Here is a 60,959-nt window from a genome sequence, read left to right as displayed (position 1 = left end):
CTTCCGATTCCAGCGTTGCATGAAAGCTGGGTTGCTCATCAGCGGTCTGCAGGGATGCAGAGATGCTCTGGTGAGAAACAGCGGGTTTTGAAGAGCTGCTTCTACCAGCGAGACCATCCCATGCAGGGGTGCACCGGGCCCTGGGTTTTGGTACAAAATTCAATGGGAAAAGGTGCTGCAATTCTGCTGCAAGAAGTCTTTAAAGCTTGTTACGTTGCCCCTGGGGAGAGGCGGCAAGGCGTTAAAGGGGAAAGGCTGGGGATTAGTTTTTTACTATTTGCCGAGCTATTCGGGCTCCCACTGTACAAAGAGCAGCTCAGCTGTGCCGGAGCTGACAGACAACATTCATTGTGCTTTTAATCACTGACAATGAATTAAATTGTACATACTAAATGCCAGTTATATAATAACCTGTAGTTATAGTGTCATACTTGTCGCTGAAAGCAATACCCCTACCCGACTTACCAGGTCTGTTTTGGAAAACATGGAAAGATCTGTGATCTTTCCAAGAAAAAGGCTGTTATTTATAAATTACAGGTTGAAGTCTCCCCCAGCGTAAGCCGGAGGCCCGCCAGGGATTTCGGCTGAGCTGCACTGACTTTACATCAGGTGAAGACTTGGCTTTTTTAACACCAAAAAATGGGTGCGGGTGACCAACCCTGGGGCAGGCGCATGGTGTGCAGGAGATGCTCCTCCGTCGGCCTTCCACTGAAACTACGTCAGGGATGGGGTTGAGCTGGTTCTTGTGCTTTTATTGCAAGACCAGCTAAATGAAAATCAAGTTTTCTACTCACAATAAACCAACGCTCCTTAAAAGCAAAAAACATACACATGAGACTCTTCCCTTTGGATGAATACTTCCATTTATTCCAACTGGAAAAAACATTTTTTTTTTTAAATATACTTAAGTGTAATTTCTTTTTTTGTTTGTTTGTTTTCTTTTTCTTTTTAAAGGAATAATAATTATCACATTGTCTTTTACAAACAGCAAAAAAATTCCTAGCAATAGTCGGTGGTACGGAGACGTCCATCTTCAAGATTTTTCTGCATCTGCTGCTTTCACCCCAGGGGTGCCGGTGCCGGCCCTGCAGCGGGACCCTTCTCCTGCAGCGGCACCCCGAGATGCCGGCAGTGCGTGGGGCGAGGGCGATGCAGCCGGTTAAACCTCTCAGCCCTCCTGTGGCTCAAAGCTCAGCTTTATCTTAACACCCTCAGGTGCTAACCTGCATCTTTGGGTGCCGACAGCCCCTTTTGCAAACCCGCTCCTTCCCGGGAAGCACCGGGACAACCCGGCATGGGCTTGCAATGCTTCGGTGCATCCGCCGGGATGCGCCGCGATGGCAGTACCCCAATGGTTTAATGCATACAGAGAACAAACTCACATCCACCATAATACAATACAGCTGAGCCCTATTTATAGAACCCTCTGTCCTAGCTCCGCAGGCAGGGGCTGAGCCCACCCGGGGGGGATGAGACACCACCCCCGGCCATAAGTGGCCTGGGGCCACTCGCCAGGGGAGGATCAGGCCCGCCGGGAGCAGTTTGGAGTCGTTCTCTTACGTGTTAGGCAGTAGGCAATATTGAGACTTCCACTTGGTAATGAACAGCAGTTAACATAACCCAGGAGACTAGAGCACCATAAGACAAGTCTATATTCAAAACAACGTCATGCTGACATCACACAATTGCACCATTTACACTTTTATTTACTCCAAATAATAGTTCAATGTTTAGTAACTTCAGCGTTCTCTACAGAGGTGTAAAATTCCTTCTCTGGCTTTGGTCATTTACAACGTTGCAGACATATGGTAGTTCTGTTCTTTCCTATTTAATAATAATAATAATCAAAAAAAAAGGTCCCTTCTGCAGCTGTCAGGATTCCTGTATCTGACTGATGGAGCGTACCTGAAAATCACAGGCGTGAGCAGACTTCAAAATGCTACTGAGGCCTCTTCAAGATTTAATGAATCAGAAAATGCTCTCTTTATTTACCAGGAATGAAACAAAACAAACAGAAAAAAAGGGTTAAAAAACCTGCAACCCTCAAAACAAATGACAACTCAAACTCTCACTGATATACTTAAGAAATTTGATGATGAAATGGAAAGGGGGGGTTCAAAGTACTGTTTGATTAGCTCTGGCTGAAAACAATTCTGAACGTGCATGCATTTTCCCAGTGACTCCTAAGATATAGAAATTCCTCTGATATTACAAAATACAAAAATATTTTCTCCAAACTCTCATTTACATTGCATTTACAACAATCACGGAAATAACTTAGGCTCCCACACTGTCCGAGAGAGACAAATTACCTACCAACGTGGCTAATGGAAAACAAAAACATGGTGGAAAGCAAAAGCTAACGGCAAACTGATGCTGAGAGTCAACAGTGGTAACCAAAACGTACGGACAAACAGAACTCTAAAGGTTGGCAGTATTTGGGAGAAAGAGGAAAAACTACTGGGTAAATATTACAGCCTAAAGTGAACTTTTTTGTTGTTGTTTGTGTTTTTTTTTTCTCCAAAGAAAGATGTGCAAAATATATTCACCGTGCCCAGGATTATGACTATTTATAGAAGCCAGTCTACAACCTTCTTACAAACCCCTACTCTTCAGGTCTTTTTTGTTACAATAAAAGCGCTTACATGATCTAAAACAGTGCAAGTTTGTGAGTTAATTTACATTCTCCCAAGGTGCCCGGCAAGGATGCCATTAGGATATGATACAGTTTTTGCTCTTCTGTCTTTTCCGGCTGTGCAACTGTCCCCTGCCACCCAGCGTGGAAGACTTGGGCATGCTGTACGAGCCGTACTTGTGCAGGAGCTCCTCGCTGGTCACGTACCGGAGGCGGGCGGGTTGGGGAATCGGCTCCCCGAGGAAATAGCCCTCGTTGTCGGACTCCGAAGAGGAGGAGCAGGTCGAGCACCAGTCGTACTCGGCGAAGTAGGGCCCCCATCTCTCACCCAAGTGGTTCTGCAAGGCGAGATCCGACACCGTCCGGGGACAGTGGCCGTAGACGTCCCGGCGGGGACCCTGCTCCACCGTCTCTCTGCAGCTCCTCTGGTGCATGAACTGGTCGTAGTCCTCCCTGGCTCGCAGCGAAGGTCTCTCCTTCAGCCGGCAGCACTGCTCGCTGGCCAGGTGCAGGGCATTATCCGACCGGGAACGTCGAGACCGTCGGGGCCGGTGCGGTCGGTAATGCCGGTCATCATCCCGGAGGTTAGTTCGCCGGCGTGTGCGCTCGCTCATGGGGGTGTGCCTCGGGCCCTCCTGCACCCCCAGCTTGCCCCCGGGCACCCCACTACCGTAGTCGAAGCTCTGGTGCATCCGCCCGTGCGACGGCCGCTCTCGGTACCCGAGGGGGCTGGCGAGGTCGTGCAGGTTGGGCTCCATGTCCTGGTACTGCTGCACCGACAGCAGGCTGCGGACGGACTCGGCGCTTCGGAATTGCATGGAGGAGTTCAGGGTGCCCATGTTGCTCATCTTCTCCGAGACGTTCATGCCAGAGTCTTTGCTCAGGTCAGGCATCGAGAACCTGGAGAGATGCTCCTGGCGCTTGGCCCCACCGTCTGCCGAGAGGCCTTTGTGGGGAAAGGGCAAAGGAAGGAAAAAAAAAGAGAGTTAAGAAGGAGAATTTTCTATCAGCAGAGATACAGGGAAAAGACTGGGTTTGGCCCGAGACTTTTGCTTTAAAAAATAACTCCGTGGTTTAGACGCTGTCCTGAAGAGCCCTTTCAAGAGGATGATTTTTTTACATTTTTTTTTTAAAGAGCAGGCAGTTCCTCCTTTGGGGAAATCACACCAATTTAAGGTGTTTTGAGTCGGACTCCAAGTTGCTTTTCACGACTTCCTTCCCCATATGTCTACACTGTCTGCGACTTGATAGGAATAACTAGCGATGCCAGGGAGAAATTATGCGTCAGAGGTAACCTGAGGCCTCCTGCACGCTGCGGTAACTAGGGTGCCATGATCCCGCACCCACACCTTGTGCAATGACAACATGTTTTGAAGGACTGAACAATGTCAGGGGCAGCTGAAAACGGGGCCACTGACTCATTTGGGCTTGTCACCATGCTGCACCGCACAGGTCCCCGGAATGACACCCGTGGGGGGACGGAAGGGTCAGCCTTGGCCATGTGCGTGCAGTTGGGCTTCCCAGGAGGTGAGGAAACACCTGAGCCCCAGAGTGTCTGCTGGAGCTCCCCATAGGCACTGGGATGTCAGGAGGGTCAGGCTATCCCTGCAGATATCCAGAGAGCTGCACATGGGCAGGAGCCAGCAACATCAGCTCCAGCTTGATGGGCTGCCCTGCTCGGGAAGGTGGCCCACTGGGTCTCTCCCATGTACCAGCCAGCCCTGAGCTCCCACTAGGTCCTCTCCTCCACCCCACAGCTCCTGCAAGGTGCTCTCCTCCAGCCCAGAAAGCCTTCACCTGGCAGCAGAGAAGCGGAGTGTCCACTCAGCACCTGCCCATCAATGAGCAACTCAATGCACCCCATGTCACCCCAGTCTTTGGCTTGTCTTCTGGGTGTTTTCTATTTTCTGAGTACCTCCGTGTTGGCTTGACAACTGGCAGCAGTCGGCGCTTGCATTGCAAGCTCAGGACAACATGTTTCGCAAGCTATTTCAAAGGAAATCCATTTCATCCCAAATCAAACGCAGAGTGTTTGCTTTGGCGCTCTTCTCCCCATCCCGCTCCGACAACCTCCCTGTGCAGACCAAGCGGGGAGAGCTGTGCACCATCAGCAGGATTTTCAACATGACGCACAGCCCTTATGCAATCACCGAGAATTTACGACTTTGTAAATTAATTAAAAAAACCCAACAAACCAACCAACAACCCAACCCACAGTTCAAGAATAAACTTCTTTTTCCCTTAACAAAAGCTGCTTACATTTCATCGAGAGCTCAGCTCCTTCGGCATCAGCCGCCGCCTGCCAAACCTGAACAAGGGCTGCTGTCACTAACCCCGCTCACGAGCCGCTTCGGGGTTTCTTTGGACTCAGCCTTATAAAGATCAACAGATCCTGCAAAGATGGGCAGAGTTTTCCAAATCCTCCCCTCGGTGGCACCAGGGAGAGCTTTAGCACTTGAGCAGAAGCCGCTGCTGGGTCTCGCACGATTTGGCTTTGCTCCCCGAGTCCCAGCCGCCGCAGCCATTTCTCTCTGCTCGTTTGCTTTTCTGCTGTTAATGGGGACGTTTCTGGAGTTTATGATTACAGAGGAAGGCAAAGCAAAGGCGATCCCTGAATGCCGCAGGAAAAGGGAGAGGCTGGGTTAAAAGAAATGGAAAAGCTCTTTTGTTTTGAAAATTACACACTTCTCAAACCAGCTTCGTGCCTTTTTTTTTTTTTTTTTCTCAGCCACGCTGACCTCGAGCGAGCTAACCCAACCCTGCTGACCACCCTTCGGAAACAGTCCCGCACGGGCTACCCGTCCCCTCGAGGACTTGCCCACCGGCGCTCCCCGCTCCCATCGTGGGAGCGAGTGATTCCCAGCACACACCACCTCCTCCTGGAGCCGCGATATTCTGCCTTTGATCCTTTGATGCCGTTTGTCACATTGGGCACTGTTCCTCATGTCCTTCCTGTGCCACCGTGGAGGAGCCCGGCAGCCCCCCGGGAGGGAAAAGCAACTCGGTAATATGCTCAAAGACCTACTGAAAAGCCAGAATAACAGTGGGATTGCCGGCGGAGCTGATCCGAACGTGAATCACACACTGCTGACAGCCAAACATGGCCTCAATCAGATCTGTCAGACAATAGCTGACAATGAAGAAAACGAGCCCTCGGTGACATTTATGCAACCCTTCATTAAGAGAGCCGGCGCGGCCCTGCAATAAGAGTGAGCAACGGCAGTGCTGTGCAGCAATATGGCTCCAAACGCCGCGGGATGCTTCTGCTGCGTCAGCAGATGGATTTTGGCAGCATCGTTTGAAGGGGGCTGACCTCGTCTGGCCACGGGGCGAGCCGGTGCTTTTCCCCTGGTGCACAGCCCAGCAACATCAGACAGCGCCCAGGAGGTCGGCTCCCTCTGCCCCGGCCGTCTCTCTCCTCTGGTCCTGTACCCACCAGCAGACACCACCAGTGCTTTGTCTTTCCCTCCTGACAGCGCTGGTCAGGACAGGGGTGAGCAATTCCAGCCGAGGAGCCTGTGATACGCGTGCGGCTCATGCTCAGGGCGCAAGGTTCAATCAGCGATTATTAGGTCCAGGGGATGTTTCTGGTTGTTCATCCAGACGGCCTGATTATAATTAAGCACACGCATTTTAAGATCTTGTATCGCTGGGAAAATGTCGGTTGTAGGAGGAATCCAGCACGGAGCACGTACACCGCCAGCGCACAGAGCTCAGGGCACAACGGAGCCCATGCTTGGGAGACCACAGCAAAGCCACCCTGAGACCCAACAGCTTTGTTTCTCCATATGACAGAGTGGGAAACACTCCTTGCAGAGGGCCAAACGCATCTTCCCAGGCAGATTTGACAGGCTGCAAAAAAAAAAAAGCCTTTTTTTTTTTTTTGAAAGCCACAGCAGCAAGTGACCCAGCAGGCAACGTGGCTGGGGACCAGGGAAGCATTTTTTTATCTGCTCGTGGTGGCAGCGAAGGATTTCTTCTGCTCACTCAGGAGTAAAGTTGTGCTTTTATAGCCGATATCCCTGCAGATACCGAGAGCTCTGGGCAGCTCTTACGATGCCCAGAGCAGGTACCGGGTCAAGGATGCGACTTCTAACCAATACAAAACACAAAGGTACCTCTCCAGGCTTAATTTTCCATTTACACCACTGCAAGGTGTAAAGCATCACGAGAGGGGGTTAGGCCCAGAATAATCCTTCAAAGCTTGCAAAATGATGCTGCCCCTCTCTGCAGAGCCACAAAAGGCTCAACAAGGCATAGCGGGAGCACACCAGGAGCGCCCAAGCCTGACCGCAGTGAGTTCAGAGGACAGCAATAACCATTCATCTAAAAAATTTCATCCAGAAAACTTGACCCAGGAATAAAGTTTGAAAGAGCAGGAGCTGGTTGTTTAGTCTAGAGAAGAGAAGGCTGAAAGGGATATAATAACAGCCTTCAAACACGGAAAAAAATGCTTGTGTAGAGAAATGGAATACATTATTCTCCAGGTCAGGTCTGCTGAACTCCTGCAAGGAAAATATCAGCTTGGAGAAGAAAACTCTTCCTGTGCGATCACAGCAGAAGATGACCAGAGGAGGGTCCAGCACCGGAGGGTTTCCTGGAGACCTGAAGGCAGCAGATGCCCGGGAACAGGCAGGGTGGCTCCGCATCTCTGGTCCTGTGTTGCCCTGGACCGGGTGAAGGTGGCACCGACCCTCCTCTCCTGCGGTCATTCGCCATTTCAGAGCTACACCAGTGCATTGAGGCCCAATCTTCTTGAATTACCAGTATTTATTTACAGCCACTGCAACTCCCTCTTAATGAAGTGTTTCATCTGGGAACACAGCTAATAACCCGAGCGAGCCCTAACCTGGAAGAAAGACCATGCGAGGGGAGACCCCACCACGCAGCGGTGATTTTTTTCTAACAAGGAAACCTGAGAATCTGTTTCCCGAGGCCGTCCAGGGGAGCGGGAGCTCTGCTCTGGTGTGAGATGGTTGTTATCGCATCACCGAGCCCTTTCCAAGAGTGCAAAACCCAGGGATGATATCGATGAGACTTCCCTTCTGCAAAACGATGCTCGGAGGCTCCAAGCGCATCCATCAGCGGCTGCCCCAGAGGCTCTTGCACTGGAAGAGGAGAGATGGCACCTGCTGCCACCAGCCTGGTGAGTTGGCCGGTGGCTGTCCCACAGCCAGATTGGAGCCAGCACCGCGGCACAGTGGACACAGCAGGTTATTTTGCTGCCCTTCTCCGCTGCGTGGGGCTGCCAGGCTCAATATTTCACCCCGGAGCCATGGAAACGCGCACCTTTCAGACGAGCACAAGCGAAAGCTGTAGCTCGTCTGCGGGCGTTTGATATACAACTCAAGCTGGCTACAGCGCCGGGAACACAAAGCAGGTTTCTGGTTAACATTAAGGTTTGCTAAGAACATGCTGTACGATCCCCTCTGAAGTCCTTCCCCACCCCTATTAAGAACCATGCTTATCCCATAAAACATCACCAAGGGAAATAACAACCGACTAAGCAAAACGACAGGACAAAAACATTCCTCATGAGCATCACCTCTACAGCCTTGCCACAACAAAGCACTCGCAGGCGCTTAAATCTCACTGTGGGCTTTGCTAAACCGGGGCTGCAAGTTGCATTAATGATGAATTATTCGACCGCTCGGCAAATGACAGCAGAGGGGCCGCAGAGAGCACGTACGCTGGACGTGAGGCTGGGAATGAAGCCCCCCGGGAGGGGCAGCAGCTCCCCGCCCCCATTAAATTAAACTCCCCGCCGCATCCAGCATCCCACCGCAGAGACAGCATCCTCTGCTTCACCCCACCGGGGGAAGGCAAAATGCCCTTTCTTAGGATATTGCACACCAACAGGGCTATGCTGACACTCGCTTCTTGCCTTTACTTTTATCACAATGTACACATATACCTGTGCATCGCAGTCCTCACTACCTGAGCCGCATATAGGTGCCTGCACCAAACCCCTGTGCCCAGCCCAGCCAGACAGTGTTTAAATGCAGCTATAGAGGCACACGAGGGGACGATGCGGCGTCTCTCGTGTCCAGCCCCCCGTGTCAGAGCCTCCTCTCTCCCCCCATAGCACCAGGCAGGCACATCCTCACCAATCCTGAAACGGTTTATTTCAAGTTCAACCCCGAGAACTAAAAAGGAGAAACAGCCTGCCTGGGGCTTTGTTTATAGCTCAGCCTCATCTCCCTTCTGAGCGACCTCGGGGTGTGCAGAAATAAAGCAGAAGCCTTATGTAAGTGGAAATCATGGAAAGTAAACAATTTGCGGGAAAGCAGAGCGTTTGCCAAGCGGGTCATGGTCCTGACAGCCTCCCACGGTGTGTCCCCCTGTGCCATCCCCAGGGTGTCAGGGCATATTTCCCACCCAATCACTCCCTCTGTCTGGCTCGCCGAAATAACTCCCTACAGGGGTGCTGCCTGGGAAAGGGGTTGGATTTTAACCTGGAAGCACCCCTCACCAGCACCACCAGCTCCTACGCCCTCCCCAGGCAAGGTAGGATGGCCAACGGGCCAGGATGGTGATGATGTGCTAGTGCTTCCCCTGACAACATCTCCTTCCAGAAGTCCATTTTGGCTCTCCCTCTGGTTTGGTCATTGCCCCACGTGCTTCGGCACCATAGGGTTGAAGGCATGCACATGGCTGTCCCCCAATGTAACCACGCCAAACCTCCCACCACTGAGCAGCAAAAGGCGGGCGAGGGGGAGAAGAAACACTCCTGCCAGTTTTATAATGTTTCGGCATAGGCTCTTTGGGAGGGAAAACCTCTGTCTTCACATGTTGGGTTTCAAAATGATCCAGCTTGGCTTGGGGAATGTTACACCCGGGTCTCAAAATTGCAAGAAATTCCCCCAGGGATACCATCCTCCGACTTGGAAGCAGTTTTACGCTGCCTATGTCTAGGGAAAAGAGGGTGGTAGGAATAGCCTGGAGAGCTGGGAGCCTCCTTTTTCTTAGAAAAAGTGAGGAACAGTCAATGTGTCATTTTCTGGCTTGGCAACTCAGCTGAAGTGCCCAAGGCAGCCGCCCTGTGCAGCCCAGAGGGGAGAGGAGCACCCGCGGGATGCAGTGCCACTGAGGACACAGGGATGGAGACGAGCCCCCCAGCCCCTCCCTGCTGTCCCCGAGGGCGTTCAGGAGCTGCTCCCAAGCCCTGGGTGCAGGAGAGGCTGGGCCATTGAACGCTTCTTGGAAAACAGACCCTGGCTCTGAGAAACAGGGCTTTTTCTTTGCCCCCCTGCAACTTTCAGCCCCTCCTCAGGCAGAGGATGAAGAAGGGACCAGGGTCAGAGGATGTCGTCAGGTCACTCTGCAACTCAGACAGGTAGGGATCAGCACTGACCTCCGTGCATATTCATACATTTTTTTCTCTCCACTTTCTGGGAATATCACAGTTGTTGTTTAGTCCAGGAAAAGCATGCTATTTGGGGCTTTTGGGCATCTCACAACACAGATGACAGGAAAAACGTGTGCCATACATGTGAAATCATATTCCACCCTGTAACGGCACCCGTTTTACGTGTTTTTTTCCTGGATTTACGCCTGTGACAGATGAGGCTGTTACCCTCACCCAAACTCACTTTCTCAAGGAACACTTGAAATCTATTTCCCCTTTTGCATATGACAGTATCACCGTTCAGCATGATTTCTACCTCCAAAGCACTCCTGCTCTCTGCAAGCTGCACACAAAGAGACTGTTCCCGGAGAATAACATTTAGCCCGCAGGTACTTTCTTAAGTGGGCTATTTGACCAGCTGGCATTTTGTGGAAATGACTGCTTGGAATCAGCAGAGATCAGCTCTTGATTTCTAATTCAGCTGCTGGACACATACGGTGCCTGCAAAACCTTTTTAGGTTTTGCAGAGCAAGGCAGAGCACAAGCACTGGGAGCAGGGCTGTGATGGACCCAGTATCTTCTGGGAAGTAATTAACCTCTGGTAGGATCAGACTCCTCCTCATGAGAAAAGCTTCCTGGACAAACTCCATCTTAGCATCGTCCTGATTGCTTAATGAAGGGAGTTATAGGGTAAACATTGCTACAGCATCCACTGTTTTGTATTGTTGCTAATGCCGTTAAAAAAAAACCCCAAACAAAACACAACACAAAGCAAAAGCAGCCAAAGGAAAGCAAATATAAACCATAATGTAAAATACAGCAAAAATGAGCTCTCTCTTGGAAAATGCACTAGGGAATATTTTTTGTTCTTTGCCTCTCCATCTAATGGCCGTGTTGGGCAGGAGGAGGACTCAACCTTCAAGAAGAAGATGGAGAGGAGCAGAATGGAGTGTGTCATACCCTTTGGTGGATGGCAGAGAAGGGATTTTCAAACAGAAACGTGGAAGGGAAGGAGAGCCGCCCCCCACCAGCAGGGAACTCTGCCCTTTCCCAGTGGATGTGGTTAAAGCACATCAGCACTTGTGGCAATAACCCAAGCACAAAACAGAGGATGGCAGAGACACTCCCATCTAATTCAAACCCCGAAACAAAGCACAAGGAGGGTCACGGATACCTCTGCCACTCTGGCGTCTGCTGGTGTACTACTACCCACCGTGAGACAGCAGAGCGCAGTTGAGCCCTTTCAGGGCAAGTGCCCAGGATTAACACAGTGTCACACGTCTTAACCAACCCAGGAAGAATTGGCTTTGAAGCTATTAAATCGAGCCTGCTTGGTAAGGTGACAACCTGGGGTCCCACAGGAGACTTGGGGTCACGCAGGTCTTGCACCACCCAGTGGGTGATCCGCCGTCCGGCACGGAATGAATTACAAATGTTATAGGGATAACATCTGCTCACAGGAGGCGGCCTTCTGGCCAGAGGACAGAAACTACCGCTGCACACCCCGTGTATTATCTGCTTTTACTGATGTCTCTGGCTAATTAGTAGTTAGGTTGTAATAGAAACATCACAGCAAAATCTGCTGCCAGGGAGGGACCAGCTTTTAACGTGCGCTCTGCAGGTCAGGGACTGTTTGCCCTCCAGCTCCCTATAAAAAAAGAACGTTTTCAGCAATGCCATAAAATGTTGAGGTGGATGCAGAGTGAATTATTTCGCTTTATAAGGTGGAGCAACTGTGCAGCATCAGTAGCTCCAAGGGACCTCGTACCTGGATGCCCTGGAGCTTCTTGCAAAGCAGAGCTGGGGCGTGTAGGACAGAGGGTCAAACTGGACCCCCAGGCTGTGTTTGCGGGGAGCTTCATGGGGGTGTTTGCTGGGCAACCCGCTCTCCCACAGACCTCAGCCAGGTCACCGAATCTCCCTGTCCTCAAAACGCTGCCGCTTAAATGGGATGCTAATTGCGTCCTCCATAATTGCACACCCGGCCCTGGGGGAGCTGCCTGTTACTGCCGCGGTGCCCCCCAGCTCGAGCTCAGCCAGGTCCCAGAGCAAGGAAAATTATTAGATCTTACATATTAATAAAAATGTTATCACCTCACTCTGCAGAGGAACTGCTTAAATTCGTTGCAAGCCCCATCATGCTGAGCATCTGCTCCAGAAAGGAAAGAAGTGAGTTGTTAAGGCAAGCGCTGCCCGTAAGGAAATTCATACTTTGGCTATGTATGTATGTACGGATGCCTTTGGAAGATCTCCCTCCCTGCATTTTAAAAAAGGGGTTCTAAAATGAAAGACAGAATGATTTTCACTCTAACGTGAAAGCCTTACCATGTTTCTCATCTCTTGGCCTGTATCCCCAATAACTTGTTACGCTCCAGCTCCAAAGCATGCAACAATCGCTGCGGTATTCAGGGATTGCTCATCCAAACTGGATGTTGCTCAAGACTCTTTGTACTGACGGGGTTTTACACAATACAAGTTTTCAGGAACACGAACGGCTTTGGAAACATGGGGCTTTGCTTGGGAGAACTTCGTTTTGAAGAGCAATTCCCAACTCCCCCACCATTTCACATCTATTTTTCCTCTGTGTATATCTGAGGCAGCTTAAGCAAAACCATCTCCAGCTCAATTAGCTTCTCCTCTCCCTCCCTGCTTTACCGCTCACCGGTTAGGGAGATCCTAGCTGAACACAGAGATCATTTCACATCTTGGCACGGGGCTGGCAACTTCCCTAAGCAAACACGCCGAAACCCCAGAGCGGGGCGAGGAGGCACGGGCGTAGCAGAGCAAACCTGTCCATCCAGGCAGGGCAGAGCACGGATCTCGGCTTCAGCAGTGCTCAGCTCTCCGGGGGCCCGGCGATGCTCACCAACGCATCCCCACCACCTGCTGCCAGCATCCCGTGGGGCGCCCTGGGTACCAAACACCCCGCACCGGCGACAGCGAGATGGACAGACTGCATTTGGCAGGGGGCAGGCGCAGGACCTGCCCGAACCCAAGCGACGCTTGGCTGGAATAGAGAAAAGCCGGGGGAACGGCACAGAAAAAGCAAGGCAGTATCTCTGGCGAGCAAAACAAGCTCAATATTTTCTTTTCCCAGCCCAGCCGTGCGGTAATGCAAACGACAGCAGGCTGCAGGAGGACGGTGTGCGCAGGGGGCTGAGCCTCCCCAGCGCCGCGCTGCGGACCAGAGCCCCGCTGCAGACACGTCCCTGCACGCACACCCATCCCCGCGGCCGCAAAATGAAACCCAAACACGTTTAGGGTGAGAGGACTGAGAAATACTACCCTGGGATGCACTCACGAGAAAGGGGTTCAGCCTGATGGGACAAGCATCTCGCCTGGCTTTTCCCCTGCGGTTTCTACCAGAGGACTGGGGGACAAGAGAAAAAGAGCTGTGCATAGAGGGGGAGGAATTTTTTTCAACTAGTCACGTGCTCGAGAACTGCATAACATGCAAAAGGGGTTAACTGGGCCTATTTCAAAGCATTTCAATACATTTTTAGCCCCCAAGGGCAGCTGACAGCAGTCCTTCAAGTGCTGAACACTGGAATCTGCCTCCGTGTTAGCAGCTGGCCTTGATTTTTTCCCCCCTCTTCACAAAAGGGAGGATTAAAGAGCTTGAAAACATTTGTTTTGAGCTACATGGGAAGGCCAACCATCTATAAAGCCCCACATTTGGTAAACGAGCGAGCAGAGCGAGAGGGGGCTGCCAGGCCCACCGGGGTCGGGCAGGCAAGCCCACGGCCCCGAGCAGTGGTCCCCAAGCTGCTGGTCCCCCCCGTAAGGGGGAAGACACCCGCTATGGCACTGACCCGGAGCACAAGGGACCCCATCGCACGGAGGAGGTCCTGGGGTGGCCTCTGGGTGACAGGAGCAGGGGTGATGTACCTGTTGCATTGGAGAGCGCGAGGGACTCCATGGAGCCACGGGGAGTCTGCTCGGTGGGCGTCAGGTCCTCCGTGAACTTGAGGGCGTTGATGGGGTGCCGGGTGCGGCACTGCGGCGTCGGCATCCCGCCTTCCTCTTCGTCTTCGTACTTGGGGACTTTCAGACTTCCTCTGGTCTCGGGGAAGCTCTGGTTGGACATGTCGCTGTAGCTCTCCTGCGAGCGAAGCCTCCCCGAGTAGTAGTCCTCTCTGCAGTCCTGGATGAAGCTGCCACCGTGGCCCTTCATCGCCAGCGAGGAGCTCCTCTTTGGGTTGCTGAAATGTTTCCCCCATAAATCTGGCTGTGAGCCCGGGACCTGGCTGGGGTTATAGGAGGTCCTTATGTTGCACTGGCTGAGAAGCTGCAAAGGGCTTTGGGACTGACTCTGCTCCATTTTGCTCCCGTAGTGATAGAGCTCGTCCCGGCTCCTCCACAAGTGCTCCCTGTTGAGGCTCGGTGTCTGGCTGGCCAGGCTCAGCAAATCCATCTGCAGGGACAGCGGGTCCACGTCGGTGGAGAGGCGGTTGGAGGTGACCTGCAGCTGGTTGCATGGGCTGCGCGCCCCCTCCTCGCTTTTCGCCTTGTTCTTGCCAATCTTGGCGCTGCGGCGGGACTCCTTGGCTCGTGCGCTCTGGAAAGCCGAGTCGGAGGAGTCAGAGCCGTTGGGGTCGTCGCCGACACTGCAGGCCCTGGAGCAGAAGATCTGCCCTTGCTTGGGCAGGAAGGGCCGTCCCAGCAGGGACTTCTTGCACTGCGCACAGCAGAAGCAGGTCTCGGTGGCATGCCAGTGCTGGCCATCATACGTCATCTGGCCCTGGTCGATACCTTGAGGGGGAAGACACACAGCGTCAGAGTCAGCCCACGTACATCACTTCACACTGCACTTAACACGTGCATCGCCTACGAGTGACACACACCCGAACTCGCTCTTGGAAGCCCTTCAGCAGGGTTTCTCCAACACGTGAAATTAAGACCAGTTCTAATTCTGAGGCTGAGAAAGTTGGGGTTGTTCAGCTCCAACAGGAGGCTCTGGGGACACCTTATAGCAGCCTTCCAGTATCTGAAGGGGGCCTACAAGAAAGCTGGAGAGGGACTTTTTACTAGGGCATGTAGTGATAGGATGAGGGGTAATGGCTTCAAACTGGAAGAAGGTAGATTTTGATTAGATATTAGGAAGAAATTTTTCACTCTGAGAGGGGTAAGGCATTGGAACAGGTTGCCCAGAGAAGCTGTGGAAGCTCCATCCCTGGAGGTGTTCAAGGCCAGGTTGGACGGGGCTTGGAGCAACCTGGTCTAGTGGGAAGTGTCCCTGCCCATGGCAGGGGGGCTGGAACGAGATGATCTTTAAGGTCCTTTGCAACCTAAACCATCCTATGATTCTATAATTCCTGGCAGGCTGCAGGCCTTTGCTCAGGAGTTACTCAATGCTGGGAAAGGCAGCAGAACCGAGCCTCAAGCTATTTCGTATTAAATGGGGATATTTCCGATCATAAAGCAAAGGAATGCAAGAAGTTCTCCATAAAGTCCTTGAAGTCAAAGCAGTAATATGCTGCCTATTTAAAAAACTAAAAACCCTCCAATTGAACCACAATGAGGAATTTGTGCTGCCTTGGTTAAGTGTGTAACAGAGCAGATGACTTCCCTGTCCTTTGCTGCTACCGTGGCTGCATCCTAACTTTATTTTGGCTACTGGGGCCCCTTTTCCCAAAGGGAGCAGAAAGAGCCATCCCCAGGGATCTGAGCGCACGCCCAGCCAAATTTCCCTTGTTGTCCCCACCAGCCCCCCTTGGGGTAAGTAAAGGAACTGATGCAGCGAGTCTGTCCCCGGCCAGCAAAACCCCGAGAGTTCCTGCTGCACACACACTGCTCTCGGTCAGAGCCGTGAGCAAAGCTCCCGAGGTTTCCATTATAACGTTTAGTCACTTGTTTAAGCTGCCGTTCATGGCAAAAGCCCCCGTTACCCGAGAAACTGCCGTGCATGGCGCAGGCTGGCCAGCACGGCGGGGTGCTGCGCCGCACGTGTGCGCCGCACGTGCTTGTACACCCGCCGCAGCCGTGTCGCTGGGGGGGCCGAATGCCGCCAGATAATTTACAAATGAACAGTACGTTAACGGTCCATTTTATTCCAAGCTAAATTTGCTCTAGCGTAATTGTTTGATTTTGGTTGTTTTTTTTTTTTTTCCTCCCCTTATAATGGGCGAAATGCTTTCAGATAGACTGGAGTGCTGCGCTTGTGGGCAAAAGAGAGACAAGACGGTGGGTGGGATTTTATCAGCTCCTTTTCCAATGCCCTGAAGCCACCACGCAGAGGAAGAGCACAGCCTCCTTACTCAACCCAACCCAAGCCTTGCAAGCCTGAAGCACGCACTCACCTCTGATTTATGTGGCTCTTGCGCACAAGGCTCAGTGACTACTACAAGCAACTTGCAGCAAAATGGCTGAGTCCTTCTTTCACAAGAAATGTGCAGATATGCACCAAAACAGGCATTTTGCCCCAAAAACCTGACAGTCGGCAGGCTCCGGACTGATGGACAGCGGGGAGGACAGCAGATGGGGGAAGCAGGAGAGAAAGGAGCGTGCAAGAAGCATTAACAGCTGCTTCTTCACCGCTCGGCAGCTGAGCTTTCGGGAAGGATGTGCTGCAGGTCACAGCAAACACGTCCTCCAAGTGCTTCGCTGAGGCCCTGAGTTTCGCCCCCCCCCTCCCCGTGCCATCTGGCCGCTGCACAAGACCAAAATGGTTTGGGTTTTGTTGTTTTTTTTTTTTTCATTCCCTGCAGCCTATGAAATATTTGAACATGTGAGCTCACCTCCACGGACAAAGAAAGGGCCGCCCGCCTGCCCGCGAGGGCGTGCAAATGCTCAGCCAAGTGGCAAACAGGATCGGAGAGAACAGCGAGGCAGCTTCCCAGCCCACCCAGCTTACCGCCCCCCGAGCGCTGACGGGACGGACAGCCCCCGGAATAAAACATGTTTTAAATCCCTGTTCTGGAAATGCAGATTGACTCTGATGCGTTACCTCTTTCTTTCTGGGAATATCTATCTGCAGGCTGATTAAAAAAGGCAAACAAAACCAATAATGATGCCTAATGAAGTAGCATCTTTCCTGTCAGTAGCTCATTAACTCATGAGGATCCCTTGGCAAGCTTGTTTGGGAAGAATCTGTGACTTGAAGAACTAGGCTGCTTATAGGAAAATGAGATTTAAAGGAAAAAAAGCTTGTGTTACATCAGGGCAGAGAAAGCTTTCACTAGTTGCAACAGCTCCTGAGGTTGCTCTCCGATAGTCCTCCCCTCTCCGACCCCACAAAGGGACAAGCAGTGCTCTAACCAAACAAATCACCGTGCCAGCTCCTTGGCAGGATGCGAGAGGGGCCCAAGCCTCTTCAGATGCCGCAGGGCCGGTGCAGACCCCAGCCGCAGGCAGTCCTGCCCGCAGCCCCCAAGTCATCGTCAAAGACTTAATGCGACATCTCTTGTTGCCAGAAACAACCCTCCAAGCGGAGGTTTGCCCCGCTCCCCTCCCACAGCACGCTCGCCCCGCGGCACGTACCGATGTGCTGGGCGCAGGTGTCGCAGTACTCGGCGTAGAGGGACTCGAAGCAGCTGCAGCAGTAGGGCCTGCCGTCCTTCATGATGTACCTCTGCCCCCCCAGCACCGTCTCGCATTCAAAGCAGCAGAAGTGCTTCATGTGCCAGTGCCGCCCTTCGGCCTCGGTGCATTCGTCGGCAAAAATGATCTGAGGGTGGAGGGGGGGGAACACAAATGTAGAGCGGAGTAGGTGACAGAGGGGACCTGGGATGTGGGCACCAACCTTTGCGTCGCCTGTCCGTGCACAGTGGCTGTGCCCCTTTGCTCATACAACCTCCAAATTTTACAGTTAACCCCCCAGTCCCACACGGGAAACTCCCGTGGTTTGGCTTGCGACAGGGACAGCCACCACTTCTTAAGGAACTCCATTAAAATGAAAATACCTCAATATTGTGCCAGCACACGGACTACAAAGCGTTAAGGCAGAGCTCACAGTAATGTGCTCGTAAGCACATCCATCAGCAGGAGGGGTCGATCAGGGTAATAAACACGCTTATATACAACCTATCGATCTGGTGGACTTTTGAAGAACAGAGCAGCCACTTACTAAAACACATTTACCCATCTCTGAAACAGGGACCCAAGTACAAAAGGTGAGCGAAAACACAAGGAGAAGTGGCAGCTCTCTGGAGGGGAGAGAAGACGGAGCTACCTGGCTCCTCACCATCGCCTCTACCCCAGCCCAGATGTTAGAAAATGTCTAAAATGTTTTCAGCAGAGCTTTCTGGCTGTCTCTGCTTCCCATCCCCAGCCCATCTCCGCTCCCAAAGCCAAGCCAGGGGAACAAGCAGCGGCCCAGCTCTGCTCCCCAGCTCTCTGCCCTGGCACAGCTCACGCCGAAAGCTTTTCCCCTGCAGCTCCTCTTACCCCCGAGTTACTCTTTCTCGCAATTAGTGCCGGATGTTTCAGGGGAAGAAGCGCGTGTTAAAGAAGGAGCTGAATGAAAGACGAGAATTTTCAAGGATAAGAAGTACATGAAAAAAATTTACTCGGCCTAAGCCACAAGGAAATAGGGCCAGTTGAATGGTTAGGAGTTGCTTTTTTCCTGGTAACATTACAAATTTAATTGGATACATATGTCAATGGTCTTTATATTTGAAGTGCATATAGCCTTGGCTATTTACTATTACACGCTTGCATAGATGGGACATGCTATTTTATAGTACATATGGTTTTCCACACTATGGTTTTCATAACTTTAAAAGCCAGAACAATTTCCTTCACCAGCCTTTTAAACAGAGATTGACACTTGAGAAACGCTCAGAGCAGACTCTGTATGGTTTTCTAGATTTGTTTTGTATTCCATTTGTTCAGCTTCCGATAACCCGTTAATCTCCTCTCTTAAAGCCTATTTCAGCTCGGCGTGTACTCAAACACTACCGCCTTGTAGCAAACACAGTGCTCAACCCACCACAGGCTTCTTCTGGGGAGACAGAGCAGAAGGGAGGACCACCACACACAAGTGGGGTAAAATCATACAGTACTGGGGGTGTCCCGTTACTGGAAATGCTCATGGAAAGCCCCCGCAGCTCCCTGTGTGTAGAGGAGGACCTATCTCAGAACGGTCCCAGGCAGACTGCAACTAAAAATCCCTGAGATGCTCACGAAACCCCAGGGAAAGCTTGCGTGAAGCCCTTGGCAAAGCCAAACCATCGCATTTCGTGTGCGCGCCCCCGTGCAGAGGGCCAGGGCGGATGGAGGGGAAACACCACCCACTTGGCAAGGGAAACCCTCTCGTGCCATCCCTGCGGGCAGCGCCCGTGGCAGCAGCCGGGCCGAGCTGGCTCTTACCTCGTCGCAGGCCGCGCAGCGGGGCTTGAGGCACTCGGCGTGGTGCCTGCCGCAGTAGATCTTCCCGTCTTGGTAGAAGTAGATCAGGTCGACCAGCAGCTCGTTGCAGACGCTGCAGATGAAGCAGGGAGGGTGCCAGCAGACGCCGTGCCCAGCTCGCGAGGCGAAGACGGCCATGTCCCCTCCGTTGATCTGGCCGCCGCACTGCCAGAAAAGCCGGTGTTTAACGGGGGCCAGCGAGCCCGCTGCTGGCCAGCTGCTTTCGCAACCGCCGCAGAAGGTGGTGCTAATTCCCAGTTCCTTTCTGCCATCTCTTAATCTCTTTTCAGCCCCATTTTGCGGCCAGGATATCAACAGCTTCCCCCCTGCAGGAGGCCAGGGGCCATCAAATATTGCAGGGTGCTCTTGGCACATGGCCCGACGGACCCCAGAGGGGCACGGGGCAGATGCTGCTCCCACGAGCATCACTTAACTCTGGTGATTAAAAAGCCACCCGGCTCATGCCAGTTCATCAGCTGCTACCCACCTGCTCGCAGATGGCTCCCGTCATGGTTACGGGGAACGGCCGGACATTGCCTCTCCCTAAATTTTCCCTCTTCCTTTGGTTGCTGAAGAGTTTGAGCTCCCTCTTCTCCTCCTCATCCAACGAATTGCAGTAGCGGACCTAAAAAACACAAGCGATGCTTGGTGCTAGGGGTGACCCTGGCTCCCCGGCCAGCAAACCACAGTTCCACAGGCTCTGCAAACCCCAGCACGGGAGTTACCCAAATGGACCCCGTCCTTGGTTCGGGAGGCTGGAGAAACGCAGCTGTCTGAGCTTCACTCAGCCCAGCGTTCGGCCAAAATTTCGAGAGGCAGAGAGGAGAAGAAAGGGCAGGTGGAAGGTTTCTCTTCAGGTGCTAGCTTCTAGGAACGTCTTAAAAGTTGGGTCCTCTGAGTCTCATCCAGACCCAGCAATCAGCCTGATGGTTCTCCTGCTTCCTCCTTATGGTAGAGGTCTCACAGGAGCTTCAAAATGTTTATTGGCATTTCTAGAGCGCAGCCAGTTGTGTAAATGAGGGAGATCCAGCTATTTGGGAACTCTAACTATTCTTCCAGCATAGGGTCAAGTTTGCGTATTTGCAAAACCTCTGAGCTGGAAGGTAATAAGGAAATAAGTAAAACAAAAGGATATAAACAAAGAATGATGCCATTTCCCCAAATCTTATGAAACCGTGAGGTTTTCCTGTCTATTGCCATCCTGCAGGCTTAGCTCTTGGCTGATTGCATCTCAATGGAGAACATGTCCGAAGAGCCAAGGTGGCCATGTGTAGCACCAATGCCCAATCCAGCCTCCGTTACTTTGGTGAGCGGGCTCGTGGAGCCCAGCAGGATTATTCACGTGAGCAGCCAACACATCTTGAATCTTCAAAGAGGCAAAACTGAGCACGAGGGGAAAGCGGATGCAAAAATCTGCCAGTTTGCAGCAAATACACGCAGGCTCGTGCCTCCAGCTCGCAGAAGCAGCATTTGTATGCATTTATTCCTGCGTTCTTCAGCTGTCGGAGGCTGTGGGTTTTCAGGGGCTGCCAGGGAAGGCAGGCGGGCAGGTTGGGGCCCGAGGGTGCTCAGGAAGAAGCCCCTGCCCGGTGCCTGGAGCTCCCCCGGTGCTGGCAGCACCGCGCTGTGCCCGTGGCACCCAGCCACGCGCAGGCAAACTTGTTAAAATCTGACCTAGATCAAACAAGTTACCTGCATGTATTTTCCAAAGCGGCTTCTTCAGAAAGCAGCGTGAAAGTAATTTTTTTTGTTGTTGTTGTTGTTTACACAGGGAAATTTTGCGGGCTACCAGAAGCCAATGTTCCCACTGGTGAGAACAGGACGTCAAAGACCGGACCCCTTTTTGCTGCCTCACATCTTTCTTGCAAGACGTAAGAAGGTTTATTTGCTCTGACTGGTCTTGCCAGGCTGTCCCAGCTCGCGAGGCTCAGCCCGAGTGAAACCCCTCCTCGGCACCCACACTCCCACGGTGAGTCGGAAGCAGCGCTGGGGAAAAAAAGCTTTTGCAACTTCGGATCTGGCTCTAGCTGATCTCGACAGCATTTCACGCCACTTTTAACGCGGCTTTGGCCTCTGAGAGCTGAGAAAGTGCTTTTATTTCAGAGAAATGAAGGAAGATGATTTTTAAAATGTTAACTTTAGGAACAAACAACTCCCTCCCCACCTCCAACACAATCCAAGCAGGGGGCAAATAAGCAACTTATATAGCAACATGACCAAACTCCAAGTAAATCCCCCCAAAAAGTAGAAAGGGCTGAGAAAGGACCAGCCATGCTTCCAACAAGAACAACCCCAGGAGGTGCATCCCCTCCCCACGGGCAGCCCTGATGGGTGGATATCCGAGGACACTTTTCGGTTACTAACCTCATTGTCGTGTGGCGGCAGCTGATGCAAAAGCTGCTTTATGCGAGACTTTTCTCCCGGGCTGTTGACGTAGGGGACCTTGTCCTCGGGCAGGCAGCTGTAGTACTGGTGCACCTACGGAGCAAGAGAGGGGACTGCAGTGGGGGTCTACAGCCAAGCCTGTGCCCGGCCACGAGCCACCCCCCGAGCCAGCGGCCGTTGGGTCTTCCCGCGGATTTTGAGCTGGGAAACGCAGCCAGGTGCCGCTTTTGGGTTTATTGCCTTTTCTCCATGGAGAAAGAGGGGTGGCAGCCCCGGCGAGGTGGCGGAGCTCGTTACCGTTTGCTCGGTCAGCCTCCATAGCGTTAGCATGTTTCGCCGGCTGCGGGGATGTGTCGGCACCTGCCTCGGCAGGGGAGGTTAAAAAGGCTGCGCCCCGGCAGCCTCCGTGTTGCCGGCTATCTCAGCCTCCACCTCCATCAAAACCCTCCGGGCTTTTTTCTGCAGCAATTTGTGGAAATAAACAGCAGATAAAAATCTGTTGGAAGGCTTGTTTTTTTTTTTTTTTTTTTCCTCTTTCGTCTCAGAGTGTATAATTAAAATCAGGTATTAAAAAGGCAGCTCGGTGGGGCACGGCGTGCCCCGGCGCTGGAGCAGCCCGGTGGCAGCCTGGAGAGGAAGCACACCCCGAACCCCAGCGTCTCTCCTCCGACTGCCACACCTGGGACGTGTACTCAAGGGCCGGGTCAGGCACTGGGATGGGGTTCCCCGGCTGAGGATCAGCTCCGAAATGGCCACGGTGATGCTGAAGAGCTTGGGAAGAAGCAGGAGAATGGAAAGGTAAGGGAAGGCTCGGCTGGGATCGGGAGTCTCTGCAGCCCTGGATGCCTCCGGATGCTCAGGTAGGAGCAGAGGGCTGGACGGATTCCTTAAATCTGCGCTTGGCTAGACAGATGCGAACTGTTTTCCTGGTGCATAACAACTTTCTGCCTTTGCCGCGGTGGGATTAACCCCCTGAGATGCTCCCTCGGCTCCCAGACACTGCGGTAATTCATTTCAGAGCGGCTGCACTGCCGGCAGCTTTCGCAGGGCTTTTCCCACACGACCCTTGCTTCGCAATGGCTCCTGATCAGCTTTTTCCCTCACTGTACGTTTTGGGCTTTGGCCTAGAAAACACCACCTGGGCTGGCTGCCCCCAGAGGAGCCCCCTCTGCCCGCACAACCCCTCAGCATCTGTGGGATGACAAGGTACCGTGGGTGACCGGGAAGGATGGGGAGGCGGAGGCAGGTCACAGGGCTGGCTGGCAGAGGAGCTCGCCCACGGGCTCACAGGCTGCCAGGGGTGGCTCATACAGGGAGTGACCTTCAACAGGAAGAAATGACTTTTTATTCCAGAATAAATATCCAAACCCGGCATTATTCAGGCATAATTAGTCTGCATTCAGCTCACTCCCTGGTCTCATTCAGAGCTACCTGCAAGCAGAGCTGCTCCAGTGCTTGCAATCGCTTTTCTTCTCAATTTGTGGTTCCGACCCTAACATCCACCTTTCCCCATCATCGGGTTTTGTGGAAAGGGAGATTTTTTAGCAGATTTCCACCCGTAACTGCAGCACTGATGATAAGGGAACCACTTGGGTCATGAAGCTGAGGAACACGCTGAGCGTATGCCACTGCAAAACCCTGAATTTGTTTTGCTAAGGCATGGCAGAAACAGACCCACCAGCTATGGAAACTGTCAAAGAAAGAAAGGCTGCTAAGGATTTTGTTATGTTAAAAAGAAAACAAACTACATACATTAGAATACTTACTTTGCATTTATAGAGCATCCTTCACCCAGGGACATCAAAGCACATTAAAAACACTTAAATTCTTACGGCTACACGAGGTAGCAAAAGGAAAGGACTATTTGCAGCATAACGATGTTAAATGAGCTCCCTGAGTTCACGCAGCTAGTCTGTAGCAGAGGTCGCAGCTGAAAATCTCCTGGCGATGCTGTGGCTGCCATACCTTCCACCCGGCTGCCATGCTACCGCACTGCCACGCTGCGCCTTCCCGGCCGGTACCGACGCCTGCTGACTTCTCTCAGCCAAATTCCCCATGTGCGGACCGCTTGCTCGCTTTTCCCCTGTGCTCAGGTTGTTGGTTTGTGTATTTATTTCTTGCAATTAAGTTCTTTTTGCCCACTGCATCCTTGAAGCTGGCGGAGACCAGAAATGACTTTTTTGTTTGGTTTTTTTTTTTTGGAAGAGCCACCAAATTTCATCAGGCTGCTCCAGTCCCCAAAGCAATGAGCTGTGAGACGCTCACCCTGGGTGAAAAGCAGGGATGAGAGTTCTTCCTTCAGCAACGTGGGCGCTGCCTTCCCAGAGCCCGAAGCGGCAGGACTTACGTGCCCAGCTCCATCCCTGCTTCCGCTGGGAAGTTTTCCATTGAGTCTCAGCAGGTCCGCGGGAACTGGCTCCCATTACACCAGCAACATAGCTCGGGAGGGATGGGCAATTTGGTTTGAAAAGCAAAACAAAATAAATATAACAGGCTCCAACCTGTGTTCTGCTGCCTGAAATAACCCGAAAGGGTTTGCTTTCGATCCGCATCAGCCAAGGGGACCTTCTGCACTGGTGCTTATGGAGGGGATGGAGTGGAGGCAGCTGCCAGTCATTGCCCAGAACCTGCAGGACATCTCGTGGTGACAAAACCCCTTCCTTACACCCATCGGTGGCTTCCTCTGTTGTTGCCTTTACACCCACCATCCCTCCTGGGAACAAACCTGAACCAGGGGGATGCACCAATCCTTTCACCTGGGGCATCACTCCTACCCCGAGAGGTCCAGCCAGAGTGCAGGTGCAGAGCAGAAGGATGCCCCTTCCTCGGGCTGATGTAAATCCAGGTTTGTGTAAATACAGTCCTTCATCCATCGCCCATTCCCCATGGGATGCGCCTGGTTCCCCGCATGGCAGAGCCGAGCCTGGGAGGGATGAGGCGCAGACTGCCACCGTCCCCTGCCTCTGCGCCCACCCGCAGCCTCTCCAACCCCGCAAGCGAGCGGCCGGCGGTTGGGCTGGCACAGCCTGCTCAGGATGTTCAAGAACAAGGAAAAATAAAGAAGGAAAGGGGGGATTCTCCGATCAATGCAGCTTTTCACGGGAAAGGCCTGCAGAATATGTTAACTCACCAGAAAACTAAAACTGCTTGGTCTGCACTTTGCTTTTGTACAAAAGGTCGCTGTTTTCCATGAAAATAACTCCTCCTCCATCCAGCTCCGGTTCAGAGCATGCACAAGTCTTTATAGCTAGTGAGCCTTGCAGGACCACTGTGGCCAAGGGGCCTGATCCAGACCCCCCAAGCCCCAGCAGACAGCTCCTCACTGACCTTACGGGCTCTGCAACATGGGCTGCATCCACATAAGGAAAACAGTGTGTGGCAACGATCCAGGACGGGTAACATATCCCTTTTAAATCATGTGCTATCTTTAACTGTTTTATTATTAAATAGTTCTGCCGTACAACACAGCAGCTCCCCATCCTGCTATTTCCCCTTGCAACAGATCTGCTCTGGCCACGATTATCCTAAAAAGCATCACAACACGTGAGAGCCCCGTGTGGGGCTTGTTTTCATCCTCAGTTGCCCCGCTTGCCCCTCTTCACTGTGACCTCTGCAAACATCTGGATGGGAGAAACTTTGGAGGAACCTGGAAAACATCAGGCTGAGTTAAAGTCAGACTGCAGACAATGTCACGAGGCCCTGATGCCACGGGGACGGGCTGGTCGGAGCGCTGGAAGCCAGGCTGGCTGCGGGTGCCGGGTGCGGTGGCACGCTGGCCAGCCGGGCAAGCCCCGTCCTGCCCTGGGGAGGTCTCCCAGGCGCTCGGACGGGCTCTGTGCCGCGAGAACCCGGCACAGCAGATGATAGCCATCTTCCCAGGGTGTTATTCTCACCTTCAAAAACAAAAATGTCCAAACGCCAAGTTTTGCTAAGGAAAAATGATCCGCATTTTGGAAATGATCAGCTGCTTGGAGCGAAAAGGGGAGGGCACGGGTAGGGGAGGAAAGATAGAAATTAAAAAAAGAAAGAAACCAGGAGAAAGGAAAGAACATAATGTAAAACAAGGGTAGGAAAAAGCCTTTAAAGTGGAGCCAACTTTATTCAAAGGCACTGAGGAAAGTAATTACATTAGTTTACAAATGCCTTTGTGTTCTGCAGTCTTCCTAGGTTTGGGGTGTGTTTCCAGTTTAACTTTGACAGTTTACAAACCTACCCTGTTCCTGCTAAACAAAGGCAGGATTGCAGCTTCTCCTGGCAGTCCCAGGGGTGACCAAAGACAAAACCCATGCCAGCGGCTTTGTGGGCAAATTCTACCACCTTCTAGAAGGAAAAGTTTGCAAACAACCTGTGAATTTAAGCCATTGATGAAGGATCTCTTTGATCAATTAATTAAAGGAGGCAGAGGGGAAATACTGTGTTTCTTATGCCACGAGTTGCTGTTGGGAAGCAGCATTCAGTCGTACTTGCCCCAAGTACAACACCCCTACTGAAAGCACCCACCAAACCGGGCTGTTTGGGATGACTGTACCGCTGGGATGGACTACAAAGAAGCACGCGGTGTCCTGGCGCGGCGCGGCTGATGGGTGCCGACTTGCTTAGCCGTAACAGCTCCGGCGCATCCAGCTGGGCAATCCCGCCTGGCTTCCAGGAAACTAAACAAACTGCAAACCAGCTGAAAGGCTTTTGTGAAGAGCTCTGCGAGGGCAGTACGTGCTGGCCTGTGTGCAGCACAGCACCTGAACACGGATGTCCCCAAAAAGGGGACCTCGGTGGGTCAGCCACCGCTCAAGCATGGCACAGTACATCAGCACAGGCAGTGGAGTCTGTTCAAAATCCAGGCACACCGACATTCTCCGACATCCCACCCCGTGCCCAGGAGAGCATCATTTCCCCTGAGACCGTGTCGGGGATCCCACAGCCCCAGCAGTCCACCCTGTGCCACCGGGGGATGTCCCACGCTGGCACAGAGAGCTGCAGTGATGTGCAGAGCGGTGGCTGCTGCTGTGTGTGTGTGTGCACTCACACGTGTGCGAGCATCCCCCCCGCTCGCTGCGCACGAGCTCCCACGAGCTTTGGCTTTGGCTGCAGCGAGAGAAGGGCGGCCAGCAGCTCCGACAAGCCTGTGCTGGCCCGGGCGAGCAGGGCTGCTCCTGCGGCTTGCCCGCTCCTCCCCAGCGCTGGCTTTTTAACTGCACGTCAGGCATTAAATGGTCTTTTACACCGAGCACTTAAAACCAAGAGAGAAAATAAACTGGTGTCTTCAGTATTTCTCCCTTCCCTGCTGGTCTCCCTTGGAAAAAGCAAAGGGGAAAAAACAACCCCAGACAAGCCACGTGCAAATAACCCTCTCAACATGTCTGCAAGATGTTGCAAGCGCTTGTACACGCAGGCTCGCACACGAGCTCCACAGATGACAGCATGTGTGAAACTGGAAAACGGGTCCAGTGTGCTTTAGCCTAAGTCTGGCACGTCCTCCTTTTCCGTGGACCTCAGGATACAAAGCACTTATTTATTTCCTGAAGCAAAACAACCCTTGCAGCAAGGCCAGACGCTGGGAAAGGGAGAGGAGAGCAGGATCTGCTGGTTGGGTGTATGGAGCACAGGGATGCAGCCAGGCATGCACGCACCCTAGGAGGGAGCCAGGGTCTACCCGAGACCCCACAGCCCCGGTGGGAGAAGACCCTTATCACCCCCAGATCCCTGAAAGTGCCTGTGTGCCGGCACGCGGCGGTGGGAGGCGGATGCAATCCCCGGCGCCAGGCGGTCCGGTGCCCCACAACACTGGGTTTGCTCTTGGAAACCCGCTCCCAAGTCACAGGGACAAAGGCAAGGAACAAAGGAAAAATAATTTTCCTAAGTCCTATTTGTTCTGGCACGCTTTGCAGCTCTCCGCGCGCTTCTCTCCCACAGCTAACGGCAGCCGAGCCATTTGAGCATTGCTGCTCACCAGTTGAGAACGACATCCGTTCCTGCCAAGCCTTTGGAGCGGCTCTTGGTCTGTAAGAGATCCCGCGGAAACATTGCTTCCTGCTGGCATCAAAGAAGAACATTTGAATGAAGGCTGTACATCCACAAGTTTTAAGACTTGTGAAAGCGCATGCCATGATTTTTCTTTTTTTTTAAGCAGAAATCGAATTTGGATTAAAAGGAGCCAGAAACGGCGCTTTCAAAAGCATCTGAGAGTGGTCTTTGTGCTGCAAAGTACTGACGGGCAGAGCCGCTCTCACACCGCTCAGAGTCCCCTGGAGCACCAGCAATTATGATGCTCATCTGCTGCATTGATCATAGCTGATAATTCCCTTGGATATGCCACTTAAAATGCTCTTGTATTTATAAGTCATAGGGGAGCACACTAGAATAACACTGCAACAAGGAAAAGCTGTAATTGTATGCTGAAATAAACCTCCAGGACAAGTTTATATTGTGTAGTCCAGGATTTTTCTGTTTTCTTTTCCACTCTCTGCTCCTCTCCTGCCTCCTACCTCTGCTGACCACCACACAGCTACTTCCAATTTAAGAACCAAGCAAACCCCATCAGGTGAGTGGTTTTGTTTCTGTGGCCCACCAAAAGCAGCTCACTCTCTCTCCCTGACAATAAGATTGTCCAAGGATTAAGTAATTGTAACAGCTTCCATTGGCTCACTGCAATCAGGCGAACACCCCAGGACACAGAAACAGAGCAAAAGCCCAGACGCATGGTTTTGCCATGGTGGTTTTTTTTTTTGCAGCCCAGGATGCACTCACACCTCCTCCATCCGTTCTGCTTCAGGGTAGAGGTATTAGCTCCAGGACCTCCTAACCCGCCCCAGCCGCCCCCCTGAGCCAGGCAGCGTTGGCATCACACATGGAAAAAGCATTTCACGTGCAGGATCGCTGCTCCGTCCGGGCTGGCAAGCATTCAGCACGGTCCGATGCCTGGAGGCTGGATTTAGACAGCTTCAGCCTTGAAATAAGAGCCGCTAACTGCCAGGCTCTTTAGATACCCTAAGAGTTCACTGCGGAGGTGATGGACTTACTGCTACCTCAAAGTGAAATTGGAGAGCTGTTAAAAATGTGCTGAAACGCAGCTTTTGGGTAAAATACTACAGCGTGCACGTGTCCAAGGAGGTGGCTGCAGCTTCTGGCACCGGCGAACATGAGTTACAGCTCCTCTTCAGGCTCCCCATCGGGCACGCTCTGCTCTCAGGGTCAGCATCTACCAAGGCAAGCAGAGCTCTTCATGGGGCTTTTGTCCTTCCTCTACCTGGCCATAAATTAGTTTATCTCTTCCCCATCGCTACGCAGGCTTGGGGCACAGGGTTGCTTTGGTCTGTCTTGTTCCTTCCGTGCCGCATGCAAGGCTTGAGTCTCTTGAGGAGTGAAACAGTTTGCTGAACTTACAGGGCTCAAGAAAGGACAAGAAGGTAAAACGCACTCGATCATGACACATAGGCAGAAGTGAGGCACACATCCCCCAGAGACGACTGGCCCAGATAATGTACTTTCTACCACACCGAGGTGGTGAAAGTGGGTATCTTTAGGTAAGGTGTAAATGCATGTTCAGTGTAGGTTCGTCTCCACTCTCCTTTCCTCAGTTCATGACCTGAACAGCAAGTGATGAAGCTTGCAGGTTTTATAACTCAAGCCCTTGTTATAGGTCTTGCAAAAGATCCACATCGGCAATCAACAGGTATGTTAGCCCCTGAATAAACTCCCCGTGACAGCTACGAGCTTCACACCACACTGCAAAGCTCTCGAGGTCCAAGCTCTAATGGCCACCTTAGTGGAAAATGGTCCCCTGAACCTTCACGCTACTAATTTTAGCTCAGATGAGATTTTCATAACTTTTTCAGGGACTCAGTCAGAGCAACTGTGCTGACAGAGAGAGGGAATTAAGTTCTTATGGCACATACAAGGGTCTTGAATGTTGGCATGCCAGAGCCGTGCAGAAAGCTGCACCACAGCTGAAGTAGAGCCCCATCTTTTATTTAATTGGAACTCTGTGCCCATAACCAGCTGCTCCTATTATTGAGACACAATAAAGACAGAAATCCTCAAAAATCCCTTGTATTCAGAAATCCAAGCTGGCATGTTATAACCCCTTTGGATTTCTCCAAACCACAGGCCTAAGGAATTCAAGGCTGTGCATTCACATGTATTTACACATGCCTTGCCTAAAAATGTGAAGAACACATCATAAAAGCACTTATTTTTAAGCATCTGCCTGCAAACTTATGTCAGTGCAAGGAGGATCAGCTGTCGGACTGCCAGCCCGAGCAGACAAACTGGCTCCCGAAATTGCCTTCCCTCGTCTTCGCAGCCAGGCCTGGTCTGGGATTTTGCTTTGCTGAGGACACGTTTCTATTGCTGTCTGCCCATTTTGAGACTTTCACAATTATTTCTTTATCCGGCCATTGAACAGCAGGCAGGAAAAAAGAGTATTTCTCAAAGCCCACGTCCCGAGCTTCTGCCTCGCCCCCCGTACAGCCACCTCTCCCATTCCCATCTGCATCCATATCTTCCAGAAGAGAAGTCCCTCTTCCGCCTTAAGACAACGAGGTCCAATCCAAGTGGGACTAGAGCCCACAGGAGCCTGCTGCTATTACAAGCAACCACATTTTCTAATCACGTTGTAATTTATGGAGCTCAGTCGTGGGTTTTTACCCGTCGCTCTCCCTGTTGGCAGGTTGCCGCTGAGCCTTACACCTCTGATGGCTTGAAACCTCTTCCAATTTCCTGCCTGAATGCATTCGGAGCCAGTTTATATCTATGTTCTTGTGCCAAAGGTGGAGCTTGAATAACGGCTCTTCCTCCTCTAATGCATAGGGAGTGATCATAACCCTTCGATTTGCTAGGCTGAACGAACCAAGCTCTTCTAGGCTCCTCAACAAAATAACATTTCCAGGCTCCTTCCAGTTTATGCCCCTCTTTCCTGAGCAGAGATGCCGTTTTTCCTGATGAATTTTTACCATACTTTATGCAGTGGTATTATAACATATTTGATATTACCATCTTCATCCCCGTGGTAAAAACATATTTTGAAATACATAATATTTATGGCTGTTGTGTAAAGCACTTTGTAGTCCTGCACACTGATGAACAATATTATAAGGGATAACTTTCAGCTTCGCTCTTCAATGCAATGTCTGGATCATTATCTGTGAACACTGGACTAAGGCTTTTTTTCTCTTCAGTAGTGGACATTCAGCAATCAACATGATTTTCACATTGTTGACATGTTCCACAGACCAGCTGATGCCTGAATTAGTGTCCAGGAATCAAGTGAGACCTTGTAGGCTTGCATCGATTCCCCTTTAAAATTATACTTAATAATTTAAACTACGGATTGAAGGGACTCTCCAAATTCTGAAATGACCTGTGGAAACTGCCAAAAACCGATGTCATGTTTGTTGGCCAACTTACCCCCCTGAAATCCTGTAAATTGCTGTGTTAAGTGAGACGTGAATGCTGTCTCCCAAGAACAGCGAGGTAGGAAGGCTGTCGTCCAAGTATAATAAGAAAACTGCATTAGTCTTTCAGGGGAACACTTACCTCCCCAGCTCATACGCTGCACAGAGATTTTAATAAAGTAGAATATTGCAGAAAAAAAGTCGTTTCATTTCATCTGTTTCATGTCGAAGAAACACGACAGCGAAACAGTGGAAGGCAGAGAAAAATTCACCTCCTGCAAACCTGTATTTTCACCCCAGCCTGATGGCCCTGTCCTCAGGCGGAGCGGAGCCCACCAGCTGCTCCATGGCAGACATCAGCCTTCCAGAGGCTCCACATCACGTACGCACACCTGACTCATCGACCAGAAAGCCACATGTCTGTCTGCAGCCTTGCACGGCTCCAGCAAGCTGCTGCAGAGGTACCTCCTACCCCCGCAGGAGGCAAATGGCACCCTCCTGCATCCCGGGGCACCTCCCAGCCCTCCGCTAACTCCCGGAGAAATTCGGGGTGCTGCTCTTCACCTGGGGACAACCCCCAACCCTGCGTCGTGGGGTCTTTCACAGCCCTGGTAAGTCACATCTTGGTTTTGTCTCCTTAGTGGCTCTTCTGATACGTGAAAGGTCCCGAAAGGGGTTGGTGGATGAGCTGTGCTGGAAGGATTTCAGCGTCTGTCTTAGGCTCTGCTTATGGCTGCTCTTCATCTCCATGGTGATTAGAGACAGGTCTGAAGTGGCAAGTCTGCTAAAAGACCCAGCAATGCAGACAGAGCAGCGTAATTAGAAAGAGGGTGTTTATACCGAGGAGCACTGTGACCTCTGCAAGGAACAGATGTTGGAAGAACCTAAAAATACCTAAAAACAGATGCTGGAAGAACCTGAGTAATGCACGAGATGTCAGTACCTACTGTTACTGCTACTCCCTGCTTTTATTTTCTCCTGAGCACCTCAAACTCCCTGATGGCATGCTATTTCTCAAAAAGCACCTGAGGGATCAAAGAAGCGTCTAGGGCTTATGGAATACGTCACCACCATGCTGGAAGTGGGTTTCAATTGCTGTCCATGCCATGCTCTACTCATCAGAGACCACGTCTACCTGGTCAGGTGCCACCTGTCACTATATATCTGTATTTCCACCCAAAGCTACAGGGACATGGGCCATCTTGGGCTCCAGAAGCCACCAACATGCCTGGTCGGAAGGCGGTGCTGAGAGCAGGTGGCACCAGCTTGGGTATGGTCCTCCAACGGGACTCCTGAAACCCAACTGGTTTGTGTCCCTGCAGCACGCAGGACCGGCACAGCTACTTCAGGACCATCTGTATCTCTCCATACACCGTGTCTTGTACCTCCTGTGAGGCAAAAAGGGATCCTCTGACATAAGGAAGGTGACAGAAAAGAAGGCTGCTGCCTGATTTGCATGGTTGGATGGCCCCAAATGAAACACGCAGTGCTGCGGAGTTTCAAGCAAGCAGCGAGCCAGGCTTGTAAAGACAAGAAGAAGGAAAATGAAAAACCCCAAACAACTGGATTTTCTCTAATCAGACAGACAATATTTACAGCCTACGGGTGGTGCCAAAATATTTCAGGAAATGCCTAAACTCTTCTGAATACAAGCTTAAGAAAACACAGTATTTAAGGACAGCAACTACAACAGTAAGAATGAAAGCTTTCCACCCTATCCCAGCCTCCTTACACGGTTTAAAATGATTGCCATAGCAATTATCAAGGCTAAGCTCATTTTGCAATCTCCTCTGCAAATTAAGTTCTGAGTTGAACACGTAAAAGACCAGCATAAAAACCAAAAGAATCATGTAAAGTGCAAGGAGTAGAAATAAATGTGTGCTCCGCACAGACAGCATGCTGGGGTCTAATCCATCCCGCTCAATTCCTGTACCGAGAGACGTGAACTTCGTTTGAACAATTCTTTCCAGTAAGTAAGGCTCACACACCATGGTTGAACAACCCAACCCCAAAGACTTCGGCCCGTTTTTAGAGTCAGCCACCAGCTTTGACTGTCTGCCCTGGACTTACCGCAGAGCAGAGTGGTCCAGGAGGGCAGAATATGAGCATCAAGTCCCCTGGCCACACCGGGGCTACACCGCTTTTTTCCCCATGAAACAGTAGTCGATACATCTGTATCTGTTCCCTCCCTCAACCACAACAAATCTCATCCTGGAAGTATTTTGTTTTCCCCCTCTCAATTACCAATTACATCAACAGATGCAGAAAAACACAAGTCCTGCAAGGATCGCATCTCTATTTTGTTCCATTTGTGCATTCAGACCAGACCCGTCTCTGCGAGCGCACCCAGAAACAGCCGCATGCAACAAGTGCTCGCACCCCCAGGAGAAAACCAGGGCAACTATTTCCAAAGAGCATATTAGAAGAATTTATTTCTGGTAAGTGGCTGGTGTCATCGTTACCTGTTCGGGCTTCAGGCCGGGGGGGACCCACGCGTACTCTTCCAGGGCACAGCCCGAGTCGTCGTCAGAAGTCGAATTCCTCTGGAAGTCAAACATGAGCTTCGTGACGGTCTTCTCCATCTCCAGAGGCATAACTGTTACGATGTGCTCTTCCTGGGAGCACTTACAGTGAAGGCAAATCTTCCTGCAAGGGGAGGAGAGAGGAAAAAGAGGAGATGCCCCTGTGAGTTGCACTTTAAATAAGAAAGCAAAGTGATCCCTGCCAGTCGCTGGCCTGCAGATACTAAACTCAACCCTTTTGTACGCTCAGGCGTTTTCTAACGCAGGATTTGTCTCTCTGACAAAAAGGAAATAAAAGTGCATATTTGCTGTAACAACACTTGGCAATCAAGCTGAGTCAGACTGCCCGATGTTTGGGGATGTGTAATTGCTTGTCCCTTTACTGCCCCATGAGGAGTGTTTCCAGGGGCCAGCAGAGGCGAGGGCCACGTGCCCGCCTGGTGCGGACCGGCGTGCCAGCTGGTAATTGCAGAGCAGTTACCGAATTTAGGACAGCTGAGCACTTGGCTAATACAGAAAATGGTGGATTGACTGCGAAGCCGTGAATGACAAGTCCCTTTAGCATGCTGATAGCATAAATTTGCTTATTAAAGTAGCATAAAAATTGATTACAGTCTGAACATATAAAGCTAAATTAAATTAAGGGAGGCTACAAAAACCACAGTCACACTACAACGGCATCTTAACCGCCCGGCTCGACGGCACGTGCCACAGCTCAGCAGCACCACCAGCTCACACGCTGCCCCAGAGCCGGACGGCGGGGGAAAAGCACAAGGACTGAAAGAACAGCCCACAGGTTGCAATTTAACAGCCATTAGCTTAATTCGCTGCAAATATCACTTCTTCACATTTCTTTTAAGGGTCTGTTCCTGCAGCTGGTGGTCCGTGGGAGATTTTCATCGTGGATTTGAACCTAAGTGTTTATCTGCAGGGCTGCCAGGACATCCCTCCCCTTGGCCAGGGGTAAGAGTGGAGGACTAACCTGGCTGAAAACATCCCTCTGCCCCACAAAAAGAGGTTAAAGGGAAAGCTGGTAAATTGGCTTACATTTCTGAAATTGCAATGCTCCACCACAATATGGGTCAACGGTATCTATTTTAAAATAACGACGCAGGATTCTGAATTAATTTGTTCTAATGAAATGCCACTGGCTTCTGAGGAATGTGAGATACGCTTTCACTTTGGGTAGCAGAAGGGAGACATCTCAGAGATAATAAGGTACCACACAAAAGGCAAGGGAGAAGTTACTGTTAACCACTGCCCTCTGCTATAAGGTAACGCAACGAAATTCAGAGGGCAGCAACAGTTAAACATCAGGGGCTTAATTTTCAAACACCTTTCCTTCTTTTACACCATTGCATCCGAGCCAGCTAAGCATACCAGCGCTCAGATCCAGATTCGAGTCTAAATTTCCACTTGGCCATTACAGCACAAAAAAATGCACTCTAGCAAAAGTCAAGAGGCTCCGTTAAGTCAAGCCAGGGAGATTTGCCAGATTTTCCCATTTCCTGCCTTTCATCAGATCTAAACCACACAGCGACCTCCACGCACCCCCGGCGTCTGGTTTGCATCCAGTCGGAGAGTCTCGGCATCGCCTCTGGCTGTTACCTTAAAAAATAATCAAGGCACCATTTCACGTGAATACTTTAATTAATCAGCTACCGTGGAAGGGCGCTCTGCCTCAGCAAAGCCACTGGTTTCTTTGCTGTTTCCATCTCATTTCACGATATGATTAGAAGCAGCTCAAAATGCAACAAGATGCTAAGAATAATTAATACCTCCAGAGCCCCAGATTCAGCACTGGAGATAGTTATTCTAACGCAGTTTATGAGTTCTTAGCTAAATTTTAATTTTCAGGATATCACTCACAAGCTTCAAAGGGAGACAAACCCAACAGTCCACACTCGGATAGCAGCAATGCCAGGAGCATGAATGAGTGCTGCGGTGGGGAAAAAGCCAGCCCGCATGTTTCTGCCCTTCTCCCTGCTCTAGACACATCGCCTCCAGGAGACGGAGGATGGCAGAAGAGCATCAGAGGTCTTGGCTTGTAATAAATGAGATAAATCAGGCCATCGTAAGGACTTTAAATAACAATGTCGAAGACTTAATGAGATGTATGATCAATTAGACCCCACAGGTCACTCCGCGCGACCGCCAGCCTGCAGCTCACACCACGTACAGCCAGGAGCGCGAGGACCGGCTTGGGAAGCTGATTTACACCCCCCTCACTTCTGCCCCATCCCAGGCAAGCAGGTGCTGACTGCAGGTGGCTTCTCCTCATCAGAAAAGCAAAGGATGAAATGGACACAGGTAGCTTGTCTACTCACCAGTGATGTCCCCCCCAGGCCAGGACAACGGGCTCTGTAAAAACTTTGCACCATTAAAAACTGAGTATCTCCAGGCATGGGGTTTCTGCCACCTCCCTGGGCAAACTGTACAAACTTCAAGATCTTGCCCCTGAGATACTCAGTTCTCTTCCTTTCCCCTCATTAAAAGCAGAAGATTAACAGCTTTAATTACAATTATTTCCTTTACATTAGGATATGCTGTTTCATGGGAACAATACTGAGTGTCCTAGGAGTGTCTTTCCACTCCTATGATATGGTTTCCATGACTTCTTTGCATAGGTCTCACTTACTCAACTTTATCGTCTTCCAGCTCGCTATAATTAAAAATAATTCCCCGTAGTAAAAACTTAATATAAAAATGTACATTTCAAATGTGAGATGAAATTGAAAAAGCAGTATCCCCCCACCGCCCTCAAAGCAGAGCGGCACGAAGTGAGACGATGCACGTGCCAGTGCTCGACCGCGTGCGCGATGACCAGAGTGACAACGTGCCGTGGGTGCCAATGCTGTGCTGGAGAGCTGGTGTGTGTTGGAGAGGAGTGGGGCCATGGCCAGCAGCCTGCCCGGCAGCTTCCGCCAGCGACGGCTCGTTAGTCACTAACTCTGAAGCCTGGAGATGCTCAGGGCATCGGCGTGCCGCATTCCTTACCATATAAAGGGTGCTGCAGCCCAGGTGGAGTGGCACATCCCGCAATGGGAAACCCATTAAGCTTGGCCAGGGCCTGACACAAACCTCACCTAACCACCACCAAAGCTCCATCAACAGCGATTGCTGCTGCCTGCGCGGCCAAGGAGCCCCACACAACTTGAGAAGAGCATGGGCAGGGTTTGGTTTTTTTAAGCAAGACGAAACTAACGCCAATCACTGTCTTCATTCTGGACCTTTCTGTCTTGCTCTCATCCCAGAGAAGGGTCTGCAAGCTCGTCTCAGGGAAGCACCTGCCCTGGTGAGTAAGAGAGGTCTCCAACATCAGGGAGGACACAGGGTTGGAGATATTTCAGTGCTGCTGCTAAAAGTTGGGGACATCCTGGAACATCACTTGACTCCAGGAGCCGAGGGCTGGCAAGGAGAAACCCAGTGATGTTGTGTTTCTGACAAAGCAAGGAGAGCTGACAGCACGACCAGCTTCAGGCATGAAGGGTAAATAAAGGAGCTGGGAAGCAGCTGGAGCTTGTGGACAGGGAGAAAAGAAGCGAGGGAGCCGGCCAGCAGCCACGCTGCTGCGGGAGGCACGGGCTGGGGAGCACCCAGCAGGGCTGCTCGGCACGGAGCTGCGCACGGAGCTGCCCTGCAGCGGGGCCAGGACGGCGGGAAGCAAACGGGGGGAAAAAGAACATTTCCTGGTGTCAGATTTAGCTGGAAAGGAGCCCGCCTTGAATTGACTTCACATGGTACTAAAGCAGCAACGGCTCAAAAACAGATTGAAAAATTTGTTCAACTCAAGGCCAGCGCTTCATGTGATGGAGTTACAAGATGGATGTGTTTTATTTTGCAACGGCTGCTTTTACGTGGTGCTCTTGGCACGGCAGCCGGTCCTCTCCTCAGAGGACGCTCTAACCCCCATCCCCAGTTACATCCCCACCCATCCACTGGCACAGGGGCTGGTGCAAACTGGATCCACCATCCCACGCCAGCCCTCTTCTCTCCATGGGCGAAAACAGGCAGACAAGGGGAACGTGAAGCAAACGGGACCCAATACATCAAGCGGAGAACCTGGGTCCCAAGTCCCTCTTGCTTGGGATGCAGAAACACGCTTCCAGCCCAGGTCCACCGACGTACAGCTTGACACAAGCCCAATTGACCTGTGAGGTCTCTGGGACGAGACAGTCTCTTGTTGTACGCCGCAGTCACCAAAGCACAGCCTCTGCCATCGCCGCAGCCTCCCGCAGCCCTGTCATCCTAGCAACAGCACCAACAATAAGTTATACCTTGCTGAAAACACACTAGTGCCATGAAAGACACTCCGGAGAGAGCCACCAGCGTGCCCCAAGCTCTCTGAAGAGAGCCGAAGTCTCCCTGCTGTGAAAAACCAGCCACGACTCCAAACTGGGAAAGCACAACCAGAGCTAAAAAGCCAGAGAAGAAGAGATGGGGGACGGCAGCCTGGAGCCAAGGCAAACTGGGTCCTTGCAAATGGTCTGTAGCTCCAGCAAAGGAGCCGGCCAAGCTGGCCTCTCCCAGCCAACAGCCTGGAGGACTGGGGCAGCACAGGCAGGTCCGGACCCCCCCGGGGCTGTGAGGGCTGCAGACCCTTTCCTGTGGGAAAATCTCCTGGCTGCAGGGCTTGGCTCTTCCAGCCATGGCTACTCGCTCGGCTGGGTGGGCACGCAAGACCTGGTGCTGCAAACACCACCGAAGCAAAGCCTGCCTGGGCCAGGAACGGCAGATATTTTGAAAAAGGGCAGCGCAAGAGCTCAACCCCTGCCGGCAGCAGCAAGAATGAAGGCAGAGTTTAAAATCGTGGCAGAAATGTTAAAATTCTTCTTGGACAAAGAATAAGGAACTCGGCAAACAGCCCTTATCACACACACCCCTCCCTCCCCCGGCACTGCTTATCTCTGCTTCTCAGTTGTTTCTTCTGGGATGGAAATAAATGGGCTGTATCAGGGAGCAGCTTCGTCTCCAGACAATGCGAGGAGCAGGCATGCCACGGCCCACGCCGGCCCGTGCGATGCCTCTGCTGCGCTCCGTAATAAAGGATTTGCATGCATTTGTGCACACATTAACATGCAAGATTTGGAATCCCTCAAAAAGCAATTGTCTGCTCAGCTCGGACGGGGTGTGTAAACGCAAAGGGGCAATTCCCTTCCCGCTTGGCTTAAGACATGTACGGCAGCCTCATTTTTTTCTAGCATTGTGCCATCATTCTGATTGCAATGAGGCTTTTGGATCAGTCACCAGTCAGTAAATCACGAGATTTCTGGAAACAGGAGAGGCTGAGGATTTCAGGCAGCTCATGTGAGCCCTGAGTCTCTTAACAAGGGTGTCTTAATATCCCTGCCTGTTATCTCCTCCCCTAATTCGAGAGCTAATGAGGCATCTTCCCACCCTGAGTGAGCTCCAGCTACACAGACCCATTTCTCCAGACCCCACAGGCAGGGAAAACATTTATCTAAACTGAAAAATTAACATAGTCCTTCACTGCCATAGGGAGAGCCTGGCGGCTCTTCTCCAGCACGGGCGCCACTCTCCCATTTTACAGATGGGGAAGCTGAGGTGTGGGAGTACCCACAGGCAGAAGCCAGCCGTGGCTTCCATTGACTCCCTGAACATCAGCTTCATTAGAGGAGCCCCAAGCTTTTGTGCTCAAACCAGACAGTTGGAGTTGCCTCCTTCTTGAACTCCTCTAACACTGTATTTTGAACCAAACACTCCCAGCAGCCCCAGCCAGCCACTGCCCATGGCCTCGGGTCCCATGGACCTCAGTGACAAAGCGGCATCTCTCTGGACAAAATATTTCTGCGATTTCACAGCTCTTTCAGAGTCACTTCTGCTGGAAAAAAACCCTATCAGTGGGAATGCATTGCAAAGACCTTGTGCTACCTGGGCCGAAAAGGAAGCTTAGCGAAAGCTTTTATCTGCCAAACTGGCTGCAGGAGGCTAAAGCAGGTGAATTAGACATGGGCATTTACAACAGCAGCAATTCAAAATCTGAGGACAAGGTGCCCTTGGTGGCCTGCAAGGACAGCCAAGGGAGGACAATGCCCACGTGACCCAAGATGCTGTAGGAACAGTTGGCTTAAAAGATCAACATCTGGTGGTAGCAACAGGGCAGGTAGCACAGCAATGCCAAGAAGCTAAGGAAGAGAGAAATAATCCAGCAACCAAACTACCCTGATAGATGCAACTCTCCCCAGTTCCAGTACCCACAGGGGAGCACGTGTAGCTGCACATCTCCGGAAAGGTCTGCAGTAGGTGAGGAAACACTGAGAGGATGGAAGAGTTGCAAGTCAGACTCTTCTCCATCTTCCTCATCCATCTTCTCTTCTCTACCCGCTTGATTTGCTCAAGCCAAGTCAGATTTTCAGTGTTGCTTTATTTTTAATCCCCTCTGACCTCCGCAGTGCCAACAGCAGCAATTGCGAAGGTGTTCCAGGGTGGCGTTGAAGCTTTTATTACAAACCCCGTTTCCACTCCTGGAAAAATTCTCCTCTCTGGCTGAAGTTGTCCATGCACAATCTCAGGGTGGAGACTAATTTTTCTTTTTAAGACTCTGTAAAAATCCTTCACCATTGTAAGAGTTATTCTTGCTTAATTAAGAAAAAGAGGAAGAAAAAAAAAAAAAAGAACTATCCTCAGTATCACCAGCTGCAGCCAAATGTGAGCAAAAGCAGTCTCTGAGGATTTTCCAGTTGGTCTGCCACCACGGTGAATCAGGCCCATCAACTGGAGAAGCGGGTGGAACATCTGGCTGTGGGTCCCCATTGCCCTGTCCCCAAACCACGGCTCCCCTGCGGCACAGCCCGGGGCAGCCTCCAGGCTGCTCCCAATTTTGCTGTCTGTGGTCTTAGGCACCACGTGGCAGACGACAACTGTGAGCACACAAGGCTGTGCTCCTCCCAGATGAGACCAAGAAATCAGGACAAAACACGACACAATGTACAAAAACCCAATCCCTCATCTGGGCTGTCTTGGTGCCCTCTTAGGCAAACAAGGAACCAGGACCACAGCCCAAAACGGTGGCCAGACCTCTCAGCAACACTCCACGATGAATCCAAACGTGACCAACCTTTCCAACCTGTGGCTAAATCACACCAGGGGAGCTGGGGTGAATCACAGGTTGTTTTGGGGAGCCAGGTGCACCCCAGTGCTCTGCAGCGAGCACAGGTCCCCGCTCAGGCTCCTGCTTCTCCTCGTGAGCTGGGTAAGAGCCCCAGGATGCTTAAACACCCTCCTGACCCGAACCGCACTGCTGCTCCCATGAGCCGCAACCCCTGACACGAACCATGAAAATTCTGATGCATAAAGATGAGATGTTTAAATTAAAGGATATTAATAACTCGGCAGATCTCAGAAGAACTCTCTATTTGGAGCTCTCAAGATATTTTGCAGAAGATAGTATTTTTTTTTTTTTGTAATATAGGTTAGATGGAGGTGGGCAAAGCGCTATACCTGTTTGAGCTGCGGATCAAGCAAGGGGGAAAGGGAGAAGAGGACAAACAAGGTTCCGTGAGCCTCAGCCTGTTGCCCAGCCATGCTAACAGGAGAAAAGATGTCCAACAGGCTGCTCTGTCACATCCAAGACGATGGAGGCAGCCTGCCAGCTCACAGGCTTACCACTCATCTCAACGTATTTATGTTAGGGTTTTTTCTGTTTTTTTTCCCCCTTAAAGGTCCAGCTCTCAGCACACAGAAAGAATAACAACTACGTATTTCCCCCTGGTCAAGGAGAAGCAATGCAAACCGCTAGTTTGCACGTTGAAGAGAGGAATAGGCTCAATAACAGCAATAACAACCCCGAAGCTGGTGGGCAAACAATGCCAAAGCCCATCTCATGATTTTGGGAGGCAGGGGGGAGCCACGGGATGGGCAGACCCAGGAGCTGTGGGCACACAAGAGGGGTTTGGTGTTCCCTATGGCAGGACAACCCCAAACCCCTGAGAGCCCAGCAGGACCCCATCCCCAGGGATGGAACAGGGGAGGCAGCGGAGGGCGCCGGCAGCGGCAGAACCCTCACCAAACTCTCCCGTCGGGCTGAGTTCAGCAGCGCTCCCCACCCCAGAGCCAACGTGCGCCTGCGCTGCAAAGCCCCTGTCTCACCCCACGGGTTATCTCCTCAGATTTTTCGTGATCCCATTCAGTGGCTTTTTAGCCCAAAAAGATGCTGAGCTGTATCACAGGGGGGTTTCCCTTCTGCTGCTTAACCAAAGGAAGAAAATTGCCTCCGAGCCTGGGGTTCTAGCAAGATTCAAGCTCGACCTCTGAATCCCAAACCAGCTCTCCACAAAGAAGCCTGGTTCCATTTAGCATGTGGGTCCTCACTGTCTTCTCAAGTTTGCCCAACCCTGGGCTCTTCACAGGCAGAAATTATCCTCCTGCCCATCTTTTTCCCCCACCCTGTTCCAGGCTTGAAGCCCATCTCTCCAGCACCGGTCTGGGACAGACAGGCTAAGCGGAGCGGGTTCCCAGCCCGGGGCTAGAAGTGCTATTTTAAGGGAGTTCACCAGTTTACATTTGCAGCATGACAAGCAGAAACCACGGGAAGCAGTAAACACTCTGCAATTCGAGCATCTCCCAGGCCCTATGTCCTAAAGGAAAAAAAACCCACCCAAAACTGGCTGATAGGCAAAATGCTTGGAAGCAGGATAAGCTAGGCTGAAAACTGTAATTATTTCAAAAGTTGAGGCTTAGACGGCGTCCCCTGAGACAGGCAACACCGACCCGCTCGTGAAAGCAATCACTGCCAGCCTGATCTGTGTATGCGCCGGCTAAACCCCAGCAAGTCTGCCAACGGCAAGTGCGCAAGGCTGGGTCATTTTGTTAAGCTGAATCTGGCTGGTAGAAAACACGCGACAGGAGAAGATTAAAATACGAAGCAAAATATAGTCTCGTTAGCTGCGGATAGTTTTACTTTACAAATCTTTATCGCAGGCTCAAGCCGGCACCCTTATAAATACAACGCAGTGATGTGAGACATCTAAGTGCTCCCGCAGTAGGTGAAATAATCGCTGAATAAAAATAAGTCAGATAAGTTACAAGATAAGAGAGCTAAAACTGAAAGGATGACACCGCATCTGGTGCGAATAATTATTTTGGCATTATTCTGTCCGGCGCTAATCCTCAACGGCTTGAAAAGATTCAATCAGTGTTTAGCACCGCCAAGGAATCAGGACTACAAAACAAAGAGTAACTGGATTAAAATCTTTCTACGGTCACAGGTCACGTCTGTGTCACATCTGCTTAAAATGTTCCTTTAAGGAACAAGAAAAAAAGGAAATTTGACTTGAAAAGATTGTACTGGAAAACATAACCCCCGGAGGCTGCAGTTGTAGGTTAGTTCATAGTTAGACATTCTGGCATGAAAAAGAAGGACCTACGAAGATTATTACTTTAAAACTGTCTATGCTCAGGAAGGCAAACGCACCGCAATAAACATTTGAACAGTGACGTCCTCATCCACAACACCAGCCTGCACGCAGCCTGCTCAGAAAATGCCCAGCGAGCCCAGGCTTCCAGAAGCTGCATTTATCACACCAATGAAATTAACGTTGAGAGATGAGGATTTTTTAATACTTATTCCTATTTAGAGCCAGCTGAGCCTTCCTGCTTGTTTTTAAAATGAATAATCCATTATGGTGGCATTGGTGTTTGTCCCTGACTTCCTGCAGCTGCAGAAACGCAATTTCACAATTAACCTTTTACATCCATAAACAAGAAGAACAGCAAAGGCTGGGGAAAAAAGCGCAGCCCCCCTCACGCATCACCACCGACAGCACACTGAGCAAAGTTAGCACGCAGCTCCGTGCCTTCGCAGGATGCTGCTCATTCCTCCTCCTCTCTTCTACTTTTCTATCCCTCCTAAAACCCACCAACAACTTCGAAGTCGCGAGCAAAAGGCAGTTTCTTACCTGCTCCCACCGACGGCGACAGCGCAGGAGGGAAAAATCCAGCAGGTCGCTCAGCCGTCCTAGTTTTGCCCGTCACTTTTTGGCTGGTGGGCTGCTCCCAGGACCAGCCCCGGCACCGCAGTGCCATAAAACATCCCGCGCTCTCCCGGCGCAGCCCACCGCCCCGGCACACTCTGCCGGGGGCTGACGCCAGACGGGCTTTTGTCGGGAGCCTTTCAGAGGAGGCACGCACCGACCGCGCCGCGTCTCCGAAGGAAACCTGCCGTGGAAAAACGTGCCATTCCTGCCCCGCGTCTTAAGCTTTACGCTTAAATTGCTTCCCCCTGAAATCCAGCTCTGGAGGGTGCCCCTCTCTCCGCTCCCGAGCCGACTGGATCCAGCGGCTCAACCTGCCTTTCACTAAATGACCCTCGGAGGTGGCGAGAGGATGTCCAATTTGCTCTCCGAGCGCAAGGCATTAACGAGGAGCGATGCAGCCCGTGGAGAATAATTGCCGGCGCGGGAGCGGCGCGGGGCTCTGCTGTTGCATTGCTCTCCTCTCCTGCATGCTAATGAGCAATGATGTCAGCAAGCCAAAGTCACCGCATCCGGACCGCGCGCCGCGGCCCGGCCACCCTCCCATTTATTTACATGGAAATCAGCACGCTCTTAGAAATCAATAAATCCTGTAAGGCTGCTTAGGGAAAGGGGGAGAGAGAGAGAGGGAGGGAGGGAGGGGAAAAAATATAAATAAATAATCCTTCTCGCTGGCTCGCATGTGCGTGTTTCAAAGAGTTGGCTCCGCACCAGCAGCCCAAATTGAATGGTGTGAAGACACTAATTATCCTTCCCCAACTATCATCTTATTTGATGCTGACCGAACCTCAACTTGCTGTCAAACTTAAGGCACCGCTTCTTCGGCTCGCGGGGCTATTAAAGCAATGATCTGCTGGCTCTGAGCAACGTATCATTTTTCTCCCAGCTTTCAATGCCCTCTTAATTATTTTCTGCAGTCATTTGCTATGATTCCCCACTGGTTTTTAGACGCAGCAATGTTTGTGCACCAGCAGGGCTAAACATTCTGGGAAACACAAGTTATTAGCGTGGCGTTTTGGTTACCGGGTATTTTAATACATCTCCTTTCGTATGGCCCCGAGAGATGCACAATTCGCACCTTTTATGTGTATCTCAGGTGAGTACTGCGGCCCTAGGAACACGCCACCCCATCGGGGATGCCGAAGACTCCTTCCCCCCTGTTTCCATCCTCTCGGGAAAGAAAAGAAAACACAGAGAAGGAGCCGCGCTGCCAAACCTCTTCTGCTGCTCTTGAAGCCCGTTGCTTGGGAATGAGGTGGTCACAAATGAATCGCTGCTTCAAGTCAACTGGAGGAGAGCGTTCCGCGCTCGCAAAAAGTGAGTGAAATTCAAAAACCTCGTTTCTGTGGGCTCAGAAAAACGCAGCAAGCAAATAAACCTTGCCTGACATGTAGTGCTTTTGTAGCACGCTCCTGACTTTCGGGGCCTGGCTCTGGATTTCGGAGCCCTTGATTTTGGCAATATTAGCTATGTTTACAGAACACAGAAGGATGCAGAAACTACAGCTGTGAGTCTTTCCGCAGTCTCAAATGCCTTAAATTATTATTATTAAGGCTCATAAATTAGGTTTCATTATATGGAATTACACTCAAAATCCCAAGGGCGAGATCTTCAGCTGGGACTAACCAGTCCAGCTCCCCCTCAGAGCCGCCCCAACTTACCCCGGCCAAGCGGGACCCACCGAGAATGTGCAGAGACCTCATCTGGCTCAGACAACTTCAGACAAAAGAAAATATTCAGGGCCGTTGATGAAATATTTAAGCACTTACAGTTCCTTTTTTTTTTTTAATTGTTTTTCTTCCCTCTTTTTTTTTTTTTCTTTTAGTTATATCTGCAGCTGCAAGTCCAAGAGCTGGGCACTGACCCTGTTACCACGTCCAGACGGGTCAGACCTTCCTTCCATGGAGGAAGGAGCAGCATCACCTCCACTTCTGCGGAGGGTGGCCGCAGCACTAAGGAGGGTCCCCTCCAACTCCTCCAGCTACACAGAACAAGAGAACTTGTACGAAAAAAACCAACCCTGACCCTTCAGCTTCCTAAGCCGGCACATTTTGTCCCTTCCAGCTCGCGCTGGTGTTGCGGGCAGGCTCTCAGCTCACCTCTCTACGGTTAACACGCCACGACCGCAAGATGATGTATTTTTCCTCTTAAATTCAGAACATGTTAATTACAATACAAAGGCAATGAGACAAAGCTGAATTGGGGCAAAAGCAAATAAAGAAGCCTGCTTGTAAAATGATAATGTTAGCAGAAATGCTGTAGAGCAGAAATTACCCGTGTTTACTTTAACAATCTTCCCTGGAAACGCATTGCTAAAAGCACACAGCAGTGACCAGGGGCTACAACCGGCACAAAGAATGTGTACCGCTCCATTCCGCAGGTCCTGTAGGTGCTAATTTTCACCCAACACATGAGTAAAATAACTGACTATCTATGTTAACTTTCAAGGAGCAAAGGCCTTTTTGCATTTGGGAGCAAAGTGCCTATCAGTGCTCCAAGCGCCACTTCAGCAGCCCGCCTGCCCCGTGGCTCAGGGGAACGGTTGGCAGAGCACGAGCCTGAGTGTCCAACCCCACTTCTTGTGCAACATGCTCTGTGTAACTCCATCTACAGCAGCTTCGATCACCCAGCACCAGCCTGACATGATCCCACCACAGGGCCAATGGCGGTGTCATTGCCACGCAACCAAGCACCCTACAGCAAAGGTGAGTTCTGCTTGGCTGTCTTGGCCAACTGGATCATCCCCAAGAATCATAGAATCATAGAATCACAGAATGGTTTAGGTTGGAAGGGACCTTGAAGATCACCTAGTTCGAACCCCCCTGCCATAGACAGGGACACTGTCTATGTGCTCAGGTTGCTCAAAGCCCCATCCAACCTGGCCTTGAACACCTCCAGGGACGGGGCACCCACAACTTCTCTGGGCAACCTGGGCCAATGTCTCACCACTCTCACAGTGAAAAATTTCTTCCTAATATCTAATCTAAAACTCCCCTCTTCCAGTTTGAAGCCATTTCCCCTCATCCTATCAAGAAAAGAATCCCACCAGAAATTGCAAACTTTTAAGTAGAAGTTGATCCACAAAGATAAAATGAAGGTGAGAATCATGAGCTGATGTAAAAGATCAGGAAGACCAACACTTGCAACATCTCAGCTGCATGGCTAACTATGAGCAGAAGAGCTTTGTGTCTCCAAACAGCGTGTATAACCGTCATCACTCCTGGCAGACTTCTTGTTCCTGTACTTGCAAACCTAAATATCCACAAAACCCACTGAACAGGCTCTTCTGAGACAAGAAATCAGATTAGAAGCTGCCACGTTTGGACACACAACTGTCTTAGGAAAGTGGAAATGAGCCTCCCTGCTTTGAAAGCTGCCGGTTCATTGGCAATTGCTCCATATTACCGTTACCTACTGCGAGGCTTGTGAAAAGGTCATGCATTGGAACAACTCCAGCAGGCACAAAAGATTTCTTGATGGATTCTGCACATTACGCAGGTGAAATGGGTGTTTCATTAAGCAGCAAGGAGAATACCGAGCCGGTGGAGCACATTATCAAAGGTCACGTGAAGGACTTGCACCATTACAAGGATGGATGCTGACAACTGCCAGCAATGAAGCAAACAACCAGAAGGAAAACCTTTGCTACTGAAATAAAGAAAGATCAAGAGCAGGAAGCCCCTGCTCAAGGTGCAGAGGTGCGAGATGGACAACTCTTGTGTAATTATAGCCACATCTTTGCCCTTTGCTGCTAGTTTTAAAGACAACCAACCAAACCCAGTCAACTTTAAACTTTCTGCCATTTGCACAAACTCATCCCTATGGCTAATTTAACAAATCACTGTAGGAACCCACGCTTCACAAATGCTGTATTTTATCCCCTTGGTGTATTGATCAGCCGGCAATCAATAGGGCTCCATGTGACACTGTTGACTCTCCCGATGACAATGAGCTACGCGGCACGGCCACGCGCAGCGACAGCAGACTGGCGTCCTCAAGGTCGCCGGGCTACTAACCTGATGAATGTCAGATCAAGTTGCCTTTCTGAATCATTTAGCGAGCATCCTCTGCCGCAGCTTGCCAGGGCACTGTGCAGCACTGCTACCTTGGGATGTCACAGAGGCTCCAGCCTCTGCCGCTGCGAAATGCTGCCCACCGGGACGAAGGCTGTCCCCTGCGCCATGCCTGTCTGGGATCGAGCCTGTCTGGGATCGGTGGCAGGTCCCCCCCATCACTGAGCCCGTCCTGCCTCACAGCGACAGGCGCAATAACAGATTACTTTCCCATCGCTCTTTCTACCCACAGAAACGCAGAACTGGATACTCACGGTGGTTTTTCTTCCCCTCCGTTCCCACGCTCGCCCCTGTAATTTGCAGAGAAATCTCCGCTTGTCGAGCCAGCGCTCCTGCCCCGCTGCCAGGACGGGCTGTGGCCAGCACGGTCCCCAGGCTGGGGGACAGCCAGAGCTGCGCTCCCATGGCCACGGGGCAGCGATACGCTGGAGAGGGCACAGTTTTGCAAATCCCAGAGGGGAAAGGCAAGGGGATTGCAAAAAGCTGTTAGCCGCGAACAGGGAAAGGAGGAGACCCTACGTGGCAGGGTCCATCCCCACTCCTCCTGGCCAAACGCCGGCTCTTCGGGAGGCACAGAGGGATGTGCCCAAGGTATGGGGAAAGCTCCTTGGAGAACCCGATTCACAAAATACAGGCCAGGATTTTAAATTAGGTCGAGCCCTCTCTTTTCCTATTTTTTAATTTTTTCTTTATTCTTTTTAAGCATGGCAGCAGATCCCCCCCATACCTCTCAACACCAGAAGCAGGGATGTCTTATCTCAAAGAAAAACGGGATGGAGGGAGGGGCAGAGAGACCAACATCAGATGCGGATCATTAATCCCGAAAACTTGGCCTCCTCCGCTTTTCCTCAGGGCTGCCATTTGTACCTTCACGCGGCTGCTGCCCGACACCGCGCGAGACAGACCCCTCTCCTCCTGCTGCCACCGCTGCCGCGTTCCCCTCAGTTTCGGCAGAGCCATGGATAAGGATCCGTGTCGGTCTGCGAGGAGGAATTTAGTTTTTAAAACACCATCGAGCCCAGCAGCAGCTACCACAGAAGGGGAGGTACAGCTCATACGTGCTGCAGCTGATTTTAGAGACAATTTTCTGTATTTCCTACCAACTCACCCAGTGAGACAGGCCTGACCCTTGCTGGCATCCTCCGGTGCACAGGCAGAGCCGGGCGGTGAGGCAGCGGCTGCGAGCACATCCCGTGCCGTCCGTGTCCTCCAGCAGCACCGAACCACGCCAAGGCAGTGGTGCCACCGTGGCGCTCCCGAGCATCCCTGCCCTGCCCCGTCCACCCCCACGACGTGACACCCCAAAAGGACCCTCACCCACCGACTGTCCCCCACTCCACCACGCACCCCCAGCTCACAGACCGGCACCGCACGCTCCGGTGCGACACACTGCGCACACCACAGACGGTGTTTCAATCAATCACTGTATCTCTTTCTCTCTCTTCTGTTTTTTTTTTTTTAATCACCTTAATGCAAGAAGCTTTAGAGAGCTTAGCAACAATAAGGCTTTTCATAGCCTCCGGCTTTAACTCAGCACTACTATGTTTTTTACTTTTGTATGTTGAAATCAAATTTGTAACCCAATGCGAACAACAATCTGGATGCTCATGTAGTTTTTTCCCCTTTGCTAGCTTGATAGTATTCTCATCTGAAGACTTTTTAATAGTGTCCTTTAATGATGTCTACAAAAGCCTCATTAAGGCCCTGTATCGTAATTTAAGCTAAACAAACTCAACGTAGGTTTTTTTTTTTAATGACATATTTTTCTTGGGGCCTTTCCACGAACAATAAAGCGTTCACTGAAAATATGTTACGAAGGAAACGCATAAATCTTCTGCTTATCTGGTGGTATGTTTTCCAAAGATCTAAACCTTTGATCAGCAACAAATTAATTTTCCATTTACACAAAATAGAAGATGTATTTCCAGGATAACCGACTAACCCCGCAAGTCTGCATTACCATGTGCCTTGGCAGCAGCTCAGGACTCCCTCGCTGCCGCCCCTTCTCGCTGCCTGACGCTGTCAGGGCCGCTGTCACGTTAGATGATTTTTATTTTTTTGGCTTCAAACCTGTCTAATAGGCTGTTTCGGGTCAGCAGTCATGCCCTGAGGATTTCTTGCCTTTGCTCACCAAGCTCCTCTCCGCACATGAGCTCTCTCATGGTCATAGAATCATAGAATGGTTTAGGTTGGAAAGGACCTTGAAGATCATCGAGTTCCAACCCCCGTGCCATGGGCAGGGACACCTCCCACTAGACCAGGTTGCCCAAGGCCACGTCCAGCCTGGCCTTGAACGCCTCCAGGGATGGGGCCTCAACAACCTCTCTGGGCAACCTGTGCCAGTGCCTTTTTGAGGGGGTCCCCCCCTCAAAAAGCTGTGCATCCCCTGGGACCGGGACACGCTGCTCGACACTCTCCATGCTCAGAGTTGAGCCTCCAGCCAGGCCAGCGTCCTGGCCAAGCGACACAAATCTGGTTTTTACCTCCCTAAACCAGACTTGTGTACATCTTCTCTGGCTGCCCGTGGGATTTCGGGGCTCCCCTCGCCCCAGTCGGGCACCACGCGAGGCCCCGCTCCAAGTCAGGCACTGCAGGAAGGTCCCGGGGCTGCTCAAACCTCCGTCCAAACTCCCCAGAAACTACCGACGGTTTAAGATGGCCATGTTTCTGCTCCCACCCAGGAGAGACACGGCCACCTGCTCTTCGTCAACGAAGAGAAAAGACCTAGTTGCTGCTTGCTCCCAAGCTGTGTTAAAGGCACAGGGAGGTGGTAAATCCCATGCACTTTTGGATCCACCCAGTGCTCCTAGTGGAGCATCCTCTGGGAGGAAATCACACACGTTTGGGTCACGAACAGAAATGGGCTTTCATGATGCCTTCAAGTCTTAAATTTCCCAGTGTATTTGCAAACGCAGGGAGATCGGCCACGGTCAGGAAAGCATCTGGCTCCTCACCTCCCAACTGCTCAGTGGGAAGGAAGGTACCAAAATAGGTTTTTATTCATACCTGGGAGCATGAAGTAGACCTGGATGATATAAAACCAACTAGTGCAACAGATGGACTGGCACAAGTTGTTACAGTCTACCCAAACTCCACCCATTGCAAGACTTCTACAATCCAGCTAACCTTGATTTTAAATAAATACTAAAAACCCCAATAAAATTATCAAAAGTGGCATCTCGATTTAAGCCTGGGTGATTTCCCGGCCCCATGTCCTGCCTGGAGTGCACAGAGCAGGCCAACGTGTCTTAGGCTACAGCAGGGTTTGCAGCCCGGCTGTCCCACTGCCTGGAGCTGGATGGAGCTCCAGTGTCCCCAGGACAGCCTGGCACTGCGCATACATGACACGAGATGTTTGCTATTCTTCCCTTTGTTTTAATTAGTAATAACAATTTGTTATCGTGGCTTGACATTTGTTCATACTTAGGAATAAATTGCTTCCTCGAATGATATGCTGAGATTACAACGGGCTTTCTGTGTTTGTGTTGGTTTTAGTAGCTCATAACAAACCATGAAATTCATTACTCTTGCCACAAGCACCCATGAGATGTGCCAACCAGGGTGTGATTTATACACAGCTCGACTCATGGAAATTAAAAGGTTTTAATGTTGCCTGAAAGAAGTAAAGGGTTTGAAATTTTATATAGCTGAATTTAAAAAGAAAAGTCTCGGGTGCAAGCTACTGCATTGTTTTATCGCCTAACGAGCCTGAACAGTACAGTCAGGGTAAAAATAATTCACTAAATATTAATTAATTTAAGTGTGTAATTTGAACAGCCTTTTTAGCGATCAGCCTTCTGGCCTGCAAGTTACTTCATTTTAATCCTTTTTTAACTGCTTGGAAGCTATATAAAGGAAGATATTTAACAGCAAAACTTCTCTGCTACAATATAATTTGGCAAAACATTCCCACCGAAATAAATGACTGGAAAACAGCCTGCGCCTCACCACCCTTAATGGGAAAGGGCTGTCAGTCATACCCCAGTCCCATTTCTCCATGCCGTGTCAAGCCTCGTACATCAAACCCAATATACAAATCGCCAGCCCCATCAAGATCATTAGAGCCGCTCAGCCCGTCAGGGAAAGGTCAGCGCGTCCCCGGCTGACGGCTGCCTGCTCCGAACGCAGCATCAATCACAGCCCTCATCAAAGGCGGCCGCGGCGGCGAGAGCGCGCAGCTGGAGACCTGCATCCCTTCCTCGTATAACCCCTCATCTTCTAAACCCGCTTCCCTTATTGTAAAGCATGGCCATGCTTTTATCTTATCGCGATCTACAGGGAACTGCAACTAAACCGGCTGCCATATGAACAGGGGGGAGCAGGACCCACGGGGAGGGATTAAGACCGTATCAGGAGAGGGTCGGCCAGAAGCGTGGCCCCCATCTCCAGCACTGGCTCCCTGCGCCGCGAGGTCCCAGCCTGTCCCCGCTCTCCTGGATGGCTCCCGTGTGGGCAGCGTCCCCACAGCATCCCTTCTTGCTGCAGGAGCCCCGGCCCCGCACACCTCGTAACAGCCTCCAGTGAAGGGTCAAAGCCCCCCTGCTGGGAGATGCTGGTGGGTGCCATCGCAGCATGGCTCGCAGATGTCTTCAGCCCGGGGACCACATGGGTGTCCCGCACTCACGGAGACACCAGCATCACCGTGCTGCCCTCCGCCAGCCTGAGCCTCAGGTGCGGTGCTTCCAGCTTCTACGAGCCCTCCAGGGCATCCTGCCCACGGCTCCAGCACCAGGAGCCGGGGGAGAAACCCAATCACTCGTGATTAACGGGGGGACATCAGCACTATCGAACGCTATTGCTCCCGTCAGCCATTGCTCGTTAGACATGCTGAAAACCACAGGCCTTTCTTCCTCTTTTTTCCCCTACCACGCTGTGCGGCATGCAGCATTATCTTCAAAGGGCGAAGCAAACATGTTTGCTAAACATGAGCAGACTAAATACATCAGCCTTTTAGAAGCAATTATTGCTGCTAGAGATTTAGTGAGCCCCATTGTTTGGTGGTTCAGAAAGCATTTTGCCGGCTGCTTTGCAGTGGGCTGTTCTTCAAAGCTTAACCCCGTGACAACGCGTAACCCCTCCCCGCTGAAATAAAAACCAGGTGGGCATCCGAAGGAGCGGCGCTTTCTTTTTGCTGAGCATTTAACTTCCAGTGTCTCCTCACAACAAAAGAACAGCAATTTGGGGGTCAGCTCAGCTGCTGCCAGTGGTGGTGCCGATGGCAGAGGGTGAGGACATTTCTGGAAAACAGGGGATGTTCTTTAAGCTGGGAACCTTCCTGCAGTGTGTCTGGACTGGAAGAGATTGCTCTGACCAGTATTTAGACTGGTTATACTGGTACAGCACAGAAAACAAAACGTGGAGGAAAAAGGCAATGAAACAAGTGCTGGGCATCGTCCTCTTCCCTCCATCCCAAACGGGTCGGGATGCTCCAGGCTCCCCTGGCTGAGATCCTTCGAAATGCGGGTTTGCAGAGTTGGGGCAACATCTCAACTTTCTGAGCCTTATTTCAGGGCCAACAGCTCAATCCCCCAAATCCCTTCCCTGTGCAAACCGCGATCATTCCCTTGTATCAGCGTGGGGAAGCGGAGGGGGAGCGCTGCCGGGCTCCCCGCGGCACTAAGCCCTTCAAACCATGTATCTCAAAAAGACGAGCAACGGTGGATGGCCAAACAGACAGATGGGGGAAGGAGAAGGGAAGCTCACGATACCGGTGAGACTATTATAATTAGTGTAATAAGCCGCAATCACAACTCAACAGCTGCCTTCCCCTCCCTCAGCGCCTGCTACACGCACCGGCACAAACCCACGGCCAAGAAGGATTTTGACACTTGCTGTACTCCAAACTTCTCTGCTTTGAAAGAAGTTTTGACTTGGGTAAACTTTCCATTCCACGTAAGACACGGAGGAGAGCACATTTCTGCTTTCCCATCCTCTGCACCCCACCGGAGCCCTGTGCTTACAGAAGGGTCGTGAAACTGGGTTTCATTTTGGTGTCAACTGGATCTATGATTTGGCATCTGGCTTAAAACAAAACCTCATCACCTCTACCGGTTGTAGGGGTTGGATCATCATCCGCAGCCAGCGCAGGGGTTGCAAAATCACTTATGTGACAGGCTCTGCGCCCTAAATTGCAAAACACGCTGTGGCTCAGACCCAGACTAATTCTGACCCATTTCTGGTGCTCGCGCTCCAGGAGGGATTGCTGTTCGCGCTTCCCTTCTGCCAACCCTCGGTGTAACAGAGCTGGTCAAGGCAAGCAGTCAGACGTGCAGGATATCTGGATACTTTGGCAGGAATTAAGGATTCAGCTCCCACTGATTTTTAGTGGGCGTTAGACACCGAGAAAGTGTCTAATGTGAAGATGTTTGGAGGTGTGAGCTCAAAGCTCTACTGTTTCCTGCAGCGCTTTAGAAAATGAGAGCATGGATACAACAAATAACGACAAGCTTGGAAAGCAGAAAATGTTTCCATCGAGGAAATTTAACCTCCGGGTGAAAGAAGCCCCAGCCAGGCTGGGCAGGAGAGCTGAGGAGTACCCGCAAACTGGCAGGGAACTGCTGGAACCAGAATGTCAACAAACACCGGGCTGGAAGGTTAAAAAACATGATGCCTGGAGCCAGAACAAAGATTCCTTTAATTTCCCAGTGCAAAGAAACTCACTTGTACTTCCCTGACAAGGGGGACGTCAAAGCAACAAGAGGAGCAAGAGCTGTTTGCTGTGACTCTGATCCCCCCGCCCCGGCTCCCCGGCCGGACCCGTATCACCACGGGGACCAGTGGCACCAGCTCCCACGCAGCCCCCTTTCCCGCCAGCGCACCTCAGTGACCAGTTACGCAGCCGAAAGATAAGCGGCAAGCCCATCAAAGCCATCTACGTGGGGCGTTACGAGGCATCGCTTTACACGAAGTGACAAAACGTCACCCAGCGGAGGCTGAGGCGCAGCGAGAAGTGCCCCGGCACGAGGCATGCCGCTCTCGCCACTGTCACTGGCAACGGCAGGGCTCCTTTCTCCTGCACGGGGAGGGGGGAAGGCAAAAAAAGGTATCGCAAAGCAAAAAGCATGGGTAGGATCGAGCCTTTCGCTTGCTGCTCTGCTGTAAGGCACCAGTGGAAATTAATGGTGCTTTCAAGTAGGTAAATGGATTGCAGAGACATCCACAGTGAGTCTATTAGCTAATTAGTAAAGATTAGCATTTATTTTATCCAACAGGCATTCCGGTAAAGGAGGTAGTTCTGTTATATCTGTGTATGTCCCTTTTGATAAAGAGTAGGGCAAAGCTGTCTCTCAGTGACAGTAATACCCAGACAATCTTTCTCTCCCCCAGGCGGGTGCCCACGGGCGCAGCCTGAGCCGGGCACGTCACTTGCTGTGGCTAACGGCATTGGGACGGGACCAGCATCACCGACACAAACCTTCATCTCCAAAGCCCGAATCTGGCAGACCTGTGCAACCAGTACAGCCTTTGGCACGAGCCCGAGGCCGGTCTCGGGCTCACGCTACTGATCTAGAACAAGGTACCCTAAAATCTGACCCCGTCTCATCTCAAAGGAATATTTAATCCATCAGGCTGCCAGTGCTTCAGACCTCCCTCCCTTACTGCTGCGGGAAGTCGAACGTCCTTTGCTGTGATCCTCCATCTGAGGACACAACAGCCGACAAATAAACATATTTCTATAATTTAAGTAGCGTCACTTAACAGATGTAGGAAATGCATTAGATTTATAGCACCAGAGTAATCTGATACCTTCCACGCTATTAAGGAAGCAGGCATTAACACCATTTTATCATCAGTTCTAATCTTCCTGGCATCATTTCACACCCACGGATACCTCACTCCATGTAAGTCGGTACCTACAGCGCGTGTTGGACAAGGCCCCCAGCCGCAGCCGGTTTCCAGCGCCCGGAGAGCTCAATCTCTGCTAATCCCAGTGCTTCCCAGCGACTCAGACCCAAGCAATCTAAAAAGACGACACACGAAGTCACTTAGGCTTATCTCTCTAATTGCCTGCCCGCAAAACAGGGCTTTGGTGTCAGTCACCTGCACGCACGTAAGACACGGCAGTCAGAAAAATCAGACCTGAAATATTTACCACGAGCGTTTTCAGAACCGTACGTGAAACTGTTGAAATCCTGCGTACTACCGCCAAGCCCCAGCGCGATGCTGGCTATGAGGGATACGTCGGGGTAACAAAGCAAGCGTTCATGCCTCTCCTCTGCCACGGCTCGTTCCAGGTCTATGGCAGTGTAACACAGGCTCCAATTCTCTTGACAGCTTTCCTGCACTGCCCAGTGCCAACACGGTGAAAATGTTAATGCATACTGTCCATAAATATTTAATGCACATTTTCCTGTGAGTCCTGCTGTGATTAAATAGCTACCTCATTACCCAGGCCCTCCTTTCTTTCATTTTTATCTTTGCATAGAATACCAAGAGTTGGAACTACACCCACGCGATCAGACTGCTGGAAACATCGCTGCATAAACCAACACCAAGAGGGCAAACTCCAAACACAAACCTCCAAGGAATGAAAAGAGAAATCTAACCCTGTCAGAGCAAATATTTCATCTCGGCTACCTCCCCCCAGGATTTGCAGAGAAAGAAAAGCAGAGGGGACACGTCAGCAATACACTTTCTTATTGAGTGCAGTTATTTGTCTGATTTTATTGGCTTTTTCCATTGCATTTGGAGGTCCTGGCCACAACAGGGGTCCACTGCCCGTACCGTCTGGTTACGGGCATCCTTGGGTACCATCCCGGGGCTGGCTCCGCTCTGACCCTAACCCCTGACCAGCTGCAGCAGGAGCTCTGCTGCCCTCCCACCATCTGAAACCTGGAGGGTGTCCATGCTTTGTCCGAGGTTACACAAGCAATCCCAGACAGACGTGGAAGGGAACATGGATCACCCAGAGGCGTCACCACCACCGCTGCTGCGGCATTGCAACATCTGCGACGCTCATCCCTGGTGTCCAAAGCCCAGCTGACCACAAGATCCACCACATTTGCATTTGCAAAGTCATGACAACCATTTTGGATAGTGATATAAAAAAATGATTAGGATGTTGTTTCCTGAGCCATTAGGATTGATATATTCGAGCTGATGATTTCGAGTCCTTCCCACCAATCCTCAGCTCAGAAGTTATTTTGCAAACCGAACCGAAAGCTGCAGCTCTCCTGGGATCCCCCAAGACCACAAGAGTCAGCCAGTGCAGACAGCAGGGCTGGCACCACCGGGTACGGCGTTCGTGCGTGCTGCCAAAAGCGGCACGTGGGATTTCGGGTGCTGCCATCCAAGCACGTCCCGGCTGGAGCCAGCGCCGCTGCTGGAGACATGTTGGTGCTGCTCCCCAGGGCTCTGCATCGCGGGGCGATGCTCTGGCTTCACATGGGCCACGGGAAAGGTTTCTTCTGAGAGAGGGAAGTCGTACAGCCCAAATTCATGCCCAACTGCTAAAAATATAAAAGACTCGAAGGAATAAAGCCTGCGTATGTCAGAACTTTCAGTAATTCCTCCCAAATACATAATTTTTTGGCACAGATGCTAAAATGTAACTGGAGGGCAAGCGTTTAGTTCTGTTTTAGCTGGGAGAGTCCCAACTTGTGTCTCTCCAATTTATATATGGAAACAGGCTCATTTCGTAATATGTGTTTCAGTGAGTTGTACATCAGGGAGGGTGTGAAGCTAAGGCTAACAAGGGGAATATCTTCAAGAGTAATAAACAGTACAAAAGCATGAACAAATAGGCTTGTCTGAAGCACGGGCGGCTGCTGCATGTATCACAAGGAGCCTCCAACGTGAAAAATTTGAGTCTCTCTACTCTGAGACATGGGAGAGAAGGCAACAAAAAGTGGTGCGTAGGCAATACTGGTGAAGAACTGGTGCCAGCTGGTGAGGCTGCTTTTGTAGTGCTGTACTGAAACACTGGGTGGGCAGCACAGTGCCACGCACTATGCACGGGAAATTTAAAGGTCACTGGAGAGCTAAAGATGCATTTTTTTCCTCCAGAACTGGCCCTGAGACAGCATCCCATCCCAGTTAATACACACGAACACAGCACTCAGAAAACCACTTCAACGTATTTTGTTTGTCTGCGTAACACTGATGCCACCAATAAATGTACATCTATACTGTCTCATTTAAAATTCACCGCCGCCAGGAGACCCAGCCCCTGGGAAGCACCAATGCCCATCTCTCGGCATCACATCTGCGAATGCCAGTGCATTTCCAGGGCCAGCCTGAAACGGCTGGTTGGATTTATAGGTCAACACCTCCACGAATAAAGCAACGGTGCAGTTTTGCTCAGCCTCGGGAAGCAGCTCACTTCCAGCCGCTCCCCCAAGGCATCTCTGCTGGGGAAGGACATGGCAGTGGCAGGCGGGATGCTCCAGCACCGCCAGCGTGGTCCCCTCATCACCACACTAACACCGTGACCGTCCCACAGACCCGTGACGCGGCAGCACCGGGGAAGACAGCTCGTCTAAGCTCCCTTATTGACCTAACGTGACAGCTGTCTTTTGGAGAGGAAAAAAACCTTTTAAAAGGGAAAAAAAAAGCAGGTGCTTTTTTTTTTTCCCCCTCCTCTGGGTGAACAAATAGACTCATTTAAGGTGTAAGTAGATCAAGTAGCTAATTAAGGAAATAACCGATAACTTAATCAAGATCATTAGAAGAATCAGCATGTTGCTGCCATCATTTAAATGGTAGCAGAGCAAAAATATGCTCCTGCAACTGGAGCCTTCAAAACCTCCGGGCGGCTCGACCTACGCGCTGGGAGGCTCCCATGTCACCCCACTGCTGGTGCCACAGCCACTGGGGAAAACACTCTCATCTCCCCGTAATTTCCCCCAGACAGAACGTTTAATCATCCCCCAGCCACCACTGGAAAAATCCCACAGGAATTATTTGCACATGGAGAGGAATTTGCCGTAAGAAGCAGCACGGTCTTCTGCCCCGGGACGTGGCCCCTCTTGGTTTTCAGCAGAAAGGGGGAACAACCCCTTTGCAGAAATAAAGTCGAATACATTGGGCTATATGCATTTTGCTTTTGGCATCTTGTGTTGACTTTGCTCCTCAGCTGGCTGCTCCCAGGACTGACTCTGCGCCGCGCCGGGGACGTGGCGACCCAGCGACACGCTGCGCCCATCCCTTCTGCATTTATTCCCACTGAGATCAAGTTTCTACTGTGACATGCAGAATAAGAAATGTAAATTTTTCACTGCCTAAGTTCACTTGACCCCCTTAGCCGAACAGCATCACATCCTCCAACTCTCCTGCCCGGTTATTTTAAGGATTTCTCCAAACCACCTCCCCCCTTCAAAGGGAGTGTTTGCACACCAGCACCCAGTCTCTCTCTCTAATTACTCCACCAGTTGCACTGATAAAACATCTGCTGGAAAAGAGTAGGAATCCTAAAGCACACAAACAATTTGCGCTGCCTAAACAAAGGCAAACAGAGGATGCTGTTACACACCCCCACCCCACAAACAGCCCCAGGACCTCTGCACAGAACGGGCGTCCGGCGCCTGCGTGCTCCTCTGCCTTCTCCGGCAGGAATGAACCCCTTTTTCCAACAAAACGTGTTGTTTGTTACTAACACAGCCTCCTATCTGCTTAATTCCTAAAGTAGCCGAAAGCAATTGAATTCAGCAAGTTTGATTAAGTACTTAGAAATCCTTGTTTCGCTCAAAAGCAGCCTTTCTTTTGCCTCAGAGGGACTGGACGTTTTCTCCTGAATTCATGTGAACAAAGACAAAAATAAAATAAAAAATCCAACGTCCAAAAGTTAAAAATAACCCTTTATCCTGTATTAAACACAGCTGCCGAAGGTTCAAAATTTGCGTTTTGTCATTCCGCACAAATCCTTGCAACAGCTGAGAAGACACACAGCATGTTTGGAAACCCGGAGCTGAAGATAAGCTCCAGCCTCCCGCAGGGTTTTTTTTTTTTTCTACTCTTTGGGGGTTTTTCAACAGAGTGAAAAAGCAGGAGTGGCTCAAGGGCTGGTGAGAGAAGTTTGCATCAAGAAAAAGTTTTACCATGTCCGTCGGGTCAGATATTAGCAGGGGACACGGCACATCCCCGCTCTGGGGGTCGGGGGGCCGTTCCTGGTCCCCGGCAGCCCCTGGATTCTGCCCGCCGCGAGAACCGGCGCTTGCGGAGGCAGGCGGGAATCAGAGCTGGAAAAGAAAACCATTTCCCAACGCAAACATTTGTACAGCGTTAAAGCAGCTTATGCTTTCATAGGCTATAAATTGGGCGCGATTACTTACCCAGGCTAAACAGGCATTCACTTCACACGCTGGAAAACTCCCATGGAAGGGGAAGGATGGGCAGAGGGAAGGATGGGCAGAGGGAAGGACAGGCAGCGGGAAGGCGAGTGCCTTCGGTGCCGGGGACTGCGGTGCATCCTCTGGCGGCGGCGGTCATTCCGGGAGGGAAGGCTCCCCAGCTGCTGCCCCAGCTGGCAGAGTGACGCCCACAACAGTTTTAGCTTATTGGTGAAAATCGTAAGCCCTAATCCAATCCTGTCCCTTTACCCAAATTTAGCTCTCCACAGAGCCAACATCCCCTTCCAGTTTTGACTAGCGGTATGAAAACAAAGTTACCTTGCCAATATATAAATCACGTAAAGAGAAGCAATAAAAAAACCCCACGCTCAATTTGCTTCACCTCTTTCCCCCCAAAGAGTTTCTTATCTACCCACTTGGAGGGGACCACAGCCTGGTAAATGGACTGAAGAAAACCAGCAACTCCCTGCGTGTATCACCGGATCGAAAGTCAATAAGGTAAATATCAGGATGCCAATAAACCCAGTATTTATCAGAATGCCTAACGGTACCACTGACACATCTGGGTCCGGAGTGTTTCACATAAGGAGGAGGTTTATAGGCACTGTTAGCACATGGTTCCTAAAGTTACACTGAATTTCACAAAGGTAAACTACCGAATCATAAAGCACTGCTGGCAAACAGCCTGGCCGGTGGACACGTATGCTTTTCCTTTTCTTTTTTTTTTTATTTTTATTTTTTCCAGCCTGGCACAGACGTTAGCCGTAGAGACACGGCTCCCTTTGCCTCCCGCGAATCGAGATGCCCGACCACGGCGTTTCCCTTCTGACACTCGGGCTACGGTGGGGGCTACCGGCGGCAGCTCGGCAACCGCGCAGCCGTGCCGCGGGCAGCTGCCTACTGCAGGCAGCCGCCCAGAAACCCTGCCCGCCCTGCCAAACAACCGACGGCGGGGGAGCAAACCAAAATACCTCCCGCGC

The 60,959-nt window shown here is 51.2% G+C and overlaps 1 protein-coding gene across 1 annotated transcript; it reads right to left on the bottom strand.

Moving 5' to 3' along the window:
* Nucleotides 1–2,334: 2,334 nt before the first annotated feature.
* On the bottom strand, nucleotides 2,335–33,744 carry PRICKLE2 (prickle homolog 2 (Drosophila)). Its single transcript, XM_009883599.1, has 7 exons — nucleotides 33,568–33,744; nucleotides 21,696–21,809; nucleotides 19,819–19,956; nucleotides 19,293–19,496; nucleotides 17,463–17,649; nucleotides 13,872–14,735; nucleotides 2,335–3,581 (listed from the first exon to the last, which is right to left on the bottom strand). Exons 1-7 carry the CDS (start codon nucleotides 33,697–33,699, stop codon nucleotides 2,713–2,715), a joined length of 2,508 nt encoding a protein of 835 aa, XP_009881901.1. The 5' UTR covers nucleotides 33,700–33,744; the 3' UTR covers nucleotides 2,335–2,712.
* Nucleotides 33,745–60,959: the final 27,215 nt, after the last annotated feature.

Source organism: Charadrius vociferus, unplaced genomic scaffold (assembly GCF_000708025.1).
Source record: "Charadrius vociferus isolate BGI_N301 unplaced genomic scaffold, ASM70802v2 scaffold324, whole genome shotgun sequence".
NCBI classification, from domain to species: domain Eukaryota; kingdom Metazoa; phylum Chordata; class Aves; order Charadriiformes; family Charadriidae; genus Charadrius; species Charadrius vociferus.
Note: the sequence above shows the minus strand (reverse complement) of the source record. Positions and strands in the feature narration are given on the sequence as shown.

Bases quoted from the DNA above. Each gene is read 5' to 3' on its own strand.
- PRICKLE2 (XM_009883599.1), bottom strand. From the start codon at position 33,699: ATGCCTCTGGAGATGGAGAAGACCGTCACGAAGCTCATGTTTGACTTC. The intron at 17,650-19,292 runs GTAAGAGCCAGC...CTCCACCCTCAG, and splicing joins GCTGCGCGGCCTGCGACGAG to ATCATTTTTGCCGACGAATG. The intron at 14,736-17,462 runs GTACGTGCCGCG...TTCCCCCTCAAG, and splicing joins CACCTGCGCCCAGCACATCG to GTATCGACCAGGGCCAGATG.